We start from the raw sequence: 72,089 nt of genomic DNA, 5'->3' as shown, positions 1-72,089 counted from the left end.
CAACGTGGATTTTTGATATCCCATTTTCTGCAGTCTGACTTTCAAAGATGTCCACGATCTGTGAGAAAAATGACAATACCATAGAATATGAAGGAGGTCTGCTTGGGGATGAGAACAGCATGAACACGAAGGGGACTTATTTGGGTTAAATTTGTTTAATTTGATTGGGGTAAAGTAGGCATCATTATTAATCATTAATTGTGTGTATGCTAATTTTTTAAAAGGGATAAATTCCTTAGTGTGTCTAATAGCCAGGACTTTCTGAGATTCTGACAATTGGGAATTATAATTCAACCAAACATTAGATAAAAGACAGTTGTGGTCCATCATTAAAGAATTAATTAATTTATATGAGTTTGAGAGCATTTTATCAGATGATGAAGGTATTTTGATAATCGTGTAAAGGTTTTTCAATTGTGAGTCTATGGGGACCAGACATACAAATTTGTTTTTAATTATTGCTCTTAGTTGTGTAAGAATTGGTGAGTAATTCCAGTTTACTTTCAATAACTTACACCAGTCAGATAAAGGCAAGTCAAGATATTTCAAAACATCTCCAACTTTTAGATTTTTAATTAAAGGATAGTTTGTTAAGTTCAAAAGTTTATTGTCCAATAATATATTTGGGTTTAGATGAATTGGCTGAACATGGTGCGAGATCTTTTCTAGTTTACACATTTTGAGTAAGGTTTGGAAATCTCTAATCTTTTGTTTAAATACTGTAGATATATTTTTAATAAATAAACTATCCAGAGAGATAAAGGGAATAGCTTCAGGATTTAAATTATTAGAAATGACATAATTATACCATAATTTTATCCATAAAGAGTGATTTGGATAAGAAGTGTTATTGAATTTAGAGATAGTAAGAAGTTTATTGGATGAGACAATCAAATAATAGAGATAAAGATTAGGTAAACCCAAACCTCCCTTGTCCTTTGAAAATGCCAATCTAAAATAGGAAATTCTAACAGATTTAGGGAACCATATGAATTTTGCCAAAGCTTTATTTACAGACTCAAAAAAATTTTTTGAAATTATCTGATCAGATGATGAGAATTGGTAAAGAAATTTAGGCAGAATATTCATTTTAATAATGGCCACCCTTGAAAGAAATTAAAGGTTTAGATGCTTCCATCTGTCCATATCAGACAATATAGAGTTCCATAATTTATTAATATTATTTTGAAAGGAAGATCTATTATTGTGTTCTAAATTGATTCCTAAATATTTTATATTATAAGTAAACTGAAAATGATTGTCTGGAAACAAAATAATTTGTGTGCTAAATGATTTAAGGGAAAAATATGAGTTTTTGTAGAATTTAAAAGATAGTTGGAAACCAAAGAAAAATAATCAATAGAATTCATTATTTTTCTGTAATCAGATAATGGAGTTTGAAAGTAGATTACTAAATCATCCGCAAAAGCAGAAAAATGAATATTAGTATTAAGAATTCTAGGGATGTTATGAAAAGTATTTTGAGTAATAAACAATAGCAAAGGTTCTAAATAAATGTTGAAAAGAAAAGGGGACAATGGACAACCCTGTCTTGTTCCTTTAGTGATCTTTATCGGAGCAGAAAATTGACCATTAATGTATAGTCTAGTAAACATATTCTTGTATAAAACTTTTAAAAATTTATAAAGAATAAGGGAATATTAAAACATAACATAGTTTGAAATAGAAAGTTCCAACATACTCTGTCAAAGGCATTTGATGCATCTATAATCAAAGCATATATAGGGTTTGGATTTTTCTTAATGAGATGAAGTATAGTCTCTAAAGATAGAGTATTATCCCAAGCATGTCTCTGAGACATAAAACCTGATTGATCTGACGAGATAATTGAGGGTAAAATCCGTTTCAATCTGTTAGCCAGAATAGATGACAGAATCTTAATATCCACGTTAATTAAAGAAATGGGTCTATAATTTACTGGGTCAGATTTATCTTTATTATTTTTTAGAATTAGAATGGTTTTGGATGTGTTCCAATGAATATCTGAGATATCATTAACTCTTATGTGATTGTAAACTTTAAATAGAAAGGGAAGAACTACCAATTTGAAAGTTTTTAAAAATTCTGGAGTAAAACCATCAGGTCCCGGAGATTTACCCAATTTAAGATTATCTATTGAATCCGAGATTTCTTGTACCGATATAGGGGTAGAAAGTAGTTTTTGCTGATTATCATTAAGTTTAGGGAACTGCAAAGAGTCTAAAAAGAATTTTGAGTGATTGTCTTTAACAGAATTAGAAGAACCTGAATATAACTCAGTGTAAAGAGAGGTGAAAAGTTGAATAATCTCTTCATCAGTATTATATAATCTGTTATTATAAGATAAAGATGTAATATTTGGATTTCTGAAGTTAACTTTAATAATTCTCGCTAACAATTTAGATGGAACCTGGGCCCACTCTGAATATGAAGCAAGTAGCTTTTGTTCAGCTAAGGAGAGGTTATTTTGGTGAAGCAGAATTAAATCTTTCTGACAATCAAAAATTTGTTTTTCTAAAGTAGCATCATAGTTCAGACTAAGATGATTTTCCAACGAAGAAATTCTTGATTTTAAGAATTCCTCTTTCTTAAAGTACTGTTTTTTGAAAAAAGCAGCTTTACTAATAAATAAACCTCTTAATCTTGCTTTACATGCAGCCCATTGTATGTCATAAGGAATGTCATATGATTCAAGACTATTCACCATTTCATTTAGGATTTCTGAAGCTTGTTTGCAAATATCTTCATTTGACAATAAGTTATTATTTAAGGTCCACTTATTAAACATAGTTTTATTTTTGATATTGGGTTTTATGTTCAATTTTAGTGAAATTCTTGAGTGATCCAAAAAGAATCTGGGTTCTGTAGTAAAGTCCACAATATATTTTGAAATATAATCTGAAATTAGAAAGAAGTCTAATCTGGACCACGAATGATAGCACTTAGAATAATAAGTATATATATCATTCTTGTTTATACTTTTAACAGTGCGGAGGGATCTATTAAATTATATTCTGTCATCAAATCATTTATAGCCAGGGTAGATTGAAGATTATAGGTGCCAGTGGAGCGAACGATCAATTACAGGGTTTATAACTGCATTCCAGTCACCACCCACTATAATATGATGATCCTTATAGGATGCAAGAATATTGTAAATTTTAAAATGAACAAATGTTGTGAATTACATGGGCCATATAGATTTAAAATTAATAAGGGTTTGTCCAAACCAGCAATAGAAGCGGTAAATAAGCACCACCTCCCTCATCATCAAATTTCTCATCAATAATATTCCCAATGAATTTTTGTTTAATGATTATAGCTACACCTCTGGAGTTAGATGAGTCACCTGAAGCTATAATCTTTTGATCCATTTTTTTTTAACTCTTTATTCCAATCAATACGTGAAATATGGGTCTCTTGAATAAAACAAATGTTAGCCTGTGATTTAAAGATCATATGAAATAATAGTGACTTTTTCGCTTTATCTTGAATGCCTCTAACATTCCAAGAATCTAAAATTATGTCAACAGGCATATTCTACAAGTATAATCATTATTGATGCTATAAAAGTGAACTCAAGGTGCAAATCCAACACAATATTAAAAAGAAGAAGAAAAAAAATAAAAGAAAAAACAGTCTTTAAGTATTCAAGCAAGTCATCAAATAACATTTGTTGAAAAAAAGAAAAAAGGTTTTATAAGAACCATGAAATGTATAATAATGACCTTTATCCTAACCCTAGTGCCTACCCACCAATCCCCCTGTGATAAAGGAAGAGCAGAAGAACATAAAAAAAATTGTAATTATAGATAATAATAACCTCAAGTTAGAATACAAATTACTCAAAGGAAGCCTAACATAACATAAAGTCCAAGTAATACTACTGAAAATATATACAAAATTAACTAATTTCAAGACGTCCAACATGCTTAATCCCTACTTCTAATACTAATCTAAAGCTCCTATCCTTAAAATGAAATTTATAGTGATTAAATGTATTTCCTCAAGTATTTCAAGAGAAAGAGAAACAAGTAAATAATAAATAAATCACACTCTGCTTAACTAGAACACTCTATCATAAGAAGTAATACAATTAAAACTGAAAGAAATGTAAGATAACATATATAAGTATAACAAAACCAACTGGTAACATTATAATATAAGTAAATAAGCATAGCATTACTGAACTAAAGATAATAGTCATGCACTATCTACTGAACCTTCTTTAGTACTTTAGTGATAATTTCATTAATCAACATGACCATTAGTATGATAAAAGCACTAATACCTGTAGAATGAGTATTTAGTTATAGTTCAAATAAAGCAAAAACAACTACCAAGCAACCATATCTCAAAATGAAAAACAATTCAGTCTGGAGATGCATCTATTAACTAGATAATAGTAGTACAGGAACTATTCAAAATGAAATATTATAAGCTGTAAGGTTTTAACACTAGTTAATATACATGAATAAAGTATAATTATATTATTAAATAGTAACTTAAACAGCATCATATATATTGGACTGAATGTACAACAATGTGCATACATATAATTTTAAATCTACTTTTGAATATTTTACTAATGACTCTGTTAGGTTATGTAGCTATACTATTCTTCTAAGCTATAGATGTAACATAGCAAAACAGCATGAAAAGACAAGGCTTTTAAAGTAAACATTTTGAACATCTAATTAAAACAGAAACAAGCAAGCTAAATGCAGTAAATCTAAGGGCTTAAATATATATAGGTAGATTCAGCTAATCATGTTTAAAGATAGTTATTTCAAACCTTTCAAATAAGTAAAGGCTTTCTTAAACATAAACTACTAATCATAAATATCACATCCAGTCTCTGAGAAGAAAGAGAGCAGAGAATAGAAAGAACATGAAACTTTCATATGAACAGGTATACTTTGTAACATTTGTCAAATTAAACACTTCAGTATAATATAAAATATTGTATGAAAAAATATTCTGAATAGGAAAATATGTTCATTTCCTTACACATCCTTTAGAATTTTAATATATAAAACTAACCTGTTCATTTGTTTCCAGAAACATTTTCACTCCGCTTTATGAAAGTAGCAGCTTGCTTTGAAGTCATGCAGACACACTAAAAGTCACTGAATATATTATGTGACATGAATCTGTTTAAATTTAAAAGCAACCTTCATTTATGAAGAGAAAACACTTTAAATAATAGCCAGATCTATTAAAAAGTTAGCACTATTGAATATTTGTTGAAAACAAGCAGACTTGTGTATTTGAAACTGTCCTTCTTTCCTCACAAATGATGACATCACCATCCATCTCAGAGAGACTGTAGTGTGCATGTTCATGCAGAGCAACAGCTGGAACTCTGAGGGGAAGATTTTCTTGCTAGAATGTTGAGATGGAATGTTTTTCCCTCCAAAAATCATTTAGCTTACACAGAAGGCTGTAACTCAAAAGCTTGTAGTAAAATTAACATATTATCTATTTACACAGCAAGCATATGTGAGAGAAAGAGAAAAAAGTAAATACAGCAATTTAAATGCTTCTATTAATCCACACGAATATAACAAGCATATATCCTGTCACTGCACACTGTCACACCAAATCTATCATGTGTAAATTACATGACAAGTTCTTAAGCTAATATAATTATGTCACACCAGAATTACAAATCATGTAACACAAATACTGTCAGAGTAAAGAAATGAAAAAATCAAACCTTATTGTAGTTCTTTAACAGTAGAATATTAAGATACAGTGTCAGGAAGCTTTTTAAATGTTTTAAGAAAAATGTCTTTTGCATCTTTAGGATCTGAACATACAAATCTTTTGTCATTAGCTGTGAAAGACAAGGTATTAGGATAAGCCATTCGAAATCTAATCCCTCTTTTTATCAAGTCAGCACAATAGGGGGCCAGTTTTTGTCTATTTAATTTGATCTGTGCAGGAAGATCTTGGGAAAATGATAGTTTGTGAGACTTCCATATGAATTGTTTCTTTGTTTTAGCAGTTTCTAGGATCTGGAAAGTGTCTTGAAAGTTTAGTAACTTAGTATAAATTAACCTTGTTGTGGAAGAATCTTGCTTTGTACGCAGTGCTCTGTGTGCTCTCTCTACAATTATAGATTTTGAAGAAGCTTCACAATTTAACAGTGTTTCAAAGATATTTTTAGTCACAGATAAGTTTTTATTGTCATAAGATTCAGGTAAACCACGAATAATAATGTTATTTCTTCGACTCCTGGCTTCCAGATCCAATATTTTAGCTTGTAAATCTGAAATAGTTTTATCTCTAGATTTAAAGTCACTTTCCAATAAGTCTGTTTTAACTTCCAAAGCTAAGAGTTTATTTTCAATAGTAACAATACTATCGTTTATTTGCTTTAAAGATTTACTAAAGTCTGCAAACTGTTCTGAAAAGTTTTGTATAGCACTTTGGATTGGTTTTAATGCTATTTTTAGTTCTTCTAAAAGGAAATTTGAGCCATTTAAATCTTTATTACTTACATTAATAGTTTCTGTAGGTTGTCTAGATGATTTCAGTCTTTTGAACCTGAATCTTTTCAGGAGAGAGCATTGAAGTATATTTGGCCTTTGTAGGCTGAGTCTCCATGGAGTCAGATTTTGTAGCCATGCCCAGAAATGGAATGCAGTCAACAGGATACCAGGAACCAGGAACAGACTGGAGCAGTAGGAGTCCCAGCAGCAGAGAGACCAAGAATGTTCTGAGGTAAAATAAATCCCAGGATAATAAGTCCAGAAGAAAAAATAATCCAAATGCGTAGAAAAAGATTTATAAAATCTTTTAGTATAAAAATTTGAGGAAAAAAGTTGATATAAAGTTGTAAAAAAAAAACAAAAGTTAAATAGCTGTGAGGAGCTCAGAGAGTAAGGACTAGACTAGTTGGCGGCCATCTTGGAATGATCGTACGATGATATGATATGAATATACCCACACAGCGGGTGTAAACAGCAGTATGTACAGTATTATGTACATATGTGATTACTGTTCATACTAAAGCTGTATGGTCTTTGGTGTGTATGTGACATGCCCTTATCTGGTGTACGTTGCCCTGTTTCACTTGTCCTCTTCCCTTTTCTTCATTCCTTCCATTCATGTCTGTGGCCCTTTTCAATACACACAGCTCCTCAGGCTACTTTATTAATAATGGCAGTCTATGTACTTTAGATGATCACTAGCAAACCTTTATTTCCGTATGTTGTCCTGCATTTTGCAATGAGTTTACTTTTCTATACTGTATTAGTACTGCAGTCATTGCCTTAAATTTAGCTGTGATATACACTGTAGCTGTTCACATAATCTCACAGAACAAGTTTGCTTGTAGGTAAACTTGTCTGTATGTCTGAATGTGTTCAAACTGCTTTACATGGTTTCCTGGTCAGCAACACTATTGCTGACCATGAAACCTTATTTATATTCATGAAAGCCCGATGCGAGGCATGCATATGCAATTAGCCCTGCTGCTCATCACGCAACATATAAATTCCATGTATGCCTCGTGCAGAGCTTACATGGCGCTGGGTGTAACTTTTTATCAAGTTATAATGTATCGTTATTGTCTGCTGGTGTTGTTGATCTGCAGCTGTTGTGTATAAGTGCTGACCATTGCACAACTCCACTTAGTGTGTTTGTGTGAAGGAAGGTGAAAGAAGTAACAGTGTATCTTTTTGGAAAGTTACAATGAATTTTTTTTGTCTACAGCCATAAAGCATGTTTGTGCACAAGTGAGTAATGTGCAAACAAGACAGGCAAAGAAAAAAACATTTAGTTTGTTTATTTGTCTTTGTTTTCTGGGAAAGTCAAACTGAGTAATACCCACTTTCAGTGGAGGCTCGGGGAGAAAAGCTCCATTTTCTTGCATTGCATTATACTAAGTTCCAGTTAAACACAGAGGGGAATACAATAAAGCTAACATAATTTTTTTTACTGTGTGCGCATCATGGCACAATACGTACACAGGTGTGAACACTTGTAGATTCAGTAAACCCCCCCCCCATGTAGTGGTACACGAGCATGCACAAACAGGGAAACTTCTGTGCAATGCAAATTTTAGCCTAAGTAGCTGCATTTCATGCAAATTAGCCAGGTGGAGCAATCCAACAAGATGTAATGCATCTGTGAAGACTCTGCCCGTGTCAGTAGTGTATGCAGAACATTTTCATGTACAGAAGTCTATACTGAAACAAGGGGATCTAAAAGTCCATAAATATGGACATAATTCCCCTGTAAAGGTAAGATCACATACATAAATGTGAAAAACATGCATTGTGGTTGTCTGAAAACAGTAGGGATTATGTGACATTAATATTTTTTTAATAATTTCCTTGTTTTCACTATGCGCTGCTTTGCACAAACATGCTTAATATAAAAATAAAAAAAAATTGTAAAATAACACATACAATGTATTTTCAGACAAAATGTACTGTAAGCCCTTGTGTCAGGTTTGTATAATGTTAATGGTACATTTTTGCTGTTACACAGCTTACATGGCTATGAACTGTGAAGGCTGTCAGTATGAATATTATGCAAATGAGGGGTAAATGCCCTGGATTTATTGAATCACTAAAGGGACCAACCGTGTCCACATATCCACATCATGTAGGCTCCTACATGGTGTTCATACTGTCACTGGATGTGGATGACATCGGCGGGGGGGGTGTTATGTTACTTTTAGGATATTTCATGCTCACTGCACTTGCTTGCACAGTGTGCCTCTTGCTGCAATGATTTGGGCATAGCTTAGCATGTTCGTATGACCAGACCACCCACATCACAGTCATGCTATAGCCAGCTATGAATGAAAACTGGATATATTCAATTAATAATATATAGTTTTGTATAAGCTATGCTGCACAATGCTGCTTATAGCACCACATCGCACAATAAAGTAGGGCCTTTAAATCATGTCAATTATATCCTAAGCAGGTGAACTCCATCAAAATTAGCCAACCCCACATGGTGGACCTACACCACAACTGTATAAAGTATGTGTAACCCTTAGGATACTACCTACAGCTACTTTTCAGAGACCATTTGGGGACATTATGGGGTGTCACATGCATCTGCATCCAGGATACTCCACCAGTCCTTGTATGCTATGCTCCCACATGCCAATGAGCACATATCTTTTTTCCTTTCCTCCTGAGAGGAGGGCCAGCAATATGCAACACTTCTACTATGTAGCACATTACCCTGAAGTACTGGGTATCATAGATTAAACTCATGTACGCATCAAGGAACCACCTGGTGAACAGGGTAAAATCTTCATTAACTGCACCATTCCATCAGCTGCCAAGTCATGTGCAATGCCCAGGGGATTATCATAAATGTGTGTGTTGGCAACACTGGCAGTAATTCCAACTCACATATCTGGCACTCATCACAACTGTACCAGATGCCTGCTAGGGAGGATATCTCACAGGGCCATTTACTAGGGGAAGCTGGATATGCCTTGGAACTGTGGATGCCACCCATCATAAATGCACACACACACACTAAAGAATGCCATAATGAGGCTCACACACAAACCAGGGACATCACAGAGCATGTATTCCACCATTCCAGTGCCTCAATATATCTGGTGGAGCTGCAGCATGAAAAGCAAAGAGAAGGGATACACAGTCCCCCACCAGTGCCTAGGTTACCACAGCCACAGTCACAGGAGGACTCAGAGAAGGAGCCCCTTGATGATGTCTCTATAGGCAGACATAGGTGTGCCCAGTATGCCTTGGCTTTGACTAAGAGACAATGCATAGCACATTCACTGACAACCTAAGGCCCTAAGGACTGACACCTCTCTCCTACTCACATACATATATTAAAATTGATGCCAGGCAACTTGCACAACCTGTACCTATCCATGTATTGGTTGTGTACTGCTTTCATCAAACACAGTCAACCCTAAACTACAGCTCTGTCAACTGATGCTTTGCAAGGTAAGTTTCTAACCTACACACTACTTGTAAGGATTACTATAATATGGTATTGTATGTATGGAGCTGCTGAATTTATGCAAGGAAATATAGTGTGCTATTTGGACACGAATAGCATCCACATTGAAGTACAGTTACTCAGCCCACTAGTATGTGTTCCTTAATATTGACTAGGCCTCTTGATTGGAATATGCACTACATCAGTCAAGGGAGATGTTAAACAGTGGGGTCACATGATTGTGTATCCCAGAAGAATATTTGGTGTTGTTCCTCCACACCCAGCACAGCAGTTTTCCCACATAACTGCTTTAACAGTAAGCCATCAATGGTATATCAGCAGTCCAGGAAATCTCAGGGAGTAACATAGAAATCAATCACACATTGTATGTCTCACTTAACGCAGGAATAACAACATACATGTTTGCTGTTGATGCTGTGATGAATGACTACTCTCTGGCTGGCAGCTTGTGTGGGTCACTGGACTAGGAGAAGATAGAATGAGTGATGCTATTGATGGTTCAAATCTGGTAGTATCCACATCCTTTGCATATGAGGTATTATTATGTTGTTGTCTTCACATACTGCCAGTCGGTGTGTGTGGTGTAACATTATGAACCTCTGTCACGTATTATTTACATCAGACAGCTGGAGAATGCCATGGATATTCTGAGTGAAGTGCAGTACTGCAGACACAGGGACAGATGTCAGTGTCTGTAACACACAAAATCCTGAACTGGAGTACAAGTTGGTGTGGGCTGGAGTTACTTTATAATTACTGACAGTCCCACTGGGCATGCCCATACACTTAGTTAAACAGAGCACAATTCTGATCCCCCTTGATCAAAATGACCTGTTATGTGTAGATATGTCTATACATACATACATATATGTATGCATTTATGTCTGTCACTATCTCTGTCTCACATACATAGCATATCTATCTCTATGCATTTTCAAATAGATATAACCTATAAATCTAGTTTTATTTACACATACATAAATATATATATATATATATATATATATATATATATATATATATATATATATATGTGTGTGTGTGTGTGTGTGTGTGTGTGTGGGTGTGTGTGTGTATCCCCCTGCCAAACAACTGAGAATCCCTCATTGGCTATCAAATGCAATGGTTATGCACAATTTGGCCCTGTAAGTTGCTGCTGGCTTCCAAACTGCCTTCTTTTACATGGCTTGATGATGTCATCTACCTTAAGACTGCCAGCTGCCATTGTAACATCAGACTTAAGCCGTGGTGCATGTGATAAATATATGATCTGTAGTGTGTAAGACTATCTAGGTAGGAGTTCTAATCTCACTCCAGACCACTGTATGTGTATCCCCCTGACAAACAACAGAGAATCCCTCATTGACTATCAAACTGCAATGGTCATGCACTTTTTGGCCCTGTAAGTTGCTGTTGGCTTTCAAACTGCCCTCTTATACAAGGCATGTTGATGTCATCTACCTTTAGACTACCAGAATCCATTGTTGCATCAGACTTAAGCCATGGCACATGTGATACCTATTGTGATCTATAGTGTGTAAGACTAGCTAGGTAGGTGTTCTAATCTCACTCCAGGCCACCTGGAGCATGTGTGTATATCAGTATGGCATAAGTATGGTCAGTAACTTAGAAATAGGAAGGGTTTTGCAAAATTTTATTTTTAGCTGGTGAATTGGCCCTCCAAATGCCTGAACACAACTAGGCTTGCTGATGTCATCAAGCATAATATATCCAAAACTGACAGTACTATCAAACATGACGTGTGCTGCATGCATCATGTACTGTGATCTGTAGTGTGTACCATTACATAGGTAAGTGTTCTAATCAACATAAAGCCAACTTGCAGTATGTGTGTGCAGTGCCGGGTCCTGTTAACAGTAATTGGAAATAGTGCTATCCTCAATGTACCCATGTTTGTATGTATGGCTGTTAGAGCATTTTACATCAGCTTATGGAACAATAGGACATTTGACCTTCACTAGCATAATGGCCATACAGCCATCACAATTGTAGACAACTGTATACCCTTATTTACATGATCTGCACGTATTGTTCCAGTCTAAGAGGGGCACAGGCAGAAGCCATGTGGTGAAATGACAGTCACCTAGCCAGTCATACAGATGGCATGTGCTGAAGTGCACTGAGGTGCTCTGCAGGCCATTAGCCAGGGTTCTGTTTCAAAGGAGTGCTAAAGTTTGCTAGAGAAATCTCTCCCACCAGCACGTATTGCTAACAAGACATACTAGGGTAATGTCCTTAGAGTGATTAATACATCTACTATGCCACCTACAGATATGCAGCATTTACAATCAAGCATGGTCACACATTGTTCCATATGCAAGGCAGAGATCACCTCTGAGTAGTCTATATACCACAGGCTACAATAACACTCATTTCAGACGATCCCCACTGAACACATGCTGCAGACATGAAGTTCCCTTGTGAGGGACCATTCTGTTGTGTGAAAGTGCCAGTACTGATTTTAAAAGGTCCATTAACAAATGTCCATTGCACTCAGATATTGGCATGCTGAGGGAAGAGTACATGGAGGTTATGAGTATGTTAATTACAGATGACTGTGCTCTCATCTATGACATAGGATTCCTGTCATACCATTGGGTAGACATGGTGATCTCAGGCACATTAGGTGTAAACCTGTGTGGCCAGGTCTGTGTGACCAGTTATTTCACCCCTGTGTATGTACATCACACGTTGTGACTGATCAGCTATTTAGCAGGTACATACGTGTTACTAATGGAAATGATACTACATATATATTGGCTCCCTATTATACTGTTGCAGATGCAGGTTGTTGAATGCATCTTTGTTGAACTGAAAAGTGTGAAAAGGCAAAATAGCAAAGTGGCTTTTCAGCAAATTCTTTCCCTGGGAAAGAACCAGTTTGGCCGCTTTCGCTACTATGTCTTTTTGGCACTGTAGTGTGATCTCGGAGTTGGTATATTTAAGTAGGGGGGTGTGGGTGGCAAAAAAATCTCTGTTCTGAAGTTTCGACATTGTAAGCTTTCACTTACATGGGATCGATTATGTGTCATTCACTCTTCTGAGCGTGTGATATCATAATATAGACCCTATCTATTTGCATGGAGTTTATGGTCATTACTATGTCAACATGCATTTATTCATCAACACCCCCTTGTAGGATATTGACATAACTCACAGACTCCATGGGTGTTCACAATTTGCAGGCATCAGCCAACACTGTTAGCCACAGACATTCAGTATTCACTTGCATCATGGTTAAATGGATTCCAACAGTAGTGGACCCAGGACTGAGTCCTGTTGAACACTGCTGCTTCCAGATCAGATATTGGAGGAGGATGTATCTATGTTGAGAATGTGTGCCATCAATGGGCAACCTAGTGACCCCTACAATCATAGTACTGTGGATGCCTAAGTGGATTCCCTGTAAATGCTGCCTGAGTGGAGTATATAGTCAGATGGCTTGGCTCAGACCAGGGGGTTGTATGCTCTGATGTCCCCTCACCCAAGTCTTTAGTGACTGCCTCAGAAATGTCCACCATGTTTAACAGTCATGATGCCCCTGTCAGACATCCAAACTGTGTACAGTCAACTGTGTGTAAATCACATTTCTGTGTGCTGATCAGGTCCATGGTGATTGCCCCTATGGCCATAGAAATATGGATACTCAGGCAAAGAGGTCTGTAGTTCTGGTGGTCAGTGCACGCTCCACCTCTGCGCAAGGGTATAACAGTTGCTGTGGTCCAGTCAGCTGAGGTGCAGCCAGTGGTTTCAGTATGATTGCAGGGTGTTCCCAATGGTGTTAGTAATCCTTGTCAGATCCCATGGAGGATGCAGCCTGCGATGTTAGCATGTCCAATAGATGCTGTGTATCCTCCATAAAGAGAACATTTATGACCTGCTCTGTAGATATGGAAATTATGGGACAGGTTTTAGGAATGTCATGTGTCACATGTGGTGGAGAGAGAGTGAAGTTGATGTAGAACCTATGGGACCACAGGTTAGCTTTGAGTACAGCAAAAAACGTAAAAAATACCCAATGGATATCACACTTGTAAAAAATAAAAACACAATGACCATCCAAGTATTCTGAAATGTTTTAATCCACACACTAAGTGCTTTCACCATCAACACATTGCATCACCAGAGTACAGACCCATTATATGTGGCAGCATTACGTATGAGTTCACCAACAATCCAGGCGTTTCCTTTGAGGTTACACATGTAACTACAGTGTGTGTTGTGGTCCTGCTTTGTATGGGTGGCTAATTTTCTCAGTTACTGTGTCTACACAACATCACAAAAACACTATGCACTTGTTTTAGCTGAGACAATTGTGCCTCCATCTTGGGGGAGGCACCATCAACCCAAATGTCACCCAGCACTGTGCACCTCTTATTGTACAGCCTGATAATGGCAGTTGTCCACCAGGCAAGTTTACTGTGTCATGAGGAGCCTGTGTTCCTCCTGTCAGGTACAGCCGAGTTCATGCAGTTGTAATGCTACTGGCATAATGCATGGGTGCAGAGCTCTGCATACTTGCCTGTCCCATCGAGGGGCAAGGTGCAGTCAAGCTATATCAACCATCCCACAGGAAGTTATAAATGGCTTTGTTAAAATATATGTCTGTATTGTCTGCAAGGGGAGATTAGTATTGGTGGTTTTAATGACAGTGATCTGTGGTCAGATCTCACCAAGGAGGACCTCACATTGGGGGGCTGCAGCGGTCACTCATATTGGTTACACATGATGCAATACATTGGTTTGCCTTGGGGAGATGTCACAGCACTGCTCTAGGGCATTGTAGTTAAGGATGTGGACTAATCATTGGGCAAGGGAGCTGCAGCAGGAGTAAGCAATGCCATTGGTAGTCACTTAATGCCACCCCACACTATGGTGTAATGATATATCTTGATAGACATATGTACATACAAATGCATGCAATGGGTGTCTGGATTCATGGATCTGCTCCTGTAGCTGGCTATTGCTTGATTATGTGCCATTACAGTACTGAGTGGTACCTGCAGGGTCTAAGGGAATTCGCCGTGTTTCACAAAATCTGGATGTGTTTGTATTCACCACCTCCATTACCTTGAATGCTGTCATTTTGAGGTGTGAAGATGTGGATGGAAGTGTAGTCTCGCATGGCTGAGGTGCTGTCCACAGCCATGAACCATATGTCTTTGATTGCACAAATCTGCATAATCCAGGGAGGGGACACATTTCACAGAGTGGGGTTCAGTGTGGCCATACCCACCGTATAGCTGCATAACCATGATGTTGTATAAAGATGGTGTTCTCATTGCCAACTTTTTCCTGAAAATTGCATCTAAAATGCATTGTGTGGGTGCCAGTAGCCTTGGCTGGTACTCCAAATCTCAGGGGTGAGAGAGGAAGACTATCACTCATGAAGCACTGATGACTGTTGAGCAAGGGATCCCAGGCAGACATATAGTTGATCCCTTGACAATAACACTACACACTAAGCCAATTATTGACGTCCATCAATTTCAGTGTGCATGGAGCCATCATCCTAGGTGAGGGTCAACTGCAGCTGAAAGCTATGCATATGCCCAGGAGAGACACAGACTTGCTAAGCACATTCATGTGTCTGCATAGAGGCCAGTGATGTATGTCCCTAGCTGTATACACCTGCAGGAACTATGATGCCAACATTATGTTAACTGATATTCCTTGATTTGCAGCAATGTGTGGTAAGGCCTATTGTGTCATCCCACAGACAGCTATCTGTGAACTTTCTCATATGTTACCACTTGACACAGACATCACTGTGTCTCACAATGTAATCACCTCTGACTAACAGGTATGATTTTGTGTTTTTTCCTCTGGTGTTTGACCGGTGAAAGAGTGGTGCATGCAGTATTATGTGTACCGTGCACTCCTAAGGCAGGATTTTCTTACGTTTCTGTTTGGCAATCTGTCTGGCAGGGTCCTGCACACATGCAGGTGTGTGTGATCTGGGTGAGGTGGTGCAGGATGTGAGCTGTGCATGTTGGCATAATGCTTATTGTCATATGTAATGACTGCTGTTAGGGACACCATGGCAGCAAGGTTTGAAATTCAGTCACATCTGTCACACGTTATGTTTGTGTGTCATAGGAGTAGAGGGGTGGGGGCACTTCCAACATCTCAGCAGCAGGTCCTGCAAAGTTAGAGTAATGCTGCCATGTCCTTAGGGTTGACGGTCTGATATGCAGTGTTTGTAGTCACACCCTGCAGTGAAGGTGTAGATGGCTGTGCATGCATAGAGGACTTGTTCAACTTTGCTGCCATTACATTGACCATGCAAGCATATGATGCCTGTCAAGCATACTGGTTGTTGTATGACATGATGTGGGAACACAGAAGTTTCTCAGGTACATAACTGTACAGTATGCCATGCCTAGGACATGTGACAGCTGGACACACATTGGTCAAAGGTGGCTGGTCTGCTGCAGTAGGCCTTACAGCCATGTCATGTAGATATCGACCAGTTATCTGATGAAGGGAGGATGCATGACCAGCTGTGAAATTGTGACCTATGATGGCTCACCACCAGTGTGCTGATTGTTTCAGTAAGACTTGACATCTATGTCACTGAACATTGTACATTACATTGTGGTGCTACAGTAGGGCTACTAATCCCCCTCTTATTAGTTCCCTAGTGACATACCATCAACCCTGGAATAGAAAGCATAAGACATGCCAAAAACAACTGAGTACCCAGGTTGCTAATCAAAGAATCTACCTGGAAAAGGGTGTGTGAAGCTCACAGAGCCTTTCATGATGTGGGACAGCTATGTAGATGAAGAAATTTGCATGTGATGACAGAAGATGAATCACAGCATGGTATCCTATTTGAGTGGTGTTGGTACGACCAGCATTAGTAGTTGCCAAGCACCAGCAATTTTGTGGACTCCCATGCTTAACACAGTCTTCACCAGGTAAGTGTGTCCTTCCAGTGCACACTGCTTGGGAAGTATCCAACTGCAGAATACCTGTGTAAAACCCCCACCTTAGTGTGTATTCCAAGGCAGATAGTGTGCCATCTGTCTCAGCCCACCTTCTTTCCACTGCATCAGTGAACCCATCCAGAGTGTCAGCAATGCAGTGGAGGCAGTCACAGATGTCAGAATGTGCTGCATCCATAACCCTAAGCATACATCTGGAGTTCCATTCAGAATGTGCCTGTGCCTCCATGATGGCCCAAAACATGCTCCAAGTGACCCGTGATGTGACACCTGCAAAAGGTGGTTGAAGGACAGTAGGAACCCTATCAGTCCGACTGTGTGGAACCTCACCAGCTGTCTAGCTATATCCAGTGTCTACACTCACTAGAGAAATAGTTGCCACACTTTCCTGTTCAATGTCCCCACCCTCTGACTGTCCAATATCTGTGGCCTCCAGGGACTGGGTATGTGTGGGCATACTGACTGTGTGCAGTGACAATGAGGAAAGAAGAGGGTCATCAGTCTCTGGGACAGATTCAGCCCCTGAAACCCCCACCTGTGCCTCACTGTGGCCACCATCATCATCAGAGTCTGAAGAGACACTGACATCAGGTTGTGTAGGGGACAGATACCAAACCCCCTCAGTCACCTGTGATAAGAAAGGAAAAAGCAGTACATTAATACCTGCACTATTATGTTCTGCAGTACTAGGTTGCAATATATGTACCACTCTATACACTGTTGGCACTATTACAGACCTGCTGAAAACCCAATCTCATATAGTAGGACAAGAGGGCATTAATTTTCCAACAGACAGCTGTAGTTACTTGTAAACAAAACCTCTTTATACAGCAATCTTATCAGCAACAATGAGGTAAACTGTTAACATTTGTGAAGACTCTGCACAGTTGACACATATAACAACCTGTAATGTCCTAACAATACTGTCACGTCTAGCAGTGTGGTCACACTTACAAGGCATAGGTATGACTCTAAAATGTGTAGTCAGAAAATATCTGTGCAGTTGGCACTCATGCCAACAGTACACCAATCCAGGCAGCAGGCCTGGGATGACACTTTAGGGATTACATTGCTGTAAACCTGCATCTTTAACAAAACTGTGTTGTGCTTAACTAGGAGCAGGACCACAGCTTTGTCTGATACCTGACAGACTTGTGAAATGTTGAGGGAGAGGTAATGTCAGTACCACCACATGTTGCACCACAAGGTAATATTTCCACATATCCTACATTTACAGTAGCTACTGTGTTAATTGTTGCATTGGTCAATATCTGAGCATGAGAGTCAAACTGCAGTTTAACCCTCTCCCCAAAGAACAAAGACCTGGCACCCACATAAGAGTATGTACACCCTGAAACACTGAATGCTACAGTATTGCAATGGTGATCAAACTAATCTTACCTGCACACTCCTCTGCCGCGGAAACTGTGGCACCAACATCCACGATGTATGGTGTGATGGATGTCTGTGAACTGTCAAGTGTGCCTTGGTTCCCCATGAATTCCTCAGTGGCTGAGAGTGGTTGTTCTGCTGCAGGGCCTCCACTGGTGATGCCATGATCCCTGGCTACATATGCTGCTGTTCTGCGTGCATCATTGATCATGTGCATTGTGTGGTGTCAAACCTGCTCATATGTCCTGCTCTGATGACCTGTGGCATTCAGGTCACCAACAAGGTCAGCCCACAATGCACCTTGCTCTTCCCTCTTTTGCCTCCCTCTAGACAGTAGGAGTTCATGGTGTTGCCTGAGGCCTTCCAGTATAATATTATGCTCTGCATCCATGAAAGGTGCATGGCATCTTGGGTACATGTTTCTTGAAAGACAACAACATGGAAACACATCTCAGGATCACATACATGGAAGTACACCATATAGAGCTACAGCAAGAACAGAATGGATGGTAGTATCTACTGCTTGATCACACGTGTCATATTTCACAATGTGCAACCATACTAAGCATGTGGATACAACTAAGATATTAGCGATAGTCAACTATTTCTGTGTGTGCCATAATAGATGCTGCTGTATGATCATGCACCCAACACTAGAGTCTATTGTAGTGTGTCCCCTAGGAGAAACCCCCTGATAATTTGTCAAAACAACAGTACCAAACAAATAGCAGTGTGCTATTACAACCACTATAAAGGAACAGTTTCACGAGAACAGTGTGCCATATTGATAAAAAACATTCCACCCTTGATGTATTGTACATTCTCAATAGGGGTAACAAATCTGGATATCAATCGCATGTCATTATCACAGTTCTAACAAAGGCTTAATGCTGGAATCCCTATTCCCCGTAAGTATATTCACACATCTATATCCTGTTGTAAACATAAAATGTTACATAGCTGATGGAGTGCAAAACTTCCCTGTTGCTATGTGGTAATATTTAAGCTTTTGCAAACGTGTGTTCTTTGTGCAGAAAGTCTCATACAGAATGGTTCCCCATGGCCAGCAAGTTTGCATTTTAACATGATTCTCATTAGCAGGTGATTGCCTCTTAACCAATTGGTGGTTCTGAAATGCTAATTTCAGCCAGCACAGCTGACTTGTACTACCATCAGCTAATGACATGCAACCACAGTACAAGATATAAGGCCCTCATGTAGATTAGAAGACCTTTCTGATATGTTGTGTTGGACATTACTGAGGTGAGGAGATTACATAATTGCAGAGGGAAGGTTAATAGCAGCTACTTTTAGCTAGAGATGTGTGCACTACAGGCTGCAGCTGCTGCTGCAAGTAATAGGCATAGACAGAGAGTGTTAACATTTTAGAGGACAACAAGCTGTAGGAGTAACTGTGGAAGCTGTGTCAGCCTTGTTGTAAAGGCAGAGCCAGAGTGAGGGCACCCATTCCACTCCAATTAAGGTATGTGTTTAAGGTAAGTATGTCAGGCAATGGTATCACTAACAGAGTACTAGACAACATGTTTGTTGTGTCCTTGAGCAACATAGGGGATGCATATAACATTATGACCACCATTTTGGCAACTGTCTGGCCATGTGTGACACTCTGGTACTCACTTGGAATGTGTATGCTGCCAGTCCTTGTTACAAGCAGGGGATTTATATATGTATGTTAGTTGTGCAACTTTGCTAATGTGCACTGTAAGTTTGAAAGGATTGTGTACTGCACTCTGATATTAGTGGGACTCATTTGCATTATGTGAGTTAAAATCATCTGTGAATGCATATTAATGCATGACATGACACTTTATGTACTTATACTTTTGCTATAGGGATATGTGAAGTGTGTTCCTATATGCAGGTCTGTGACTTCCATCAGTGAAACATTTAATTTGAAATGCATTGTATGAATAAACAGTGCATAACTCAGTCATTAATTGCTGCCTTCACAATAATGTAATTTAAATGCTACACACCACTGGATTTGAACCCTGGACTGTGTGTGGCAAAATGTACTGCTTGCAAGGCATTTAACAGACTGATCTACTGAGTCACTGCTACAGCAGTTGTAGTTGCAAGATACAAGTACAAACATGCAGGCTGTGACACTTTTTTTACATCCATCATTATGTGCATGGCTTTATATGGATGTATTTCTGCACCAGGGTCCCAGTTGAACATGTATTTTGCCAGTAATGAATCAGCAGGTCTATTTGCAAATGTTGCTGATAAAAGGGGACATTTACCTGCTATTAGATACCTCTCTTACATCCATTATTCTGTGTTTGGCTTTCTAGCGGTGTGCTCTTGCACCACACTCCCAATGTTTCCTTTACGCTTTAAGCAAGTTTGTGCAATGTGGCATGATACACAGATCCACTTAAACACACTTACTGACTGCAACTTGCAATTACTATGTTTTACTTAAACCACTTGTTAATAGCTGTTTGGCGTGGCAGGTTAATGCACTAGTCTGCAAGTATGATGGTCTTTGGCTCAAAACAGGGAACAGTTTTTTTTTTTATTTTGTATGTGTCTATTATCATTTAAAACACATATCAATAGAGCTCCATTTAGCTGAGTTTAGTGAAGCTGCACAACACACTGCAACATGCAAAAAATATGTAAAGAAAAAAAAATGTGAATATAGAAAAGTGGTGAAATAGGGTGCAAGTAGGGGGAAGAACATAGTGAAAGGCAGGTAGGTATGTGCAGGAAGGGTGTAGGAAACCATAGCTGTCCATTTCTTGTAGAGTAACAACTGTGCACTTTGATAGAATTTGTAGAAGGCCCAAAAGCAAGAAGAAACTCATTCTGGCACACTGGACCCCATAAAGGCAACTCCAATTAAAATAACAATACCAGACAAGGCAATCCAGCACCAATAAAATTCTTTAAAATCACAAAAAATTACATGCTTTAATTCCTCAAGAGGGAACTTCATCAGAATACACCATCAATCCCATCAAACACTTAAATAACACCATGTCCAATTAATTACATCACTGAATTTCCAAAAATCTATTGGTCCCTAACTAATTAATACCAGGTGACGGTATTAACTAATACACAGTAAAAAAACTCCAAGCACTAATGAAAGAAATACTGGGAACTGTTTAAATAATAAAAATATATCAACCATTCACAAATAAAATATGTCAACAATTTACAAATAAAATATGTATATTTTTTGCATATAATAATTTGTTGCACTCAATATTTTAGGTTCATAGGTAGGTACTAGGCTATCAGCCCAAGGTCCCATGTAAGTCTAGCCAATAAGATTCCCTGGCTTATGCCACCCAAGAAAGTTAATTTCCTGTGCCCCTTTCGAGCAGAGCCACAGAAGTGATCCCCGGGGTGTATTTCCTACTTCCCGTCCACTCATCAAGATTTTTCTTGAAGAGTGCTAATGAGGAATTTTGCTTGACATAGATGGGTAGCTTGTTCCAGAGTATTGAAAGTCTCTGGGACAGGAATCTATCCCTCCAGCATGTCCTGTTTATTGTGGTAACAAGGTTTAGGTTCCTAGAGTGTGTAGCTCAGAGGGATTGGGATTTATTTAGGTGTAGCATGTCCAACAGCTCTGGGTTTAACATAGCTTTATATGTTAGGCAGAGATCTGCTCAGAGTAGACGTGCTACACAGTAAAGCTGAAGTTTTTTGAGATGGTCAGTGTAGGGCATTTTTTGTGGCCAGTAATCCTCTTTGTGAGGTACTTCTGTGGCCTTTCCAGCTGCTGCAGATGTCTTGTGAGGAACAGTCCAAAAGGGGCATTGTACTCTATAGTGGGTCTAATGAGTGCCGAGTAGAGGGGGACAATTACCTCTTTTTTCCTGGATGAGAACCCTTTTATGATGAGGTGTGCCACATAGAAGGATTTCCTGACTACTGTGGCAATGTGATTATCAAAGGAGAGACTACTGTCCACCTGGGTCCCAAGGTCTCTTATCACACATTCAGCATTAAGTAGACTTCTGTTTATGTGGTAGTTCATGGGTACAGAGTATTTACCAAAGGGGATGACAATGCACTTTTTGGCATTGAGCTTGAGGCCATGCCTCTGACAACAGGCATCTGTCTCAGTGAGGCCCTTCTGTAGGATGTCCACATCATTTGGGGACATGACTATGGCTCCTAGTTTGCAGTCATCTGCGAACTTTGTTAGCCAGAGGCCTTCTATGTTAACCTGTACTTCAAAGAAGTAGATACCAAACAGGAGAGGTTCCAGGACTGAACCCTGTGGTACTCCACTTGTCGCTGGTTTGAAGTCATATTTGGAGTTTGCAACTTTTACGGTGTGGGTTCTGTCAATGAGCCAGTTGGCAACCCATCTTGTGACATAGGGATTTATAGCTAGTTTACTGAGTTTAGCTATAATTCCAGAATGGGGGATGGTGTTGAAAGCCTTGGTGAGGTCAAGATAGGCTGTGTGAACCACCTTACCCTCTTCTACGGGTTTGGTGACTGCCTCAACAAAGTCGATCAGGTTCAGAAGGCATGATCTGCCTTTCACAAACCTGAACTGGGTAGGGTCCAGAGTTTTGAGGTTACTAATGTCTTTGTTTATGAATTCCATAATGATACATTCCATGGCCTTGCAGACCAGGCTCATCAGGCTAATAGGGCAATAGTTCCCAGGATCAGTGGTGGCTCCCCCTTTGTGGAGTGGGATAACTGTTGCTGTGCACCATTCAGTGAGCACAAAGCCTGACAAGAAACTATGATTGAACATGGTGCTTAATTGGGGAGCCAGTTTATTCTGATGTTCATGCAAAATGCAGCCTGGGATGTTGCCCGGTCCCATGGATGCTGTGTTTTTGGTTTTAGAGAGTGCTGCCTTTACCTACATAGATGTGATTACAGGGACTCTGCATTCTTCCTTTATAGATATGGGCCCTGTAGGGGGTGAGAGGGGGGTAATGTTAGCACTGAACATTTCTGCCAGGATGTTGGCAATATCAGTTGGTTCTGTAATTTTTTGCCATTGTGCTGTAACTCAGAGCAGATGTAGGTGTTGCCATTGAGATTCTTGACATAGCTATAGAATGCTTTGTGGTTGCTCTTAGAATCAGTGGTGATTTTGTTTTCATAGCTAGCTTTGGAGGATCTTATAAGGGATCTCAGCTTCTTACTGAGGCTGACCAGGGAGCTCCTCCACTCATGGGATTTTACTCTCTTTTGTAACAGTTTCTTACTTCTGTTGTAGAGTTTGATTATGGCAGGGGATCACCAGATTGGCTTCCTTTTTTGGAGGATACTGTCTTGGTTCTGTTTGGGATAGCACGATCCATGCACTTGTTAAGTGCTTATAGAGTGCATTTGTGTAGAATTCAGCAGTTGTAACTGTATTGTCCATCTGCATGGGTGTCAAGAAGTTCGCAACTTCTGTCTTAAGAAGCATGACGTTGGCTGTGGAGAAATTTTTTACCTTGGTTTTCTTAATGGAGGTGGGGGTGGGATGAGGATATCTAGGGTGATTAGCTTATGGTTGGAACTGACCAACGAGAAGTTGACTTCAGGTGTGGAACACCGGTCACTCATGCTGGTAATGACTAGGTCTAGGATATTATTGCCCCTGGTGGGGGTGTGGATAATTTGATCCAGGGCATTGGAATTTATGAATTCCAGAAAGTGTTGAGTGAAGGAGTTGGTACATGAGTAGTTTTCCCATTTAATGTTGGGGTAGTTGAATTTGCCCATTATTAGGGTGTTTTGTTGAACCCTAATATTTTCCATAATCAAGAAAAGAGGAGTGGGAATCCTGGGGCATGGTGGGGGATCTGTAGCAAGCTACAATTTGGATTGCAGTTTTTCCCAGAGTTAGTTGCACTTGAATAGCCTTAGATGCATTATGCTGTGAAACTAGCCTGGAGGTGTGGATATCCTTAATGAATATGGACACACCTCCATCTTTGGTGTTCTGGTCCAGGTTAGATTGCCAAAAATTGTGGTATGAGTTATAGCCTCATAATGCAGGGGGTGCTCTCTAGAGCCTTGAACCAGGTCTCAGTTACTGCACAGATATCGATGTTCTCCTTTTTAAGGAGTGCCTCGAGTGAGTGCATTTTGAGATTAAGAATTATAGCACTGAGTAGCATTACCCTCAGTTTTTGCTTGCCTGTTCCTGTTATGGTGGTGAATTTGTCATTTTTACCTTGTCTAAAAAAAGGTACTATAGGGGAAGAAGGACCCTTAGCCAGTATCCGGAATCCCATGGGCGACAGGTGCAGGCCATCGCTGGAAAAGCATCATGGTTTGTCTACCATGTCATCCCAGGCAGACAGATACTGGATCCCCTTAGAATGGCACCAAAAGCCTAGTCAGTTGTTGAAGTCAATCATTTTGTCCTAGTACTGCGGTATCATTCTGGGAGATGTACGGATGCTACTCAGGGCTAGGGTCATACCTGCTTTTGCTACAAGATCGGAGAGCTCTTCCACGTCTCTTTTCATGTAGCCCAAGGAGATACATCTCAGGTCATACACACCAACAAGGAGAATGACACAGTCATATTTGTACTTGTTGTGGAGTGACCTAAGTGCATGGGTTATGTGGTATATCCTGGCACCTGACAGACAGCTGACAGTAACCTTCTCCTTGTTTAGCCTGATGAGTGGGACATCAGTGTGCCTGACTATAGAGTCACCTATTACAAGTGTTTTGGGTACGTTGTTTTGCCTTATGGGCTGTGGTTTATTGGCACACTGAGTCTGTGGGCTATGTATCTTTTGGGTTGTTTTGGGGGTGGAGGTTGCTTGCATTTCTGCTTTGGAGGTCTCTGTTGCTTGAACAGATTATTATTGAGAGCCTCTGCAAATGTTTTTGTGTTTCTATGTGTGGATTTTGGTGGTGTAGGTTTAGTGGCACTATGTGATGAGTGTGGTGTGGTGCAAGTGTTTACCTTCTCCTCTGGACTGTCAAGTTCAGTCTTTGTTTGAGAGAGCTTTACCTCCAGTTTGGCTAGATAAGTGTATCTCTCACAGGTTGTGGTGTTGGGTGGCAGGAGGAGAGGTTTGTCTGTGTACATGAGGCAATTGCTACATTGCCCCAAGATTCCCAGATACATCAGATAGACAGGAGAGAACACTGGGAACTGACCATTGGACATGCCTGAATAAAAAACTACTTTCCTCTAGACAAGTGAGAAAAGTGAGTATAAGAGCTGTTTTCTTTAATTAAGTGAGGAAAGTAAGTACAAAAGCTGTTTTCCTCTAGGTAAAGAGGAAGTCTGAGTGCACTAGTAATTTGTAGCTTATTTAGTGCTAACAACAAGTTCTGAACAAGTGTGAGAATGAATAAGCAATATCAAGTGCTAAAACTAAGAATCTGTACCTTTATATTGTGGTAGATAGGCTACCTAGTGCTTACCACTCCCACTGATATGCTAGAATGCTTCCGTCCAATACAGAAAGGCTTGGGGTGCTCAGAAGATTACAAACAGTCCCGGATACAGCAAATCTGTATTTGAACTAGACTAGTTACAGGAAAGGTGGGAAACAAACGCATGCACAGGCTTTTAAACCAGAAAGTTGAAAGAGATGGAAAAACTGCTCAAACAGCCAATAAACTACAATTTCTGGGCTGGAAATTACTCTTGTGGTAGATAGGCTACCTAGTTCTTACCATTACTACTGATAAGCTAGAAGGCTTCCCTCCAACACCGAAAAGCTTGGGGGGCTCAGAAGCTTACAAACAGTCCTGCATACAACAAATCTCTATCTGGACTAGGCTAGTTACAGGAAAGGTGGGAAACAAGCGCAAGCGCAGGCTATTAAATCAGAAAGTTGAAAGAGATGAAAAAACTGCCCAAATGGCCAATAAACTACAAGTTTGGGCCAGAAATCACTCTTGTGATAGATAGGCTACCTAGTCCCTACCACTCCTACTGATAAACTAGAAGGCTTCCCTCCAACACAGAAAGGCTTTGGGGGCTCAGAAGCTTACAAACAGTCCTTGTTACAGCAAATCTGTATCTGGACAAGATTAGCTACAGGAAAGTCAGGAAACAAGCTTAGAAAAAAATGAGTGCAGGGATAATAGAATAATGCTCATTTAAACTAGGGGGTACAGGCATCCATCCTTAGCTGTCACATAAGTTCTCTATAGTCAAGACTGGTTTCCCAGTCCCCACCCCTATCAGAAACCTTAACCTGCTCCAATACCCAGAACCTGAAGCTAGCCTGAGTACAAAATAAAGAATGCTTGTACAGGGCATTGGTTTGCTTTCCTTTACTATACTCGTACATGTGCTCGTATATATTTTGCCTTAATTTTTTCTCAGTTTTCCCCACATAGTATGAGAAACACTCTACACAATAGGCCAAATAAACCACCCCTAAACTATAATGACCTGTTGTTATAAAATTTTCAAATGTCCCACAAAATTGTAAATCAGACAAATTTGAAATATAGTGGCATTGGGGCACATCCCACACTTAAAGGTTCCCTTTCTATTGTTGTTCTCATTATGATTTGTAATACTTTCAAATTAATTCTTCAAGTTTGGACCTCTTCTAAATCCAAATTTCAAGGTCCTACAGAACACAGCCAAACTATTGGGCATACTTGAAAAAATATCTCAGTACCTCAAAATAATATTTTAACCTCAAGGGTGTCTCTATGGTAATCAGTCACAAAATATAATTCATGACTCAGATTTCACTTTACACCCACTGAAAGTTCCTGGCATGTCACATCCTGATTACCAACAACAGATGGCCCCCACTCACAATGTCTTCTGTAAGGGAGATCAAATGAAGGTACCTTGTACTCTACCTGTTCAAAATATCTTCTTTAATAGAATTCATCAAATCTTTTGGGTAACCCCTAGTCACAAAAAGTAACTCAATGAAGTTAAGTTCATTAATTAAATCTTCCTTCAGGGTGGTCATATGAGCAGCCCTCACCATTTACCATTTAATGATGTTCCTTTATTAAAGAAGGGATAGTCACTTTGAAAGTATAAATAGGAATTAGAAAAGTGCTCTTTCCTATGAGGGTAGATACATATCTACTATTAATGACATCCTTCCTAATATTTACATCCAAAAAATGTATCTACAACAATCCAATATTGTGACTAAATGCCCAAAAATTGGTTGTATTGTTGATGTAATCACCTCAATTCTCAATATCATTCTTAAGACTTTTCCAGATAATAAAGATGTCATCTAAAGAATGATAATATGCTCTTATACAATCATAAAAAGAGGAGGAAAAGATAAAGTGCTGCTTCCAATATAACAAAACAATGTTGGAAAAAAACGGGGCACACAAGCCCCCCATGGCTACCCCAGCCAATTGTTTGTAATATTCACCCTGAAAGAAAATGTAATTGTTCTTAAGCACTAATTACATGTTCTTTAATATTAAAATAAAGTCCTGCTGGGGCAAAAATCAAATTCTATAAGGGCTTCTTCAAACCAGGATAAACCAACATTGTGGGATATAACACGGAAACATCTTTAATATCAATGGTTACAAACACACAGTCAGAATTACATTCAATACCCCCATTTTACTTAAAAAGTGCCACAAATCAATAAGTAAGTGCTGATATAATCCATAAAATGCTTTTAATTTTATGTCTACAAAAATGGCAAGAGGTGGAGTTTTTGAACCGGCTGATGAAACAATAGGTCTCAAAGCGGAAGGGGGGGGGGGGTAGTTACATTTTTATGGACTTTGGGAATATCAAAAATTTTTGGGATAACTGGTTTAGGCACACACAAAAATTCAAACAATTGCTTGTCAATGGCCCCCTGTAGCAAGTTATCCTCCAGCCACAAATCCAAATTTTAGCCAGGATTATTTCATTTTTGGAAACTTGCAAATATTTACCATCATCATGTAAAATCTCCAGCATTTTACTAGAGTAAACCCATTGCTCCATAATCACCACACCAACCCCTTGTCAGGTTTCATGATTCTAACTTCTTGATTCCCACTCAATTCATGAAGAAGGCCCTTTTCTTCCTGGGATAAATATTGTTATTATACTATCTTTTTATGTTGTTCTTGCTTAATAATTTCTGAATCTCCTTCTCCATCAATTCCTCAAAATTAATTAAGACCAGGTGGATGGGAGGGTTAATTATACTTTTTTTTCTTAAGTCTGCTTCAACTAATCACAGGATCATTCCCTAACAATACTTCTAAGTTTAAGTTCCTAACAAACAACTTAACATCTAAAACCATACTAGCCACCGACCCTTTTTTGTGGCAACATATGAAAAACCGTTGGGCCTATTGTGTAGAGTGTTTCTCATACTATGTGGGGAAAACCAAGAGAAAATTAAGACAAAGGATATACAAGCACATGTATGAGATTAGTAAAGGAAAGCAAACCAATGCCCTGTACAAGCATTCTTTACTTTTTACTCAGGCTAGCTTCAGGTTCTGGGTATTGGCGCAGGTTAAAGTTTCTGACAGGAGTGGGGACAGGGAAACAGTCTTGAGTATGGAGAACTTATGTGGCAGCTAAGGATAGATGCCTGTACCCCCCTGGTTTAAATGAGCATTATTCTATTATTCCTGCACTAAAAAGAAGACCCTTAAAATACTGAGTGTAGCAAATTGTTATAATATGGAAAAAATATACATATTTTATTTGTAAATGGTTGACATATTTTATTTGTAAATGGTTGATATATTTTTGATAATTTAAACAGTTCCCAGTATTTTTTTCATTAGTGCTTTTTTTACTGTGTATTAGTTAATACAGCCTCCTGGTATTAATTAGTTAGACACCAATAGATTTTGGAATTTCAGTGATAGAATTAATTGGACATGGTTATGGTGATATTTAAGTGTTTGATGGGAGTGATGGTGTATTCTGATGAAGTTCCCCATTGAGGAATGAAAGCGCTTAATCTTTTGTGATATTAAAGAATTTTATTGGTGCCTGATTGCCTTGTCTGGTATTGTTATTTTAATTGGAGTTGCCTTTATTGGGTCCAGTGTGCCGGACTGGGTTTCTTCTTGGTTTTGGTTCAGTTTGTTTTGACTCAGTCTTTCCCTTGTATTGCTTCATTGGTTTTGGTTTACTTTTTCTGGTGGATATGACAGGATCTGGAATCCGAGGCAATGTTCCAGTTTCCATGGATGAACACACTTTTTTTGGGTGAATTAACTAAATTAGTGAACATGTTTTCGCAAGGTGAACCTCTGTGACAGATGGTGAAGTTTCCATCCCCTGTTTTCAGCCAAGACAGGGTGAAGTTACATCACTTCCTGCTTCTCAGGCAGCGGTAAGCAGTGGTGTTTGTTTTTTCTCTACAATGGTGTCTACGAGGGGTGCTGTGAATATAAACACAGTTCCGAGCTTCCAGGTGGTGTACACACCAGAATTTGTGAACACGGGCTAATAAATCAGCAAGAAGGAACTGATGAACAATATACTTACATGGATTTAAATGCTTGGCTAAAACATGGTGTAGTTAATAGTCTGAAACCCCCTAGGAAAGAGCAGTCTTTTTATCAAGGTATGATTTGCAAACTAAAAGACAATCTTAGAAAGTTCAAATCCTTGATATTAGACAATTCATTTTTTGAACAAAGTATTGGGCAGAATCATGTTCCAAAGGAGTTGAGAGTTATCAAGTTTCTGAACAGTGTTGTGGATGGGTCAGAATCTGTAATGAACTTGTATGCATTTTAAATGATTGTGGATTGTCACTAATATGGGCTGTTATTAAGAACAATGAACTGGACATGTTACATAAGGAGATTTTAGAACTTAATCAAATGATTGAGAATGATTTGTTACACTCTATTAATGAATACAAATGTAAATATTTTAATGTTCTTAAGGATGTCAATAGTGCTATGGACAAAAATAAGAAAAGGAAGTTGAATAAATTAGAATGGGATGATAATGAGTACAATGAATGTAAGGCATATTCAGCTTTTTTACTTAAAGTAAGTGGTTCTGCTGGCTCCCAGAATGCTGTTTTTTAAAATAATTTGACCAGTCTCAGGGGTGATATTAGGGAGACCAATAGTGCCAATAATGGTGATTTGAGACAGAAGGGAGCCCCTTTAAACAAACTCCCTGTAAGGCGGTCACAAAAGCTTCAGAACCTGCCAAGCCAGCCATCTTATGCCCAGGTGACATGAAAAACATCTTAACAACCCCATTTCCATTGGGTACAGAGGGGGAGTGGTGAAGTTTACTAGATGCAGACTTTTTAGAGCCTAATCATCTGGAAGGGTAAAGGACTGATAAAGCGGTTATCCATATAGAAGGACCTGTTTATACTTGGGACAACTTCCATATTTTTAATTATAGTGATCTAGATCTGACAAATATACATTTTGAGCTTTTTTAAAAAGGTTTTTCATACGTTCCCACAAAAAAGGGTCAGTGGCTAATATGATTTTAGATGTTAAGTTGTTTGTTAGGAACTTAAACCTGGAAGTATTGCTAAGGAATTGTCTTGTGATTAGTGGAGATGGACTTAAGAAAAAAGGTATAATTACCACTCCCATCCACCCAGTCATAGTTAATTTTGAGGCATTGGTAGAGAAGGACATTTGGAAATTATTAAGCAAGAACATCAAAAAAGATGGTATAATAACAATTTAACCCAGGAAGAAAAGGGCCTTCTTCGTGAATTGAGTGGGAATCAAGAAGTTAGAATCATGAAACCAGACAAGGTGGTGGGGTGGTGATCATGGAGCAAAGGGTCAACTCTAGTAAAATGCTGGAGATTTTACACGGTGATGGTAAATATTTGCAAGTTTCTAAAAATGAAATAAACCTGGCTTATAAAAATTTGGATTTGAGGCTGGAGGATAACTTGCTACAGGGGGCCATTGACAAGCAATTGCTTGGATTTTTGAGTGTGTCTAAACCAGTCATCCCAGGGATTTTTGGTACTCCAAAAGTCCATAAAAACTTGACTAACCCCCCTTTGGGACCTATTGTTTCATTAGCCAGCTCAAAAACTCAACCTCTTGCCATTTTGTAGATACAAAATTAAAACATTTTTATGAATTATATCAGCATATCCTTATTGAATTCTGGAACTTAAGTAAAATGGGAGAAAATTAATTTAATTCTTACTATGTGTTTGTAACCATTGATATTAAAGAACTTTTCAGTGTTATACCTCACAATGTTTGTTTATCCTGGTTTGAAGAAGCCCTTATAAGAATTAGATTTTTTTTTGCCCCAACAGGACTTTAGGTTAATATTAGAGAATATGGAATTAGTGCTTAAGAACAATTACATTTTCTTGCAGGGCAAATATTGTAAACAATTGGATGGGGTAGCCATGGGGGGCTAGTGTGCCCCAGTTTTTGCCAACATTGTTTTGTTATATTGGGAGCAGCACTTTGTCTTTTCCTCTCCTTTTTATGATAGTATAAGAGAATATTCCCATTTTTTGGATGACATCTTTATTATTTGGAAAGGTCTAAAGAATGATATTGAGACTTTTGTTGATTGCATCAACAATACAACCATTTTTTTGGGATTTAGTCACAATATTGGATTGTTGGAGATGCATTTTTTGGATGTAAATATTAGGAAAGATGTCATTGATAGTAGATATGTATCTACCCTGCACAGGAAAGAACACTTTTCTAATTCCTGTTTACATTTTCAAAGTGACCATCCATTCTTTCAATAAAGGAACATTGTTAATGGGCAAATGGTGAGGGCCACTCGTATGACCACCCTGAAGGAAGATTTATTTAATGAATTGAATTTCATTGAGAAAACTTTTGTGACTAGGGGTTACCCAAAAGATTTGGTCAGTTCCATTAAAAATATATATTTTGAACAGGTGGGATATAAGCCACCATCATTTGATGTCCCTTAGAGAAGAAATTGTGAGTGTGGGGCCACCTGTTGTTGGTAATCAGGATGTGGCACCCAAGGGACATTCAGTGGGTGTTAGGTGAAATCTGAGTCAAGAATTATATTTTGTGACTGATTATCATAGAGACACCCAGGAGGTTAAAAATATTATTCTGAGGTATTGGGATCTTTTTTCAAGTATGCCCAATAGTTTGGATGTGTTCTCTAGGATGTTGAAATTTGGATTTAGAAGAGGTCCAAACTTAAAAAATTATTTTGAAAGTATCACAAATCGTAATGTGAACAACAATAGAAAGGGCACTTTTAATTGTGGAATGTGCCCCCAATGCCGCTATATTTCAAATTTGTCTGAATTACAATTTTGTCGGACATTTGAAAAATTTATAGTAACAGGTCATTATAGTTATTACACCAAAGGGGCGATTTATTTGGCCTATTGTGTAGAATGGGGAAACCCGATAGAAAATTAAGACATAGAATATATGATCACATGTGTGAGAATAGTAAAGGAAAGCAAACCAATGCCCTTTACAAGTATTCTTTAATTTGTACCCAGGCTAGCTTCAGGTTCTGGGTATTGGAAAAGGTTAAGGTTTCTGACAGGGTTGAGGACTGGGAAACCAGTCTTGAGTATAGAGAACTTATGTGACATCTAAGGATGGATGCCTGAACCCCCTGGTTTAAATCAGCATTATTCTATTATCCCTGCACTAAAAAGATCATTAAAATATTTAGTGTAACACGTTATTATATGCAAAAATATATGCATATTTTATTTGTAAATGGTTGACATATTTTATTTGTAAATGGTTGATTTATTGTTATAATTTAAACAGTTCCCAATATATTTTTCACTAGTGCTTGTAGTTTTTTTACTGTGTTTTAATTAATACAGGCACCTGGTATAAATTATTTAGGGACCAATGATGTAATTAATTGGACATGGTTATGGTGTTATTTAAGTGTTTGACGGGAGTGATGGTATATTCTGATGAAGTTCTCTGTTGAGGAATGAAAGCACTTAATCTTTTGTGATGTTAAAGAATTTTATTAGTGTTGGATTGTCTTGTCTGGTATTGTTGTTTTAATTGGAGTTGCCTTAATTGGGTTCAGTCTGCCAGACTGAGTTTTGTCTTGGTTTTAGGTCAGTTAGGTTTGAATCAGTCTTTCCACTGGATTGCTTCATTAGAATTTGTAGATGACTTTGGACTCTAACACCCAGAGAGAGGGGTGAAGACAACATAATTGTATTGTCAAGCCAATTCAACCAAATTATGTGTGTACAGTGGACACGTGCAAAAGGAAGAGGTATGTATGGGATGATACATTTTTTTTGGGGACAGGTGCCCATTATTTTTTTTTAGATGAGAGTGGTATATTGGGGAAGGGACATAGGTATGTGTGGGAAAGGTAAGTTGGGTAGGCGAGGAAGCTTTTCAGACAGACAAGACAGAAAAGAGAGCAGACAGGGATGGTGTGGGACACAAGAGGGTGGTGAACTCCTTGGAAGGTGAAGGTGTTGTGGGATCTTAGTCCAATGTGACTCCACAAGGTAGGAATGTGACTCACCTCCCCATCCATTGGACTGATGACACTGCTGCACCCCTGCTCCTAGGGTGGCAGTGGTGCCGGCTGGGCAGTGCAGTGAGCCTGACCTCCAGGATGGCCAGCATGCTCTCCATCTGACACAGGCATTTTCAAAACCTATGGTGGATGATCTCACTCATCAAACCCAGCAGTTCTTCAAGGGTGACAATCCCCCCACCACTCCCAGAGGAGTCCCCTGGGGTGGAAGTACCCGATGCCACAGATAGTGGAGGGACAGCCGAGTGGGCACCACCAGGCTGGGTTGCAGATGTACTGGGACTTGGTGCCACAGCCAGAGGAGGCAAGGTAGGCAGATCACAAGGAACTGGCCGACCTTGACGTGTTGTAGTAAAGTTGTTATAACAATAAGTTTAGGTTAGTAATAACCAAACCAATGTTAGCACTAACAGAATCGAACATAATATTTATTAATTCAATACATATTAAGGTATAGTATGTGTAACACAACATTAAGTAACAGAACAGTCAGTATGTTGACAGCAAGCCAGTATGAATTAAACCATATAGCCAACAAAACAGTTAAACAAAATATGTTAATATTAAATAATAATAATAATAATAATAAATGACAATAATAAATTAAAGAAGATTACAGGTGGGGAAAGAGAGAAAAACATACAATTAGTTAACTTGCAGGTAATATTACTACACTGAGTACTACTACATACTTTTACAGGTCTACAGTGTCAGTTGTGAGTACACTGACTACAAATCTTCTATAGCTGATGTAGCATGTACATAACTCTCAAGCTGCTAATATGGGACAGTATGGAAGAAGCACTAACAAATGCAGGTACATAACTACAAAGAACAGTTTCACATAATGTGGACTTACATAACTACCAAGGTGTTCTGTAAACAGATTTGAAAATATATTGCATTCTACATAATCATTTATGTAGTAATCATGGAACAGACAGATTAGGCAGTTGTAATTACATTACAAAAAATTGTGACAGTTGAGAGGTAAGTTTGCGAACATTAAGTAAACTAGACAGCCATCATGCCTCAGTTGGCAGGCATGGGAGCAGAACCCAAAAGCTGTGTCTGCAGGGGACATCTGCAAATACTGTAACAATTGACTGCAGCAGCTTAGAACAGACATCCAGTGACTACAGCCCTACTGCAATTATTAAGAGAGATTTATTTAGGAAAACACAATGCTGCTTAACACTTTATTGGTATTGCTGTTAATTATCTGTGAAGTCTACATAAAATACCTGTCCATAAATTGGGCTACCTCACCCATATACCTTTTGTTCCTGAAGTGGGAAGAAAAAAGAGCATTATGTGACTGATATTGGCCTGGAGACAACATTGAACCATTCTATGAGTTGATTAATACATTTTTCAAGCCACTACATTTGCATTCTACAGCTATTACAGTTTTACACTTGACTGCAGTGACATTAGAACAGACATGCAATGAATACAGCCCTACTGCAAATATTAAGATGGATTTATATAGGAAAGCACAATGCTGCTTAACACTTTATTGATATTGTTGTTAATTATCTGTGAAGTCTACACACAATATCAGCCCATAAAGTAGGCTACCTCACACATATACCTTTTTTTTCCTGGAGTGGGAGAAAAAGAGAGAATTATATGACTGGCGCTGGCCTTTAGACAGCCTTGAACTAAAATATGAGTTGAGCAATACATTTTTCTGGCCATTACTTTTGCATTCTACAGTTATTACGGTTTTACACTTGACTGCAGCAAACTTATAATAACCATATGATACATACAGCATTGTGCAATTATGTTATGACACCACAATCCTGGTTTACATCTTTTTTCTTACTGTTATTGGTATTGTTTAGTGTTTATTGCAATACAGTTGTTATTGTTCATTAAATGCACTACAAGTCTAATTGCCCATTTAATACTCTACATTTTTTTTGTTTACTCTTTATTGCAGTACAGTTTTATATTATTTATTGTTTATTGCATGATAGCATAATATTTCTGTACTTACCACACTCATGGTGCAACCTGGCCAGGCACTGACACTGGACTTAATGTTGCGAGTCATCTCAGCTACAGCTGTAGGGAGAGAAGCACAGCATTATGCATACCAGTTTTGGACAGATTCAGCTTGCATTTCAGTAAAATACTGGAAGAAATACTTACATATGTCTGGGGCATGCCCAGCACTGGCTCCTTGGACCCAGGTGTCCAAAGTTCCCCTCTTTCTAGATGTCAGGTCATCATAGTGTTGACCACACTGCTCACCAGTGCGGGGGATACCAGTAGCAATAGTAAGGTCACTGGCCAACTGATCCCAGGCCTCAGCTTTATATTCTGAGCCCTGGTAATCACCCTGCAGCAGCCTAGATTCATAATTGTATATCAGGAGCCCAACAAAAACCCTGGACTCCTGCAAACCCCATTTCTGTGCTCGAAAATGTGCACCCCCTCCAACACCACCTGGCATGCTGACAGTTAGAAAGACCCAACAAGTGTTGCAGAATTCTCACATATTAACCTTAATATAGACTGTTTTTGTGCCCTTACATGTCATTCAGCAACATTCAAAAAAGCACCATGGTGCTTAGAATCCTGCAAAACAGTTAAGCGGAGCTGAGAATTGCAATAACTCACACAACCAAGGTTTTAGCAAAACTTAGCAATGCACAAACAATAGCAGCCGTTAGTCGTATTTTTAGCAGTGCTTAGCACTATGCAGCTCTTCCAAATGTAAAAGTTATCCTTTTAAATTAAACAAAAAGTTAGATTACGTTAAACAAATGGTATGTTTGCTAGGGACTTGAACCCAGGATCTACGAAGCATTAGGCTGTCACATACCCATTTAGCTACTTTGATAGTATATGGACTAGTATACCTTCACATATACTACTAAGCTACCACTGCGTGCTGCACAAATGAGCTTAAATAGGCTTAAACATAAGCAGAAATAAATAATTAAATTACATCTGGTTTCCATTTTTAGATGTCTGGCAGGTATCAACTGTCTATGTGTAAGCATGGCTTGGCATTGCTGCACTACACAAAATGAAAATTTAAAAAAATTAAAAAAAAAGAAGAAAACAGGTATGATAATTAATTACGTCTGGTTTCCATTTTTAGATTTCTGGCAGGTGTCAACTGTCTATGTGCAAGTGCAGCCACGCAAAAGAACATCAAATAAAAAAAAAAGTCAACAAAAATTAGAAATGTAAAACACAGACTATTAATTCACAGCATATTTCAGCAGCAGCAGGGAACATTACAGGGAGCCTCATCATGTACATAACATCTGACCAGCCTCTACACTTCTGCCTACATGGATTCAATATCCCAGTTACAATGCTGTTCCTCAGCAGCGCACCATGATTAATATGCATGGGGTGCTACTGAGGGGGAACCATGGCCGTGTACATGGGTACATTCCATGTAGGCTCTGCATGAAGCCTACATGGATTTTATTGAATCCTGGGGAATGCCTAGTATGTTTTCTTTCCTGGTAGTTTTTTTTTTTTTTACAATCTGAAATGATTCTTGTTCCTGAACATATGTTGTGAGTAATTTCCTTACTAATATTGTTGAATCAATATTATTGCAGTCTGTTTCTGATAAATTTAAGTTCCCAGCTAAAATTATTCTTCCTTCCTGCATTTCATGCAAGAAATTTATGAATTTCTCTAGGTCATCAACACTTGACTTTGGTGGTCTGTACACTCCAACAATTGTATATGTTCCAGGGTTGTCTTTATTGTCACAACTACACAGTCTATAATATTGGTGTTATCACTGAACATGTAATCATTACATGTTTCATAACTATCTTTAATTCCTATCATAACACCTCTACCTGATTTTTTGTTAGCATGTCAGTTACAGTAAAAACATTTATACCATGACAGAACTGATTTCCAGGCATTCTTTAACCATGTTTCACAAACAATATAGCAAATTATCCAATAAAATATATATATATTATTAATGCTCCTAGCATTAACAACCATCAGAGATGTATCAATGTTGCTATCCGAGGACTGTTAATTTTGACCTGGCAATAATCCTGCCTAGTGTTTGCTAAATATTGAAAAATATCTGCTGCAAAAATTCTCCTCCCTGATCTTGACAAATAGACACCATCTTGCCTGAACACGTGTGCCCAAAACTAGGCTTGAATGCTCTACACATTTCCTTTTTTTTAATGGGACATTTTTTTCCATGTAGGTATTTACCCAGAAAATCTTTTCATTCACAGTGACCTGACTATCCTTTCTATATGCGATTTGTGAAAAATATGTCTTAACACCAGTACAAGCTATACTATCTAAGAGAGCTGTAAGTTCCCTACTAACAGTCAGAGAGTCCTTGCGGATCAGATCATTTCTACCACCATGAATAAAAACAGATCCATACTTCCTTACATTAAGGCATTCCAAGGCTTGTCAAATTATCAAAACATCAGCCAGCACACACATAGAGGGATAAAAGACTTCTAATAAGTCTCCACCATTACAGACTGGTTCCGGCCAACGGCCTTTATCAATGTACAAATGCAGCTGTAATCATTGGTCTATTTATAGACAATACCAAAGCTACTATCACCAGTCAGATTGCACCTACAAAAATAAAAGCAAAAAATAAAATATATAATAAGAATAACTATGAATATATATTATAAATGATCATTAAGACCAGGTGGGAATAATCCCCCCAGTCTAACTATCCAAGCCTTCTCTTTCTTATTAAGTATATCATACCATTCAGCCTTAGAAAATTTGGGGCCACACACTTTATCAATTATGATAAATTGAAACTTAGCAGTGACATGACTCATGGTATGTTTATATAATGCATTAGTGAGAACTTTGTTCCTGACATTGCTAAGATGTTCTGAAATGCGTAGCTTCATGGGTCTTGAGGTCTGGCCTATATAAAATGCTGAGCAAGTGCATACAGCAAGATAAACAACCCAATCACTACTACAGTTGGCAAGTGTATTTATCTGAAAAATACAGGGCATATTTTTACTAGTAAATTCTTTGGTTTTAACATACAAAAAGTACAATGACTACAAGGGAAACAACCCATCAATTTAATTCCAGCTAATGTTTTTTGAATCATATTAGTTGAATGAGGGTGAAGTTTGTAAAAACTGAAATGCCCACCCAAAATAACACCTCTGTGAAATGAAAATGAGCATCTATTATCTAACAATTCACATAACCGATCATCTGCTAAAAATATGTCCCATTGTTGTTGCACCAAGTTCATAAACCGGTATGTGTTCCTACCATACCTCTCAACCATACCAAATTTCTTGATATTTACCGGTTTTGAGGTTCAAATAATTTCCAAATTTCCTGGCTTTTTTTTAAATTTTTTTCCGGCTTTTTGGGCTGATGTCATCACGTGCATAGGTGTGCGTGGTGACGTCAGCCTGCCAGAAGAAAAGCCATGGTGGGCACTAATAGTGATATAGCTACTTAGCCTGAGAAAAAGCAAGTACACACAGGCAAGGGCAGGCAGTGTTTTTTGTTTTCATTTTTTTCGTTTAGTTAGAACTTAGAAAAAGGCAGGAGTCACTCAGAACTTGGCAACGGCAACCCTGTAGCAGCAGAACAAGTTCTCGTTGGACTTGAAGCTGTGGTGGTGAATCCCATTCCTGATGGAAGGAAACATCGGAAGGTAAAAACATGCAAGGTGATAGTATATTTTGAGTACAATAAGGCTTTAACCCTCAGAGTAACCCATTTACCCACTTAACAAATAAATAAGCTTAGCTTGCACAGTGCAAACATGTAGTAAGCAAACACACAGAACACTTTCTCTATGCACTTGGAGCTCAGTGCTTGTGTTTACATCTGAAGTTGAACACTACCCAGTACCCTCATTGTCACACAGAACTTCACTTTATATTGGTCAGTGACTGACTGGCAGTGTCTCCGCTCCCGAGGCAGGCAAAAATCCACACAATGACTGACTACGGATGAGAGCAGAATTTCAAAAAATGTTGCTTCATTCAACTAAAGTAACAATACTGTATTTAAGGAGAAGTCATCAAGTACTACGCTCACATAAACCACCTGCCCTGTAAATATTCCATTTACGGTCAAGAAATAAGATGACATTTTTATATGAGTGTAGCTTCTGTGATGGTCATAACCAGCTTACATTACTTAACTTCGTAATAATTTATTTAACATTTAGTGTCAAATCAATAACTACTGGTAGCAGTCCACAAGACTTATAGCTACATATAGGTTCATAGGTTCATAGGTAGGTACTAGGCTATCGGCCCTGGGGCCTATACAAGCCCAGCCAAAAATGTACCCTGGCTTTTGCCACCCAAGAAAAATATTTTCCTGTGCCACTGTCAAGCAGAGCCACAAAGGTGATCCCCAGGGTGAATTTCCTATTTCCCATCCAATCATCAAGAATTTTCTTGAAGAGTGCTAATGAGGAGCTTTGTTTGATATAGATAGGTAGTTTATTCCAGAGTATGGGAAGTCTCTGGGACAGGAATCTATTCCTCCGGCATGTTCTGTTTAGTTTGGTGACAAGGTTTAGGTCCCTAGAGCGTGTAGCTCTGAGGGATTCGGATTTTTTTAAGTGGAGCATGTCCAACAGCTCTGGGTTTGACATAGCTTTGTATGTTAGACAGAGATCACCTCTGAGTAGGCGATATGTGATGGAGTAAAGCTGGAGTTTTTTGAGACAGTCTGCCTAGGGCATCTGTTTGAGGCTGGTAATCTTCTTTGTGAGGTATTTCTGCGGCCTTTCCAGTTGTTGTAGATGTCTTGTGAGGTACATACCAAAAGGGGTACTGTACTCTATAATGGGTCTAATGAGTGATGAGTAGAGGGGAACAATGACCTCTTTTTTTCTGGATGATAAACCTTTTGTGATGAGGTGTGCCACGTAGAAGGATTTCCTGACTACTGTGGCGATGTGATTATCAAAGGAGAGACTACTGTCCACCTGTGTCCCAAGATCTCTTATCACACTTTCAGTGTTATGTATACTACCGCCTATGTTGTAGCTCATGGGTACAGAATTTTTACCAAAGTGGATGACAATGCACTTTTTGGCACTGAGCTTGAGGCCATGGCTTTGACACCAGGCATCTGTCTCAGTGAGGCCCTTTTGTAGGAATTCCACATCGTTAGGAGTTTCAGTTATGGCTCCTAGTTTGCAATCATCTGCAAACTTCATTACCCAAAGACCTTCTATGTTAGCCTGTACTTCAGAGAAGTAGATACCAAACAGGAGAGGACGCAGGACTGAACCCTGTGGTACTCCACTTGTCACTGGTCTGAAGTTGGATTTGGAGTCTGCTACTTTCACAGTGTGGGTTCTGTCAGTGAGCCAGTTGGCAACCCATATTGTGACATAGGGATTTATACCTAGTTTAGTGAGTTTATTTATAATTCCAGAGTGGGGGATGGTGTCAAAAGTTTTGGCAAGATTTAGATAGGCTGTGTGAACCACCTTACCCTTGTCTATGGCTTTGGTGACTGCTTCAAAGAAGTCTATCAGGTTTAGGAGACATGATCTGCTTTTTACAAACCCAAACTGGGTGGGATCCAGAGTTTGGAGATTACCAATTTCTTTGTTTATAAGTTCCATGATGATATGTTCCATGGCCTTGCAGACCAGGCTTGTCAGGCTAATGGGGCGGTAGTTCACAGGGTCCGTGTTGGCTCCCCCCTTGTGGAGTGGGATAACCATTGCTGTGCAAAATTCAGCAGGCACAAAGCCTGAGGTGAGGCTATGATTGAACATGGTACTTAGGTGGGGTGCCAGTTCGTTCTGTAGTTCGTGTAGAACCCAGCCTGGGATGTTGTCTGGTCTCATGGATGCTGTGTTCTTGGCTTTGGAGAGTGTGGTTTTTACCTGTGCAGCTGTGATTATGAGAACTTTGCATTCTTCCGGTATAGAGATGGGCTCTTTAGGGGGTGAGAGGGGGGTAAAGTTAGCACTGAACCTATCTGCCAGGATGTTGTCAATATCAGTTGTGTCTGTATATTTAGTGCCATTGTGCTGTAAATACGAAACTTTATAACGAGAACTGCAGAGATAAACTGTTGCACTCCCTAGCATATATTCTAGAACCAAAGAACACCGCTGGTGAGTATAGTGGTGTTAACTTTGAAAATCAGCCGTGTACTGCCAAAAGAAACTTAGAGACTGCATTATGCATTGAAATGTCTTCCTTTAACGGTCCACGGGTTTATTCTTTCTTCCCGGCTCCGTAAGCTGTTACTGTCTGCTCTCCTCACATAAGTGTGTGTAACTTAGAGACTGCATTATTGAAGTGTTTACCAAGTGTACTGCCAAGAGAATCTTAGGGACTGCATTATACATTATTTGGAAATGTTGTTACAAAAAACTTTAGAGGCTGCATTAGCTTTGAATGTTTCTTCTCAAGTATACTGCATTATTAACACGCTACACTGAAGTGGATTACAAAGCCGTTGCAGAGACTGCATTTTTGTGTGGATTACAAAGCCATTACAGAGACTGCATTTGTGTGTGGGTTACAAGGCTGTCACAGAGACTGCATTTGTGTGTGGGTTACAAGGTTGTCACAGAGACTGCATTTGTGTGTGGGTTACAAGGCTGTCACAGAGACTGTATTTGTGCGTGCGTTACAAGGCTGTCACAGAGACTGCATTTATGTGTGGGTTACAAGGCTGCCACAGAGACTGCATTTGTGTGTGGGTTACATGGCTGTCACAGAGACTGCATTTGTGTGTTGGTTACAAGGCTGTCACAGAGAATGCATTTGTGTGTGGGTTACATTTTCTTTGAATGTGAGTTTCAAGGACAGATACGTTTTAATGCTAAGTCTGCTTTCATTGTGAGACTGTATTGCTTTGTTTAGCAGATTTCTATTGGTGTTTATGCTAATAAATGTTAAAATAAATGTTTTAAATGAAATCCAGATAATCATTGTAGAAGTAAAACAGTGTACATATTACAGTGCTTATGGTAAATGGGGCAAAATAGCCAAGATATGGGACATGGAATCATTGCAGCGAGGGGGGCTTTGTATGGGGGACCCCATTCGATGATGATTTTGTGAGAGGGAAGACAACCCCAGGCAGCACAAATTCTAGCTATGTCACTGATCTGTAGGCCATGGAAAATGACTTTTGGAGTTCTTAGTAAGCTATAATATTCCTTTGCTAAGATTAAAATATTGCCTACGATTAAATGCCCCACTTTTACCACAAAACCCACATACTGCAATACACCAAAAACAAAATCCCAAAGTTCATTCTCCATTCCCAGTGAACACATTAAAAATGGTTACTATTTACTACAGGGTCTGGACTCTTGGGCTATATTTTAGTTGTCTGTTCTTCAGTTTGCATTTGAAAGTTGGTATCCTACAATTCCACTGGAGTGGGTGGGATTGCATAATTCCATATGCAAGTTTTGTGTTAATCAGTGTACAGATTTGTACCTATTTTTCATGGGCCTTTGTCCAAATTTTGATGTTTCCAGGTTGAAAGGTATGGTTCTTACTAAATGTAGTTACAAATCTAATGTTATGGTCCAAATTGGGCTTATGACTGTGGTATGTGAGTAATTCCTTCCTTGGTATCTTACTAACTTCATTACTGGTTCTCAATAAGTGTGTTGACGAATAACCACATTCAATAAAACAAGATGTCAATTCAGTGTTGAAATATGAAGAATCATGGTTAGTAGAGCATATACTCTGAATTCTCATGTATTGGGATTTGGGAATATTTTAGAGAATGTGTTTTAGATGACAGCTGGATGCATGCAACAATGTTTTAGTATGAAATGTTTTCCAAAAAACTGAACTTGCCAGAGTACCATCTGGCTGTCTGTTCAACATCACATCAAGAAAAGAAATAGATTGCATATCAAAATTCACTGTAAAGTGAATGCCCCGTTTATTCTCATTCAGTTATTTTATAAACTCTTGTAAATATATGGTATCAAATTTACAGATCATCCAGCAGTCATCCAAAAACCACCACCAAATATCAATTTCTTCAATAAATATATTGTGGTTGTTGTCATAAATCATCATATGCTCAAAATATCCCATAAATAAATTGATGTAAATGGCTGCAAATGAAGCATCCATAGCTGTGTCCTTGAGCTGTAGATAACAGTTTCCATTGAAGCAGAAAACATTCTTTGTGAGGACGTGCTCTGTCAAACATAAAAGAAAAGTATTAAACCCTGGACTATACAGTAATAATTCTCCCAACCAAAATTCCAAAGCCATAAGGCCGGCCCAATGGAGAATACTAGTATACAATGATGTAACATCAAGAGTACACATCAACCACCCAGGTTCTAATTGAGTGTCCAATATGATGTTAAGAAATTCTGTTGTGTCCTGTATTCTAGCCCTAACTGCCTTCAATAAAGGTTTCAAATATTTTGTCAAATAGACAGAAAGTGGGTCTGTTAATGCGCCCTTTCCTGAAACTATGGGTCGGCCCAGTGTATTACTAATGTTTTTGTGTATTTTGGGAAGGAGATACAAATACTGTGGCAATGGATTTTTAACTCTGAGATGGAAGCAGGTTTTATCGCAAATAATCCTCATTCACAGCAGCATCCAAAAACTCATCAATTTCAACCTTAAATCGAGGTGTGGGATCAATAGACATTCCCATGTAAAATCGACCATCTTGTAACTGCTTGTTTACTTCAGCAGCATACATGTACCAATCCATCACTACGGTGGACCCACCTTTATCAGCTTGGATAATAACTAGACTTTTGTCCCTGTGTGGTTTATCTAATACTTGTATCTCAGCCAAACTAAGATTAGTTGGAAGGGAAAAATCTTGTTTGTTGAAACCAAACTGCAGTTCCTTAAGAATGCGTTTTTGAAAAATATTGACATGTTTATTCATAGGTGGGATGAAAGTTGAAGGCTGAAATTTAAATCCAGGTTCAATGGAATTGTCCGTGACTCTGTTTTCCATATTGCTGAAAAATAATTTAAGATTAAGCAGTCTACAAAAAGACAGGAAATCATCAACAAAAGTATTTTCAGAAACAAAAAATCCGGGGATGAAGTTAAAACCTTTATTCAGTAGCTCATATTCAGAATCAGACAGTACAACAGATTAAATATTTCACATTGTTGGTACTTGTTTCGGTTCCAGAAGTTGCAACATTGCTTCTAGGGTTAAGTTTGGATTGACATTTATGTTTATGTTTAAACCCCCCCCCCCTCCTTCTGCCCCTAAAGGGGTTTTACTACTACCTTGTTCTACATTGCCCAACTCAGAGGAAAAACTCCTTTTATGAGCTGGTGATGTTTGTGAAGTGTCAATTTCTGTAATATTATATGAAGAGGATTCTTCCTCCGAAGTGTCACTGTTCATACCTCTCAACCTGGAAACATCAAAAATCTGGACAAGTCCCATGAAAAATAGGTACAAATCTGTACGCTGATTAACGTCTAATTTCCATACATAATTATGTAACCCCACCCACTCCAATGGAATTGTGGGATACCAACTTTTGAACACAAACCGAAGAACAGACAGCCAAAACATGGCACTTGAGTCCGCCTGCAGCCATTCCAATGTCCTGTTACCTGGCTATTTCACCCCATTTACCATAAACACTAATGTGTGCATACTGCTTTACTTTTTCAATGATTATTTGGATTTTATTTTTACATTTTGCAGCACGTCAGTGCATAAGCACTAACAGACATCTGATAAACAAAGCATTACTGTCTTACAATGAAAATAGAATTGGCCTATTCCCTAAGGAATTTCCAGGAGAACTTAATATTATTCAATCATCCCCTAAATTTCCAGGAGAACTTAATATTATTCAATCATCCCCTATTTTAAAAAAGGTTAATGGTGAAAGAGCCTTCTCATGAAGAGTCCCAGCTCCCTGGAACAAACTACAGCTGAAACAAGGTACCAAGATACTCTTAGCAAGTTTAAAAAGTCCTTTTCTGAGCTCTTCATTCCATAGGAATATTAGCAGAAACATTCATGCACTACTAATGGTTCATTTCCTGTTATAAATGTTTTAGGGATAATAGATAAACTCTTTAAAAGGCTAAACATTATAGAAATGCTTAGTGTCTCAGCTATTTTGCTTTGCCAGTTAACTCTTCCAAGTTCCTACTCTTATGCGCTGTTCTTAGTCCGTAGGCCTGTCTGTGTAAATCTCTGTTTTTTAATCACTTTAATTTGAGTCTTTTATTCAAGGAAATTCAATATTGAACAATTAATAAGCAATTTTATGTAGCCAAAATACATTGCACCTCATGTAAACTGATAAAACCTAAAGTAAAAATGTATAAGAACACTCTACTCAACTTTATAAAAACTATATAATAAGTATATATAAACTTTCTAACATTCTGTAACCATGTAAACTTAACACTCTATCATATTTGAACTGTATAACTTCAGTTGGCTTATAATGTTTATTGCCTCCAAGCACAGTTCTCAGCTGAAAAATTTCTTTGGGCTAATCCTCCTCCTACTTAGTTACCATACAGTAAATAAATAAATACATTTTTCATTTCTCCTAGCCAACAGGATTGGAACATATGAATAAAGAAGCATTACCTCCTGCATGGATTATATTTATATTAAAATATTCAAATTATTCTAAAAGATTACTGAAATGAGAGAAGGCAAAACATTATTAAAAGCCTTATTAAAATGTTATTATCTAGGAAGGAATAAGAGAATGCTGGCAGAGGAGACAGAGAACAAGATTCAGAAGAATTGCCCTACTCATACACAAACACACACACACAGACACACACACGCACACACACACACACACACACACACACACACACACACACACACACACACACACACACACACACACACACACGCACACACACACACACACACACACACACACACACACACACACACACACAGACACACAGACACACACAGACACAGACACACACACAGACCACACACACACAGACACAGACACACACAGATACAGACACACACAGACAGACACACACACACACACACACACACACACACAAACAGACACACACACACACACACACACACACACACACAGACACACACATGGAATGTGACTAAGCCGGGGGTTGGCAGTTTAGAGGCTCTTTGCAAAAGGACACTCTCTTTTAGCATAAAATGACACCTACATCTCAAAAGATGCCTTTTTTATTCTCCCTCTCTAATCCATCCATGCAAAACAGCTAAGAAGCCTACCTAATTGCTAGTCTCATAATTCATCTCCTAAATTAAATAGTTATTTTAAGAAAAAAATGCAGACTAGAGTTCAGCATGCTCAGTATGACAAAATGTTGTTATATAAAACAATACAAGATCTGCTTATCAAGTGCATCTTGCCAAACTACTGCTCAGTAGCATCTCAGTATTCCAATGCTATGTTACACTGCATTTAAAAATCAATATCCTCTTGCAGAAATACAAAGATTACCCTCCGTAAACTGATTTCATGAAAAAAAGACACTCTGTCTCTGTAGAACAAAAGTGTGTGCAGTCACCAATAAATTAAAGCTAATAAGCACTGTCCTATTTTTTCAGGTTAGGCTACACCATAATTTCTAGAAGCAAACACCATACTTGTACCTTTCTGAAGAGGACGACTTCTCAGAGTTAACTGACATCAGCAGCTGGATCTTCTTCTTGATTTCTGAAAAAAAATCAGTAAATGCTCACAGCCAGCAATGCTACTTCTTCCCACAACACTATCCTAAAACGTCCCCCCTAATCCTTTTAAGCTATAGCCACAGGTTCCACAGGGATCTTGCAGCCTGTGATTCACTGCTTCTGAAAAGAAAGAGGACGCTCCATCCCACGCTTACCCGCTCGAGCCTCGTGCTGCCTCAGCCTGCTGCTTGGAAAAATAAAACTGATATGTACGTCTGCTGCCTGTAATTCCCATTGCTGCTATATTCCTGCTCGCAGCCGGCTTGGAAAAAAATAAAATGACTGAGCAGCATTACTACTGCCATTAATGTTGCTGACTGCCTGGTAAGGTTCTCGCTGCTCAGTATTCCCGCTCGCAGACAGCCGGAAATAATGACGTGAGCTCCTTGAGCTCAATTCCGACTGGCTGGTAGCCCTGATGGCGCTGACGTCATTGCGCACGTGATGATGTCAGCTCCGACAGCACGATTTTTTTAAAAAATAAAAAAAAATGAAGCAAAAAATTGGAAATGAAGGGGTGCCAATCGGGAATCGTGGCACCCCTTCACTTGGACCCCAAAACTCGGTAAATACCGAGTAATTCGGTATGGTTGGGAGGTATGTCACTGTTAAACTTTTTAAGAATAGATTTCTTTCTATTTCTTTTTTGGCCAGAATAAGAAACATCAGTTTTAGCAAACTTAACACTTTTTACTTGATCAAATGGCTGACCCTGACTGTAATATTTAAGATCTCTATTGAATTTATGGAGCTTGCACTCTTTTAACTCTTTCTCAGAATTTAACAGGTCAGCACTTAATTTCTGAAGACAATTTTTGTATACAGGTAGGCCCTCAAATTGTTTGACTTTCTGACAGGTGGTTGTAACTTCAGAAATTTAGGTCTCAATTCTGCATTCATAGAAAGCATGCAAGGTTTTAACAAATTCCATAGATGTGTTTTGTTGTATGTTAGACAAAGCCGTAAGTAACATGTTATCTGGTTGTCCCACCAAAGGCTTAAGACGAATTCTTAAACCCCTAGGTGAGATACCCTTTTCTATGTATGCCTTAAATAAACATGCCAAACACTTGATCCTCAGGTTTTCATACTCTTGTAAAGTTTGTCAAAAATAGATATACACCCATCATCTAGGGATTGATTATTATTAATCTGCTCATTGCCCTTATGCAGCCCAAAGGCGTGGATGTCCTCCTTATCCGCCGATAAACCCTTCAAAATGTTAATAAGATCCATATTGAGTCAAACAAGTTCTAACAGCCAACAGTAAAACAACAAAATATAAATCAAATTAAATCATCTTGTCTACAAATTATCCCTTCCTTCCTACAAACAGTGAGAAACAGTGGTAAAAATAGCATATAAATTCAAATAAAACTTTTCTTACCAGTCAACTTCACAGTAAATCACAAACCAAGCTAGGATTATTTAGATTAGCTCTGGATCAAACAAATATTAACAACACATTGAAATGCAAAATAACAAATACATACTGATTCTTACATTTGAAATTGCAGTATGTCATAGTATGAATAGACAAAATTATCAAAAAAGGGAGGGGGGGGGGTATTTGTGACCTATGCTGATATCAAGAGAAATCACTCTTTATATAACAGGCAGATCACAGTACTTGCATTCTTGGTAGGACACATCCAGTAGCTTCACGCACTAGCAAATCCAGCTCCATGGATTAAAAGAACAGAGACCTGATAATGACCCTAGTGACTCGGATTAGATTAGCAACCCTAATGCTGGAGTAGTCAGATGAAGTGAGAGAGCAGTAAGGGTTAGAGTCTGCTTGAATCTCTCAAGGGAAAGGGTGGAGATGTGCATGCTCTGGGACCTACACCAAGGATATAATTTGCCTGGTGGAGTCCACAGAAACTACAAGCAGTGCCTCACTGATCTAGACAGTGTTGGTCTTGCTGGCGTAAATCCATTGAAGAAGTAAAGGACAGCCCAGAGATGATGCTCACTGAATGGACACTGTTAGTAATTGCTAAAATGAGTGTAAGTGGGGTGGTTAGGGTTATATGTAGAAGACCGTGATAACTACTTGGTGATTGTTCTTGTTACTGGTCTCCAAACATGCAGTGCAGAGGTTTGCAATTGATGGTGGAAAACCTGATGGTTTTCAGACAGTTGGTGAAAAAAACTTTGCATACATTTAATTAAAAACACAATGCATATTGGAACAACATGCTGCATGTATTTTAACTCAGCTGCAGTAAAGTTCATAATGCTTTCAGGCAAGGTATTCTCTGCACCCTGAAGCAGTGCTGCCTACTGCATTTACAACATAAAGGTCAAATTCATCCTTTATAACAACTCATATGTCATAAAGTCAAGGCATACTGTCTGTTTACATTACTATATAACTGTGACACATCTTGTAGATTGGCACTAATTGCTATCTTCATGCAACTTTTAAGTCTCCATCCTAACAGCATCAATTGGGCATGACATCTAAAGTGTGGCAATCCCATGCTAGTCAAACAATTAGAAAGAAAAACACTACAACAGATCCACCAAAATAAATTAATATCAGTACTATAATTAGACATGTGTCATAAGTATTTTTCATTCACAATTAGCTGGCCTCTATATAGTACAAACATGATGGAAACAAAGGAATGGAAAGGAAGTAAAGAAAAGACCCAGTATTAATGTACCATCGTACAGAACTGATGTTACACCTAACACCACCATCTTTGAATTCTTCCACTTATGCACATAGTTATGATACCGTCATCAATAGCACCTTGGCAGGTGCTGCCAGCCTTTCAAGGTCACCATCACCCATTCTCTGCAGTGAGGGTCATGGATAAAAAGATTAAGAAGCCAGGACAGAAGGAATGTATTAATACTTTAAATGATCTTCATCCACTAACAATTAACCATCCAGCCACCTGCCAGACACTGATCTTCCCAGTCCCTTGTCTTTAGAAAAAAATCACTAAACCATCCTGTGTGGATGGCACTTGGCCAATAAATGCTCTGCTTTTTTTGCTTCCCTCAACCACTCCTTGTGCTCAGTTTTTGAGCTTTTTGATTTGGGAGCCCAGATATATTGAGAAGTCTGAAATTTGCAGGAGTTCCTCAATCTAAAATCTATGCATCTCAATCTAAAATCTATGACTCTCCCATCTTCAGGAAAATCTATCTAATTAAGATTATCCACACAGTGGCAGTTTTTTAGGCCAAATTCTCTGGGCTGGATTCACGAAGGCTTGCACAGAGTCTAAGAGTAGGGTAAGACTCCATGCAGCCAACATGTCTGCTGATCGATCCAGGAACAGCCGGCAGGGGCGTACAAGAGAGCTCCTAAAATGACTCTTGCATGGACAGGGTTAGTTTATGCAAATTACCTAATTTGCTGCTGAAAGCTATGCAAATGAGGTAAATTTGTGATCCAGGAAACACTAACCTGTCCGAGTAAGAGTAGTGTTATTTGCAGAAATGTACTCGGTTGGCAACTGAGTACCGTTCTGCAAATAGCAAAACGGAGCCATGACAACTCCAAATAAAGGATACATCCAGTTGATGAAGCATGCCAATGGCCAAATATATGGCCAATTGCATTTTTATGTGTTTCAAAATAATAAAAAATATTTTTTTTCCTCAATCTCCGATGTTTAAGTGTAGCGCAGCGCCGCGCAAATGTGCGGCACTCTAAAAACCAGAAAAACAAAAAATAATAGCCACAAATAGGGATTTTATTCAAAATATTCATCTGCCATGCAAGTGAATGGCAGGCTGAAGACAACATGGCTACTGAGTAGAGGTTGCTAAGGGGGGAAGCTCAGTCTGAGAGATGTAACCAAGCATTAATAGGCAATCCTATACAAATGAGGATAAGGATAGTGAATTCCATTTTTTCCTGCTATGTGAACCATGTCCCTAGAGTGTAAGAGCAGGATAAGGGGAGTAACAGAGTAGAAGATGGGTGACATCATGAGGAGGTATGTATCAAAAAGACTGTAAGCTTATTGGAGCAGAGTGGCATGTGTTTGCTGTGAGTTACTCAGGACTAAAAGAGGTGTGTCTACAGTTGTCTAAACTGAAATCCAGAAACCGAAGGTGTACGCTGTGGCTAACACTAAAGTTTCTTACAAAGCTGCCTACACTGTGTGCGCTTGTGTGCGCGCGTGTAAACCCTTCTAAGCCTGTGTGAGCGGGTGTGTGCCCGTGTAAGCCTGTGTAAGGCCGTCTAAGCTTGCATACATGAATGTGCACCCGCCTAAGCCTGTGTAAGCTTGTGTAAGCCTGTGTGCGCACATGTGTGCTCGTGTGCACTTGTTTGCGCGGCACTGCCCCCAGCGGAAACAGAAAGGGAAAAGGAAGGAAAAGAAGTAGTAGGAAGTAAACCAAGTAGAACTAGCAGAGGTGCCAGGTGAAATCAATCAGAATCAGACAATTACACAGGCAGTACAGTAGCCCAGCCCAGCCCAGCGCTTAAAACTCTGCAAGCAACATTCCTCCATGTTTTTCTCAGAAACACTGCAACACTGCCATCAACAAAGAGAAGTGAAAACTTAAAAAGCTTAAACTAAGACATAAAAATGTTAGGGGCTGCCATTGCTGTTATAAGGCAACATGTGCAAGATGCTGAGGGTGGTGCCATTCCGAATGCTGCTGAGCAACCACAGTGAGGAGATGGAGAAGAGTGTATAGACCCAGGATAACCTACCAGGGGCTACATGAGCTGGAGATAGTGGAGCACTATAGAGTGGACAGAGAGCTCCTGCAGCAAATTGTTGAGCTGTACAGGCCATGCCTCACACACAGAACCAACAGAGGGGAACCCATCCCGGTGGAAACCAAGGTATGTGTTGGCCTAAGAATACTAGCAACAGGTACCTTCCAGAGACCAACTGGTGATATGATGCGGATTTCACAGGCATCAGCATCAAGGGTACTGCACCAGTTCTTGAATGTCATGTCAGCACATGTCGGTGATCATGTATATTTCCCCAATTCCCGTGAAGTATTGGCCAGCAATATGCGTCTCTTCCAGCAAATAGCAGAATACCCTGAGATAGTGGGTGCAATTGACTGCACGCACATATACATCAAAGCACCAGCTGGTGAGTGGGGTAGGGCCTACATCAACCACAAGGGCTTCCACTCCATCAACTGCCAGGTCATGTGCGATGCCCAGGGCATAATACTGAATGTGTGTGCTGGCTGCCCTGGAAGCTACCACGATTCCCATATCTGGCATCTGTCACAGCTGTACCAGACATTTGCAAATGGGGACATCCCTGATGGTCACCTAGTGGGGGATGTAGGATAAGCACTGGAGCCGTGGCTGATGACACCCATCAGAAATGCATACACACCTGAACAAAAACTCCATAATGAGGCACACGCACAAACACGAAATGTAATCGAGCATGTGTTTGGGATGATCAAGTCACGATTCCAGTGCCTGGACACATCTGGTGGAGCCTTGCAATACTCACCAACTACGTGTACCCAAATTGTCATGGTATGTGTCATGCTACACAATATGATCCTGTGAAAACAGCTGCAGCAGAAACAGCATGGGGCAGGGCCAAACAGCACCCCACCATTGCCAAGGCCTGCACAGGCACAGCGTGAATCAGAGGTGGGACAACCTGAGCCTTCCCCAGTAGACAGAAGGAGGTGTGCCCAGTATGCCTTGGCCTTGGCAAAGAGGCAACGCATAGCGCATATACTGGCTCAGTAGGAACCCTGGAAATTATACCTCTCTCTGACTCGCACATAAAATAAAAGGGATGCCTAACTTGACACTACCTGTTTCCAAACATGTATAGGGAGTGTAGTATGTGCATCCAACATAGGCAGCCCTGCATCACCACCTGAGGCATGATTGCCATGTTTTAAGCAATATAAAACAGTGCTAAGCAGCTTTTACCAATATCTAGTGTATGTAAACAAAATTGCTCGTGCAATGTTGGCCAAGGTCAGGCAAAGTTGAGCAAAGTCAGTTAAACATGCTCATATCTGCTTTACTGTTCCTTAAGCAGTCTGGTCTGGCCAGCATGAAAATAAAAATCAGTAACAGGGTTTGAACCCAGAATACTGTGCACTATAGTCACAGTACCAAACCACTAAGCCATGATAGCATTACAGTGGCACAGACACAGCAGGACAATTGTACGATAATGCAAACACAAAGCAAAGCTGTATCATTCCCCTAATTTGGCAAATGGGTAACCTCACCCACATGCCTACGCAGACAGAGAACATCAGGCCAGGCGTTGTGATGTGGGTTGTGTAGGCTATGAAGTTGCAAGCTAATATATGTGAAAATGGATGCTAAGATCTGTAGTACAGTAGTATGCCTCAAGCCAGTATGACAGGCAAGAGTACAGACTGTAATGGTGTCCTGTACATAGCAGTGCAGGCACAGCAAATGTGTATAAGTGTCAGGTGAAACCCACATCCTATGTACATCCACAGTAACAATCTGGTGTGCCCACGGGTAGAAATGTACAAGGAATAGCTGCCCCCCCCCCCCCTGTATGTAGAAATGTTGATAAGTCTATGCAAAGTGTCTCATGGAAGCCCTGCAGGCACAGCATGATCCCTGTTGATTTCTGACACAAAGGTGAGCCCTGCTGTAAAAATACACCTTGATTTACCATACACATATAGTATAAATGTATATACTGTGTGTGCTCACACACTCCAACAAATGTAGTGGATTTCATTCAGCATCACACTGAAAGGTCATACTGGGCATGCTCACAAACTTAGGCTAAATACGGATGTGATAATAAGGGATCTATGGACAAATGTGTATAGTCATCTCTACTTCCAGAAACACATTCACAAAGTGGTCTGAAAATCCTGCTATGTGTTCACACAAACTGCCAAGGTCTGTGCATGTAGGTCAAAGGAGGTTACCACCACTCAGCAGTCATCAGACCTGTCAGAGAGTACCACAACACACTTGTGATTAATCTGACTAGGCACTTTCAGCAGCTAGAAAGACCAATGAAGTACCTTAACAAGAGGAATACTGGCCTCAAATAGTTGCCTGATGCAACAAGAATGAATGTAACCCAAGCTGTATTCTGCTGCATACTGTCTATGCAGGATATCTCTGCCCAACAGACAGGTCCATGTCATGGTTACACTCAGATCTGTTCTGAGTTACAGTTGAATGGCACTAAATGTACAGAGCCAACTGATATTGCCAACATCCTGGCAGATAGGATCAGTGTTAATTTTACCCCCCTCTCACCCATGAAAGAGCACATGTCTATAATGGAAGACTGCAAATTTACTGTCATCATGGCTGCACAGGTAAAAAACACTCTCCGAAGCCAGTATCACAGCAGCCATGGGACTAGATAACTTCCCAGGCTGTGTAGTATCTACTTCCCTGAAGTAAACATTAACATGGAAGGTCTGTGGCTACTGAAGTTTCCAGAGGACTGCAAACTAGGAGCCATCATTGTAAACACTAAAGATGTGGACATCCTACAAAAGGGCCTCACTGAGACAGATGGTTGTTGTCCAAGCCATGGGCTGTATCTCAATGACAAAAGGTGCATTATCATCACCTTTGTTAAAATCTCTGTAGCCAAGAACTACAACATAGGTGGTAGTATACCTCACACTGTAAGTGTGACAAGAGACCCTGGGTCACAGGTGGACAGTGGATACAACTGTGATAAGCATATTCCCACAGTAGTCAGGAAACCCTCTTATGTGGCACACCTCATCACAAAATGTGTTCATGCAGAATAAAAGAGGACATTGTTCCCCTCTACTCACCACTCACTGGAACTATAAAAGAGTACAATGCCACTGTTGCTATGTACCTCACAAGACAACTACAACAACTGGAAAGCCAGCAGCAATACTTCACAAAGAGCATTAGTGGCCTGAAATACATGCCATACATAGACCATCGCAAAATGCTCCATCCGTACTCCCTTGCATATCGCCTACTCAGAGATGTTCACTGCCTAACATACAAAGCTATGTCAAACATAGAGCTGCTGGATATGATCCACATAAAACACTCACAGTCACTCTGACCTTTGGACCCAAAACCATGAGTGAAATACAAAAGGAAGGGGTGTAGTCATTTACCTTATGGATATCCACAGCTTCAGGTTACTGGCACAGCATGAGGCCTTGGAGACCATGCAAGTGCAACTAACACTGGGCAAAGCTGCCCATCAGATTGTAGCCTGCTACAGATCATGTACCTTGTCTCAGGAACCTCACTCAGTATTCCGGAGAACAATGGCAAATATAAAGGTCCTATCATACACCATTATATGAGGAGATTACAACTACCCAAACATTGAGTGTGTGAATTACCCATATACAATGTCCTTTGCCCAATGTGTCCTACAGTTAAGAAACTCTAAAACCCTGGAACAGCTAGTCAGCACACCCACTAGAAGTGACAACATAATGGACATGATCATCACCAACATGGGGTACCAGTGTTCCACTACAGAGATAAACCCCTCGCTGGGAATATCAGATCATGAAGTAATCACAGTGGACATCCACATCCTGCCCCCACACCCAGTCAATGAAACCACTGTGAAGACATTTGCAAAAGCAAACTGCACACTTCCCAAGACCAAAGTGGAAAGTTCCGAAGACCTCTTACTATAGGATAATGGTATGCAATCTGCAGAAACATTTACAAGTGCATCCTATGAGCATCTACAGGGATGCATGAAATGAGACATCACAAATAAAACCAAGAGGCACTCCTCCAAAAATAGGACAACAAGCAGGTGTATGTCATCCATAAATAAGCTAGACAAGAGAAGGAGGAAACCAACACATGATAGATCCAACTTCACTAAAGGAAAGGCATCACTGATCATTATCAGGAAGAAACAATGATCACTCATAAAATAATCCAAGGATGGTTTCTAAAGACAAATAGCCAAGGAATGTAAGAATAACAACCACAAAGCCTTCGGTAGCTTTACCAGACATTAAGTGTCAACTTCGAAATATGCTGTCAGCTACTGAAAAAAGGAATGAAATACACCAAACCAACTTTCATTGCCCATATCCAGGGGGACATGTCCAGTATAAACTCCCCCCCATCACCCCCAAAAGGGCCTGTGTCCATCACAGAAGGATGCAGAGACCCAGACGTCATGGACATGCAGGTAAAGACAGCCCTCACCATAGCTAAGAACATAGCATCACTGTGACTGTATGTTGTCCCAGGCTGCGTCTAACACTAGGCCCATAAGGAACAAAACACTCACCTACATTCACTGTCCAGACTCAACCGTACCACAGGCTATGTACCCAAAGAATGGCATACACTAACAGTCATCCAGCTCCACAAAGGGTGTGCCAAAACAGAACCTGGAAACCATTGCCCAATATGTCTACTCAGCCGGGTCTACAGAGCTATTGAGCCAGTTGTCATGGAACCCATACACTGAGACATTGGAGATCTCCAGACACTGGACTCTACACAACTTTACCTTGTTAAAGGCAGAGCCTGGCTCCCAAACCTAGTTGAGTTATTTAAAACAGTTACCATGAACATAGATGGAGGTGAAAGTAGTACACACAGCCCACCTGGACCTCACTAACGGCTTATTACACCATTCCCCACTCTGTCATCATGGACAAGTGTAACAGCTTGAACATTAACAGCTATGTCACAGGATGGGTGGCCAAGTGGCTCACAGATCAAACACACATGTTTATAGTTGCAGGTGCCATGTCCAACTCTAAGCCAGTCACAAATGGCATCACACAGGTCTTGGTCCTGGGACCCCACCTGTTCAGTAGATACTGCTCAGAGGTACAGGGAAGCATGGCAGGTGTATGACTGAACAGGTTTGCAGATGAATGGTAACTGTGGTCCATACTCGACTGTCCAGCTGACACAGACATCCTCCAGAAGTGTCTTACAGAGACAGATACCTGGTGTCAAAACAATGCCCTCAAGCTGAATGGCAAAGAATGCATAGCCATCCCCTTTGGGTAAAACAAAGTGCACACAAATTACCACATAGGTGGTAAACCAGCATGTACAGAGAAATTCATTATGGCCCTGGGGACACAGGTAGATAGTAAACTCACCTTTGATGATCACATGCCCAAAGTGTTTAGACAATCCTTCAATGTAGCCCATCTAATGTCACCTAATGTAACCCACTTCGTATAGTCTGATGATGTCACCATCCTACAAATATACCTGTGGAAAGGATAATTCCCAGTAATGTGTATAGCGTGTCATGTTAATGCGTACTCCTGTAGTATCATGAAAGAGTTAAGTAGGGGTTTGAATCCTGCACTGGACAACTGTGTGTGTGTGTGTGTTTGTGTGTGGTCTCCTTGGGAAGGAGCAACCTACTAGGAGAGTAGTAAGAGACCTCAAACACGGTAAACTAACCTTTGTCAAGTCTTATGATGTCATCATCCTACAAATATACCTGTGGAAAAGAGAACTCCCAGTAATGTGTATAGCGCTTCGTGTTAATTCATACTCCTGTAGTATCATGAAGTAGTTGGGTAGGGGTTTGAATTCCGCACTGGACAACTGTGTGTGTTGTCTCCTTGGGAATTAGCGACATTTTAGGAGAGTAGTAAGAGACCTCAAAAGCGGTAAACTAACCTTTGTCAAGTCTGATGATGTCATCATCTTACAAATATACCTGTGGAAAAAAGAACTCCCAGTAATGTGTATAGTGCGTTGTGTTAATGCATACCCCTGTAGTATCATGAAGTGGTTAGGTAGGGGTTTGAATCCTGCACTGGACAACTGTGTGTGTGTTGTCCCCTTGGGAATGAGTGACATTTTAGGAGAGTAGTAAGAGACCTTAAAAGTGGTAAACTAACCTTTGTCAAGTCTGATGATGTAACCATCCTACAAATATACCTGTGGAAAAGAGAACTCCCAGTAATGTGCATAGCATGTCGTGTTAATGCGTACTCCTCTAGTACCATGAAGTAGTTAGGTAGGGATTTGAATCCTGCACTTGGTGAATGTGTGTGACACTGTTGGTCAGTGTGTTGTGGGTTTTGCTTTTACCACTGTATGACATATCAGTATGCATTGCATATGTGAGCTACCTGTGTGGCAAATACATATCTGTACATGTTACCTCAATGATTGCATGTGTGGGAACCTGCTTTCTCCAAGAACATGGCTGTCATCCTTGCCAGACTGTGCTGCTGCTTCCCAGACCTTAGGTCACATATGTATGCTTGTGATAAGCCCAGCCACTGCAGTGATCCCTGGCCTAGGTCATCTGTGTCACACAAAGTCATTACAGTTCCTATTGGAATGTGTGAGTGAGGGTCTATGGCCGAGGTATATGTCAGACCTGTTCAAACGCAGCAAAATCTGTCAATGATGACTATTCATAACAGGTGTAGAACAACCTATGTGGATATGCATGCAGACCCCTTATTGCTTATGTGATCCACCAAGGGATTCCAAAATACCTCTGGAAATGTGATTAACAAAGGAGAGATGACATAACACTTGGTTGCATGTACACATCGGTACCTGTTCATCATGTTGGTGGCTACTACCTATGTGGTACTGTGGAGATAATATGTTCCGTAAAGGTGGATGACTATGCTTAGTTTGGCTTATAGCTTTACAGCATGGGTTTGACAACAGGCATCTGTCTGTATGATACCCTTGTGGAGGATGTGTGTGTCATCTGGAGAATGCATTATAGGCCACAGTATGCATTACTAGATGTGGACGGACATATCCCTACTGTGATTGCTTGTACCTAAGAGAGCTATATGCCAAACAGGAGTGGTCTCAGTAACAGGTGCAGGTGAATACCAGTGGTTACTGGCATTGTATAGTACCTGAAGGATCCAAATGTTGCTGTGTGTCCTACATCTGTGTGTCGGTTGTCAAGACATCATCTAACGATTGGTTATGGTCAGGCTGTTGAAGTGATGTATACTACCAGAATGCAAAACAATGACAGATAGTAACAGTATCATCCACAGCACAGTGTCAAACCATGTAATACACACATGTGTAGTCAGGTTCCGGAATATGTGTAGTACAATGCATACTGGCCACCAATAGAAACTATGGAGTGTTACTGTGTAATACAGAGCATGTCACCCTGGCCATGTGTCCACTATGCACGTACATGCAGACAGTGCACCTCCACCATGTTCACAACTGTACACCTGCAAATCTGTGCTACACACATCCCACACATACTGTCCACTGTCTAACACATGCTGCCAACACTGCACACATCAGCCAAGTGGCATGTGGCCGGACAATACACAATTGGAACCAGCACTGGTGTAAACAATGCTACAATGACAATCATAGCTTTATTGCATCATGCCTGCTCAGATACACCTTCAAGCATATCACTACACTCTACTGCTGACAACATGCTAACATTGCTATACTGCTATATAGACACCCTGTGCATCAGCACCATGGTAGCCTGTTCCTGCATCGATGTTACAGATGACAGGAGGTGGCACAGGTTTCATCATATGCACAGGGTGTGATGTTGGTTTGCCAGAGGCCTACAGTGAGCCATCCAATTGACATGTGTGTGTGTGTTTGTGTGTGTGTGTGTGTGTGTGTGTGTGTGTGTGTGTGTGTGTGTGTGTGTGTGTGTGTGTGGGGGTGGGCAAGAATACTGGAATGGGCCAATGTTGTTGTAATGTGTGTGGATATGTGTTAGCCCTAGGTGTCTGGAGTATGTGTGTGTGTCTGCATGCACACAGTTCCACCATGTGGCTGCCATATACAGGTATTTGTGGGACAGCAACAGACTGTACCTGCGAGGTTTTACAGATCACAATCTCTGGCCATGGATAGGGTACCTGTGCCTGGCAGGGGGGCTACTGACACTTTCAGGTACTAAGCCAGACTGGGTACTATCCCCAGAGGTGGATGGATGTGCAATGGACACAGGTCCCTGCTGGGTCTGTCCAGAGCCACGTGCACGTGGCCTTCTAGGAAGTTCTATGGACAGACACCCCCAACATTGCTGGGGCTGGTACTGGCACTAGGGAAGTGGCTGTGGCTTGAGGGATGTCCACGGCAACTGCCAGCTGCTGATGTTGCTGGCATACATCCACATCGACATCTCAACCATCCCGCACTGTCCTGACACATGGACATGACATTGTGGATGTCTCTCCCCAACATCTATCAGTGACCTCGGTGTAATGACGGATGGCACCTGCTAGGTCACGGATACTGTCAATGACGGTGGTGTTATGTGCCCTCTGTGCCCTTAGTCCCTGTCTGGTGTACCGTTCCATACATGCCTGTGCCTCCATGACAGCCTGGAACATGCGTGACTTTGTCAGACTTGTGGCATGTCTGCCAGTGGCATGATGAGCAGCAGTGCTCCTATGAGAACCCATGGACATCTGCCTATGTGGTACCCTTCCAGACGTCTGGGTATGGCTGCTGTGTTGGGATGCATGTGCCATGGATACCACACTGTCTTGGCCAATGCCAACTGTACGCTGTCCCTCAGCTATGGGCATTGGTGATGGATGTATTGGCAGTATGACTGTATGCATGGATGGGGTGGACAGCTGTGTACTGTTGATTGGTGGCCCAATGACAGACCCTGGCAAACACTCCTGTGCCTCAACACACCTATCTTCATTATCACTATGTGGCTCAGTGACATCAGTTTCCCTGCTGCAGTGAACCAGCGCTAACACAGCAGCTGTGAGAGGTACACAGGAAACACACTTTACGACCTGTACATGATGTTGGTACACATGCACACATGCACACATGAACACATGCACATATGCACACATGAACACATGCACACATGAACACATGCACATATGAACACATGAACACATGCACACATGAACACATGCACACATGAACACATGCACTTATGCACACAAATACACTCCTCACTACAGCAGATACCTACACACACCACCAGCAATCCAAAACATACTCAATAGTGGTTGAAGGTGGGTTACAGTATCACAAGGCAAACAGTCATATCACACATGTCAGCATGCAGAAAATTTGTTGCTCAAGACCATGCAGTGCGATTGTAGACAGCCCTTGTTAATAACAGTATACATGGCTTTGATGCATGTGTGTTGTTGTTCAGTGATTGGCCTCATCCTGGAACGCAATCTGTACATGGACACAACATTGCTGTGCAAGTATTAAAAGGTCTGCAATGTCCTGTGCACCATCCTCACAGGTATACATACCATGGCTGGATGTGTATCTGTGTGTCACATAGATATCCATTTCTGATTACAGTGTCTGTAGCAGATAAATGTGGACACAGGTTTAGCACATGCATGCTATGTATACACACAGGATGAGTGGTGCATGTATACATGATGGAATACCATTGCTCAACATGGCCATTGTACAGTGGTTATGGTGAGTGTAGGACATATTGTGGACATGCCAGTGCCAGCCATGACATGGCATGCTACAACATGACTGCAACATTGAACATCACACATACCCAATGTGTGTCGTGTGACCTATACACTCAATAGCATTACAAGAGATATATGCGTCACTTTGTACAAATGGTGATTGCTATGCATATTGTGTATAGGTGCATATGTTTGCACACACACAACATTGAGGTGCATAGCAATGACTGCTATGTGTAGTACTGTGGTTACTGTAACTGGATGGGGTATAGTACCATGAGCCATCATCATCATGCATCATGTGGTCACTCAATGCTACTAATGTGTGCCAGACTGCCACTTCGCATGCTGTACCTGAACTGCAGTACCGTGTCTACATTCACAATTACACAGCCACTTGTTACATGGGTTTGTAAGGTGCCCAATAGGGAGCATTGCCTAACATGAATGTGTTATGTGTTGAAGAGTGTTGCACAGCCCCATGATAGGCCTCTACCCCTCAGGTATATTATGTGTGCTGTGTGGATGACATGTTTGATACTGAAGTGTGACCTTACAGCGGGTGTCTGGATATGCCATGTGTAGCATGTTAAGGTGTGCTGCATATGACAAAGTTGTGTATGTTGTGTACATGTGTATCAAATATGCCTATCCAATGTCCAGTACAGTGTTGCCACAATTGTGTGTGATGCTCTGTGTATTGCATGTGATTGAGGAAGCTACTGACATTACTGAGATGTGCATAGTCTCACAGCAAACATGCACAGCATGCATTATGCGTAGGTGTGTCACGTGTACATGGCCTACACCTCACCTATGACATTCACATTTCATTAGCAATATTACATTTATAACACACTCACCAGCATCGACCGGCTGCCTTGCTGTCACACCAGAGGGACCTACAAGAATATGAGACAGTTTGTCAGTGGCCACAACTGTGGCATTGCTACTGTGAGTTTGCTAAACTACAGTAGTACAACAGTCGATAGTCACAGATGTACATATTATATTCCACATATCAGTATTGCACAACACTAGGCAGCACAACTGCTAAACACACAGTACAGATCTCACATATGCATAATCTACCAATACAGGTAACAGTAGTCTACAGATAGGGCATGTTACCTGCACGCTCCATGCCAACATGCTGGGTGGCTCCATGATGACACATGTATGTTGCTGCTCCTGTTGTTGGCCAGGAGCCACCACGCTTATGAGCAGCTCCTCCACTCTGGTGAGGAGGGGATGAATGGCTACCCCACCACCTGTGGCAAGCTGTTGTCTATGGATATCAGATGCACACCGCCAGACATGTCTAATTAAATCACTGCAGTGATGGCGTACCTGCTCATATGTCCGATTATGCATGCCTATGTCATTTACCTGATGAACAAGATCTTGCCACAGTGCAGTCTGATCATGCTGGTCCTGGCTGGTTCTAGAGAACAGCAGGGTATAGTGCTGCACCAGGCTGCTGTGTATTTCCTATTCCTCTGCAGCTGTATAACATGGGTTGCGTTGGTGGGCCATGCCCCTGGAAGACAATTAAACAATATGTGCGAGCAAGTCATGTGGCACACAACATTATAAAGTACAGATATCAAAAAAAAAAAAATGTATCTGCTTTTACTGTATTTGTGTTTTTTCCTACTTTATTTTGCTTTTGCGTCATCTTAAAAGTACTCAATTGTATTTATTACTGGTTGGTGTAACTCATTCTAAGCCTTTTAGTTTAAACACCTGGGCTTCAGACCAGTTTTACATTAGGAAGGTTTGTGGTCTGCACTGTAGTGGCAGAACAGGTAGCTTACATCCTTCTAAGTTGGGAACTACTGATTGAGGGCTCAGTGTCTGTTATTCTAAAACTGTATTAATTCTGGTTTAAGCACTTGGGCTTGAGGCCAGTTATTTTACATTAAGAGGGTTCGTGTTCTGCACTCTTGTGGGAGGAGAGGCTGGACTCTGTCCTTCTGAGCCGGGAATTTCTGGTTAAAGCTTATAGTGTCTGCATATTTGAACTGCTTCTTACTGAAATTGGTGCACCTCATTTGCTGTAGCATAGACTAGATCCAGGCCTGCTGAATCTAGCTTTGTTTCTATAACTTGAGCACTAATCCAGGCATTCTTTAAAGTATTCAGTTGTATTTATTACTGCTGGTAGTAACTTGATTAAAGTGTAGCTATCATTTCTTTTCTAAGTCTTTTGGATTAAGCACTTGGGCTTCAGACCAGTTGTTATAATTTAGGAAGGTTTGTGGCCTGCACTGTGGTGGCAGGACAGGTAGCTTACATCATTCTAAGTTGGGAACTGCTGATTTAGACCTCAGTGTCTGTTATTCTAAAAGTGTATTAGTTCTGGTTTAAGCACTTGGGCTACAGGCCAGTTATTTTACGTTAAGAAGGATTGCAGTCTGCACTCTTGTGGGAGGAGAGGTTGGACTCTGCCCTTCTGAGCAGGGAATTTCTGGTTAAAGGCTTATAGTGCCTGCATATTCTAACTGTTTCTTACTGAAATTGGTACAACTTGTTTGCTGTAGCATAGACTAGATCCAGGCCTGCTGAATCTAGCTTTATTTGTATGCTTGTTGTTTGTTTATTTCCCTGAAACGCTAATTCCACCTAAAACGCGGCCTTTTAGCACTTCTGTGGATCCCTAGTGATATCTGCATTGCTTACTGTACTTATTTCCTTGTTTCACTTGAAAGAAAGTTACTGTTTGTCGTTTTTGCATTTAAGTTACCTGTAACACATTGCATTTAAGTTACCTGGCACTTGCTCACTAAAGCAATTATATAAGTCAGCTCTAAAAAATTAAAAGCACTACACCCTCACAAACTACCCTTGAGTACCTTGTTCCCCATTGGCCCTTTTTTCAATTATAAAGGAATTCCCAATACTATTCTAGCATGTCCAAAGGTCAGTTGTCAATCTCCTCTCTGGTCCAGCTGGTGAATCTGGGAATCTTGAGGCAATGTTACAACTGCGTCATGTACACAGACAACCCTCTCCTCCTCCCAACAAATTCCAACACATGTGAGAGATGCAACCATATAGCCAAACTGGAGGCTAAGCTCTCTCAACTCAGTACTGGCGTAACCAGTCAGGAGGAGAAGGAAACCACACACACTACAATTCCAGTCTCACATAGACCAACCACGACAACAAACCAAACACATAAACACACAAAAACATACTCGGAGGGTCTAAATAAAAATCTGGCTAAGCAGCAGAGACGTCCAAAGCAGACACCCAAGCAACCGCTACCCCAAAACAAAACACGTGCAACACATAGCTCACAAAGCCAGTGTGACGAACAGTCACAGCCCTTAAGGCTAAACAACACACCTGATACACTTGTAATAGGTGACTCTATGGTCAGGCACACTGGCGTCCCGGCCACCAGGCTGAACAAGGAGAAGGTCACGGTGAGCTGCCTGTCGGGCTAGGATCCATCACATAACACAAGCACTCAGGTCACTCCCAAGGCAAGTACAAATATATGACTCAGTCATTGTCCATGCTGGTGTGAATGACCGGAGACGCCTCCCTGGACTACATGAAAAGAGACATAGAGGAGCTCTCTGAGCATGTAGCCCAGGCCGGTATGACCCTGACCTTGAGTAGCATCTTACCCTCACCAAGAATGATGCCACAATATGAAGACAAGATGATCAATTTCAACAATTGGCTTAAGTGTTGGTGTCATTCAAAGGGGATCAATGCCTGTCAGCCTGGGATGACATGCTCGACAAGCCACGATGCTTCGCTAGGGACGGCTTGCACCTGTCACCCCTGGGCTTTCAGATATTGGCAAAGGCTCTTGCTACCCCTATAGTGCCTTTTTTAGGCAAGGCTCAAAAGACAAACCCACCTCCATAGGTATCACAAGGGATAAGAAACTAAGAGTAATGCTACTCAATGCCAGAAGTCTAAACCTCAAGATGCACGCACTCAAAACTCTCCTTAGCATGGAGAACATCGATATCTGTGCAGTAACAGAAACCTGGTTCAAGGCTCCCGAGAGCACCCCAGCAATACCAGGTTATACCTCATACCATGCTTTTTGGCCCCAAAACTTGGACCAAACCACAAAAGGAGGGGGAGTATCAATATTCGTCAAAGATACCCACACCTCCAGGTTGGTGGCACAGCACGAAGCATCAGAGACTATCCATGTGCAACTAACTGCGGGTAAAACTGCCTTCCAGTTTATAGCCTGCTACAGACCACCCTCCCAAACACAGGAACCCCACTTGGCCTTCCTGAGAATACTGGAAAATATGAAGTTCTCTCCAAACACCATTATATTGGGCGACTTCAACTACCCAAACATAGACTGGGAGCATTACTCTAGCTCCAACACCCTAGCCCAAAGGTTCCTAGAATTTATAAACTCAAATGCTATGGAACGACTTGTTACCACTCCCACAAGAGGGGAAAACATACTGGACCTGATCTTCACGAACATGGGGACAATATGCTCCAGACCAGGAGTGTATCTCTCACTGGTAAGATCAGACCATAAACTAATCTCACTGGATATTCACATCCCGACCCCACCCTCTGCCCAGAAAACCACGGTGATAAACTTCTCTAAAGCAAATTTCACATGCCTCAAAACCGAGGCAAAATCCTTCAAAGCCCCCGGGCCTGTGGAAAATACGGCCCAGACCGCAGAATCCTTTATAAACGCATTCTATGAACACCTTCAGGAATGCATGGATCATGCAATCCCAAATAAAGCCAAGACCCAATCCTCCAAAGGCAGACATCCTGTCTGGTGGACCCCAGCCATAAACAAACTATACAATAGAAGGAGGAAGCTACTACATGATAGAGCAAAATCCCAAAAAGGGAAGGCATCTCTGATCAGTATTAGCAAAAAACTACGGGCACTCATAAAATCGTCTAAGGCCAGCTTCGAGAGAAAAATTGCACAGGACACTAAGGATAATCACAAGGCTTTCTTTAGTTGTGTTAGGAACCTGGGTTGGAATTCCCAGATATGCTCAGAATTAGTCCAAAATGACAAAAAATACACCGAGCCCACAGACATTGCCAACATCCTAGCTGACAGGTTCAGCGCAAACTTCTTACCCTCTCCCCCAAAAGGGCAAATATCTATCCCAACAGAGTGCTGCCCCTGACATCTCAGATGCTCAGGTAAGAGCCGCCCTCTCCAAAGCAAAAAACACAGCATCAATGGGACCAGATGGTGTCCCAGGCTGTGTCCTACATGAACTCCAAGAAGAGCTAAACCCAAACATAAAACTACTGTTCAATCTTAGCCTTACTACAGGATATGTACCCAAAGAGTGGCGTACAGCAACAGTGGTCCCTCTCCACAAAGGTGGTGCCTCAACGGATCCTGGAAACTATTGCCCCATAAGCCTGACTAGCTTGTTCTGCAAAGCTATGGAAAGGATCATCATGGACCTCATAAATAAAGATATTGGGGACCTACAGACACTGGACTGCCCTTAACAAAGCCAGACAGTTTGGCTTTGTTAAGGGCAGATCCTGCCTCTTAAACCTGGTCAATTTCTTTGAAACAGTCACCAAGGCCATTGACGAGGGGAAGGTGGTCCACACAGCCGACCTGGACCTCGCAAAAGCCTTTGATACAATACCCCACTCGGGCATTATAGATAAGCTCACCAGCTTAAATATAAACCCTTATGTCACTAGATGGGTTGCAAACTGGCTCATGGACAGAACCCACATGGTTAGAATTGCTGGAGCCATGTCAGACTCCAAACCAGTTACAAGTGGCGTCCCACAAGGCTCAGTCCTGGGACCTCTCTTGTTCGGTATATATTTCTCGGCGGTACAGGCCAACACGGAAGGACTGTGGCTGACCAAGTTCGCAGATGACTGCAAACTGGACGCCATAATCAACTCTCCAGCCGACACAAGCATCCTCCAAAAGGGCCTCATAGAAACAGACAACTGGTGCCAGAGCCATGGCCTCAAGCTAAACGCCAAAAAGTGTATAGTCATCCCCTTTGGTAAAACAAAGTGCCCACAAATTACCACATAGGTGGTAATCCATTAAGTACAGAAGAAGTCATTAGGGACCTGGGGACCCAAGTGGATAGCAATCTCTCATTTGACAACCACGTGGCCAAAGTGGTTAGAAAAACTTTTTATATAGCCCACCTAATCATGAAGGGATTCACATCTAGATCAGGGGAGGTCATCGTACCTCTTTACTCATCCCTCATCAGGCCCATAATTGAGTACAATGCCCCTTTTGGGATGTACCTTACCAGACACCTGCAGCAACTGGAAAGACCCCAAAAGTACCTCACCAAGAGGATCAAAGGGCTCAAACGGATGTCATATGCTGCCCGGTTAAAGAAACTCCAGCTCTACTCAGTGGCATACCGCCTGCTCTGAGGCGATCTGTGCCTGACGTATAAAGCCATGTCCAACCCGGAATTAATGAACATGCTGCACCTCAGAAAATCCAAATCCCATCGAGCTACACGCTCAAGAGACTTGAACCTCAGCACTGAAATAAATAGGACATGCTGGAGGGACAGATTCATAACCCAGAGGCTCCCTTCACTCTGGAATAAAATCCCAGTCCAGGTTAGGCAGAGTCCCACACTGACTCTCTTCAAGAGGAATCTTGATGAGTGGATGGGAGATCATAGGTTTACCCCGGCTATCACTTCTGTGTCACTGTTAGACAGAGGCACAGTATACTAACCTCAAAAAAAGGCATAGCAAAATTAATTTAAAATGGGTGGCGAAAGCCAAACACACTCTGGCTAGGCTTATAAATGCCCTAGGGCAGATAGCCTAGTATGAACCTATGAACCTATGCACCTATGAACTGCCATATATAGCATCCGATTGGCTATCAGATGATACACACGTTTAATACCACATATTAGTGCTCAGTCCACAACTGGCTGACAGTGTCACACTCTATATATCAAACCATGTTCTGCACAGCAGCAAAGAGAAGCCAGTATGTAAGACTATACACCAGTACATGGCACACTGTATGTGACACAATGCACCACCTAGCCACAGGAGGTATATATCAAGCTAATGCATAAAGAAAGATGTCATCCATTGCAATGAATGTAAAGTACAGTTACAATATTACTAGTATACCACCCTAGTCGTTGATGCCAAACCCCTGCCTAACATATGTGCACAGTTGTTAATATAGGTGGCATACTGCTGTACTAGGCTATACATGCTGCTAGATACACACGTATACTCTGTAACACACATATGATTGAGGGCATGGTACAGGCATAATTACACACACATCAAACATACATACAACACACAAATGTATGGCAACCCAGATGAGCTTTACCTGTGTACCATGCAGTACTGTGTGTCACTACTTACAAAACCTTATGCCTGAGGTATGTAATCTGTAAGGACTACAGGGAACACACAAAACAGTGTTTCCAAGCAATGTGAACATACACCATAATGTACTGTTTAGGCCTACAGCTTCAGGTAGTACTACAGTTCATATGGGAGTTGGATTAACCAGCAGTACCACTCACTAAGCATACATGTATTGCTTTAGCCTACAATGGGACACCACAGTCGACAACAAGGGACTACATCACACCGTATGCCATACTACTTTTTCTGTCTAGCAATAGCATACTCATCTTTTGCTGGGATCACAGCTAGGACACAAACTACCATGACAGAAACAATTTCACACTAAGCTGTCACACCTTTACAGACCTTGCACACATTCACCAACACATTCACCATCACACTCAGTCAACCTCACATAGCAATTATTGCACTAAGTACATGTGTGTGTGCATCGTGCCATAGGTAGGTAATATGCTATTGGCCCTAGGGCCTACAGCAGCCTAGCCATATGCTACCCTGGCCTTTGACACACATGTAATTTAATTTCACTTGCCCCTGTCAACCAAAGCCACAGAGGTGATTCCCGGGGTGTATTTCCTATCTCCCAACCAATCATCAGGAGTATGTATGACAACTGCTAATGAGGAGTTTTGTTTGCTATTGATAGGTGGTTTGTTCCAGAGTATGGCATGTCTCTGAGATGGGAATCTATCCCTCCAGCATGTGCTGTTTAGTGAGCTGACAAGGTTTAGGGCCCTAGAGCGTGTATCTCGGAGGGATTGTAATATGTTTACGTGGAGGATGTCCAACAGCTATGGGTGTGACATAGCTCTGTAGGTTAGGCAGAGGTCACCTCTGGGTAGGCGGTATGCAACACAGTCTAGCTGTGGTTTTCTGAGTCAGTCTGCATAGGGCATCTGTTTGAGGCCAGTATTACTCTTTGTGAGGTATGTCTGTGGCCTTTCCAGTTGCTGTAGTTGTCATGTGAGGTACATACCACATGGGGCATTGTACTCTATAATGGGTTGTAAGTGTGATGAGTAGAGGGGAACACTGACCTATATTTCCCTAGATGACACACCTTTTGTGATGACGTGTACCACGTAGACAGATTACATGACTAGTGTGGCACTGTGATTATCAAAGGGGAGGCTACTGTCCACCTGTGTCCCATGTTCCCTTATCATACCTTCGGTGTTAGGTAGACTACCACCTATGTGGTAGTTAATGGGTACAGTGTTTTAGCAAGATGGGATGACACTGCAGTGTCAGCACTGAGCTTCAGTCCATGCCTTGGTCACCAGGCACCTTTCGCAGTAAGTATGACCCCGTCTCTCTCTCTCTCTCTCTCTATATATATATATATATATATATATATATATATATATATATATATATATATATATATATATATATATACACACATACATACACACATACATATAAACATCCATTGCTGTACATATAGCTGTACATATAGGCACATATACAGTCCACTTTTGATGGTGGGAATATCAATTATGCGACAGTTGTGAGATATACAGTTATGTAATAATATTGCACAGTGTTGTGCAGAATGCATTGATGGTGTCCTCAGCCCATGTAGCTTTAGCAGGCCTCACAGGCTGCAACACTGCAAAACTGACAAATCATACCCACAGTGTTTAACCACCACATGTCATATATCTGCACTGCATGCTATTTTCTTTGCCACACACTACAACCTACATAGAAATATGCACATAACAACCTTCAACAATATATATATATATATATATATATATATATATATATATATATATACACACCCTTCACAAACAGTTGCAGTATGTCCCTTGCTGTATGCACATGTACAGATACATATAGATACGTACTGCTGCCAAATATGGATGATTCAAAGTATGTAGAGTACTCTTCAAAAACATCTACTACATGCCAGCAAATACATATGTGTTACATACCTTTCCTTTGTATTTCTCTGTTCCGTCTGTTTTTAAAGGAAATAATTTTTTGGGGGGTTTTCTCTGTCTGATGATGTTGCTCTTTCTTTTTCTGTGCCTGTCTGTTTCTGTCTCTTTGTCTTTGTCTGTGTCTCTGTCTCTGTCTCTCTCTCCCTCTCTCTCTGTTGCTGCAATGATATTATTGCATGTGTGCACATCAAGTACAGCCTGCTTTTCTAGGTATCTGCACATGTGCATGCAATGGCCTCTGCACCAATTGGTGCCCACCATTTAGTAATTGCATGCAGCCTGCTGTGTGGTAATTGCAGTACTCACTGTCATAGCAGACCCCTGCTATAAAATGCTAAGTTAGGTAGGCATAGCCCTTTCAGCTTTCCAAAGTGGGGCCCATACTTGTTTGCTGTGGACACCGTTGTGTCAGTCAGAAGGTTGATATACTTCTTATATCTGAAGCTAGGGTTGTAGCCAGTGATTTGCATGTTGTACTCAAACCTGAATGTTGCTGCTTCTAGTACACACTTGTCAGTGTAGAATTTTACTCAACCCTCCAAATGCTAACACAAGATACATGGGAATATGCACTTTCTTTTCTAATTAGAAAATTAACTGCCATACAAAAGTAGTTATCGCAATGTATTCTTCTGGCACATGAACTGTTTGTGAACTACTATACTGTAAATATTAATTTACTCACTTCTGAACAGTTTGTGTTTTTTTTGTGTTGACATTAGCACAGGCTGCTCAAGACAACTGGACAAATTTTAGTTCTGAGTATGCCTACCTACATCATTGGTAGAGCTTGAATACACAGGCATATTGTTCTTTTGGGTAGGGGTGCAGAAATACAGAGAGCATTATTTATTATTGCATGATGTTTATCTTGCTGAACATGCAGGGTTGCTGTGTACC

This window comes from Protopterus annectens, chromosome 1.part2, assembly GCF_019279795.1.
Source record: "Protopterus annectens isolate FY-2018-M chromosome 1.part2, PAN1.0, whole genome shotgun sequence".
Taxonomy (NCBI): Eukaryota; Metazoa; Chordata; order Ceratodontiformes; family Protopteridae; genus Protopterus; species Protopterus annectens.
Note: the sequence above shows the minus strand (reverse complement) of the source record.